This window comes from Nuphar pumila, chromosome 10, assembly GCF_984573655.1.
Source record: "Nuphar pumila chromosome 10, dmNupPumi1.hap1.1, whole genome shotgun sequence".
NCBI classification, from domain to species: Eukaryota; Viridiplantae; Streptophyta; class Magnoliopsida; order Nymphaeales; family Nymphaeaceae; genus Nuphar; species Nuphar pumila.
This window is the reverse complement of record NC_143258.1, coordinates 5389274-5460991: the sequence shown is the minus strand read 5'-3', so window position 1 is coordinate 5460991 and position 71718 is coordinate 5389274. Positions and strand designations below refer to the sequence as shown.

The window sequence follows — 71718 nt, the reverse complement described above, 5'->3', positions numbered from 1 at the left end:
TAAATAAACAATTAGAAAAAATTTAAAATGTAAAAGAAACAAAAAAAGATACTTAGAATATAAAAAAGATGTTTTTTCAAAATCTCGGGAAGTGGGAAAATCTCAGGAAAATATTGGCTAACCTTGAAATACCGCTAACATCACGATATTTTCAAAATATCGCTGATATTGGTCGCTATGTAATTAATATAGTTTATAAGTTGATTGCAGATATGAAACAGAAACAAATAAAAAAATGTAATACAATTTATAAGTTGATGGAAAATAAGAAAGTGAAAGGTATATAAAAAGCAAGATTTCAGATAAAATTTTGCTAGTATTTTGCAATAACATCACAATAATATAAAAAAAGTATAGAGATATCTTTAAATAGCAAAGTAGTATTAAATGATATTTCCATATATTGTGAAAATACTGATATTTTCAATATATCGACTATATCTGTGACTATGGTTAAAAGTTAGATAACCCTGTATATGCGAATGGGTTCATGTAATCATGTGAGGTAGATCCTGGTTATTTGTTTGATGATATCTTCTTTCTATGTTTGGAGCATCAACCTCATTCATTTCTTACCTATTTTGATGTTTCTCATTTTTTTTTTCTGATCATGGCCTGATTTCTCCACTATGTGAAAACGATGGTGCTATTTTTTCATGTGTAATTGCTAGATGGGTTGATCCTAAATACTTAACCGATTCTTTGTGAAAATGATTTGATATATGGTATTCTTCTGTTTCCTTCAAGTACTCTCTTGCCAAGTGATTTAGTCTTGAATCCTAAAGTTCTACTGTTTTTTCTGCATTTCTAAGCTGATTTGAAATGCCGTGCCACGCTAGTAGAAATAATCAGCTGTCACCTTTCATGGATAGACATTTAAAAACAGTCGGGTGATTAACTACCTCTTGCATCCAAAGATGTTAGAATGGCATCAGCCAAGCTTATGCTTCCAGAAAAAGTTGACTCTGCCCCATAGTGAAATCATAAAAGTTTCCACTTCAATGGTTATTGTAGACCCCAAGAAATAATGATGATAAAGGATTTATGGTGTTTTTCAAATTTGTGGTGCCAAAATGACACCAATGACGCTTAAAACATTGATTCTAAATGGCTGCAGTAGGAAAAACAAAGGGAAATTTTCAAAAAACGCACCTAAAGTTTCAGTGATAAAAAAAAACACCTAAGTTTTAAAAAATGTTGAAATGCCACCTAAACTTTGTCATGATGAACTAGAATAACACAAGGTTTACTTCCATCAATGTTTCCGTTAAATATGCATTGAAATTACTATTTTGTCGTTACTAAGCAGCTTTGAAACAGAATTTCAAACTTCCCTGAGTGCAGTTGTGAATTTGATTACCCAAGTTGCTGCCCACCAACATATCCAGTGCCAACCTAAGTAACAGGGACTCGACAAAGTAGGTGCCGCACGCGACGTGACGCGGGTGCGCGTGCTGCACCGGGTGCTCGCACCCAAGGTCGTTTTCGTCCACATTTCGGACGTTAAAAAAAACCGATGAAAATGAATGATTAGGGCAAATTTTTTTTGCCCAAATCACTCCTCTCCTCTCTCGCGCAACTCAGCTCGAGCCCTCTTCTCCCGACGCCACCTCCTAAGTTCCTCCTCTCCCTCGTCGCAGGTACGTCCCTCTCGCTCTCTGCTTGTGTCAGCAGGGGAGGGGCCAAGGCCCCCCTGTGCCCTCTCTTTCTCTTGTTGGGTCGGCAGGGGTGGGGCCGAGCCCCCCCTGCGCCCTCTCGCTCTAAAGGTGGTTTGGCAGGGGAGGCCGAGCCCCCCTGCTCCCTCTAATTTCGGTAGGGGAGGTGTCGAGCCCCCCCTCTCGCTCTCTTGTTGGGTCGACAGGGGAGGGGTTGAGCCCCGCCTCTCGCTCTCTTGTTGGGTCGGCAGGGGAGGGGCCAAGCCCCTCCCCCCTCTCGCTCTCTTGTTGGGTCGGTAGGGGAGGGGCTGAGCCCCCCCCCCCCTCTCGCTCTCTTGTTGGGTCAGCAGGGGAGGGGTCGAGCCCCTCCCCCCTCTCGCTCTCTTGTTGGGTCGGCAGGGGAGGGGTTGAGCCCCCCGTGCTCCCTTTGTTTTCGGCAGGGGAGGGGCCGAGCCCCCCCTCTTGCTCTCTTGTTGGGTCTGCAGGGGAGGGACTGAGCCCCCTCTGCTCCCTTTGTTTTTGGCAGGGGAGGGGCTAAGCCCCTCCCTTTTTTCGGCAGGGAAGGGGCCGAGCCCCCCACCCTGCTCCTTTTGATTTCAGGGGAGGGGCCGAGCCCCTCCCCCCTCTCGCTCTCTTGTTGGGTCGGTAGGGGAGGGGCTGAGCCCCCCCTCTTGCTCTCTTGTTGGGTCGGCAAGGGAGGGGCTGAGCCCCCCCTCTCGCTCTCTTGTTGGGTCAACAGGGGAGGGGTTGAGACCCCCCTGCTCTCTCTGTTTTCGGCAGGGGAGGGGCCGAGCCCCCCCTCTTGCTCTCTTGTTGGGTCTGCAGGGGAGGGACTGAGCCCCCCCTGCTCCCTTTGTTTTCGGCAGGGGAGGGGCTAAGCCCTGTTAAATATGTAAATGGATATATTCCACTGTACTGTACCACTTGTACATTGTACCACTTGTACAACATACTGTACTGTATTGTACTGTATGTACTGTACCACTTGTACAACATACTGTACTGTATTGTATATTGTACTGTATGTACTGTATCGCTTGTACAACATACTGTACTGTATTGTACCACTGTACTGTATGTACTGTACCACTTGTACAGCATACTGTACTGTATTGTACCACTTGTACAACATATAAATATCAATGGAAAGGGGAGAAGATCCCATTGCAGCCCAAAATTTTTTCTCTCTTCCCTCTTACCTCTCTCTCTATCTCTTGCTACGATAGTAAGGTGACTCCCACATCTGATTTCTCACATGGTATCAGAGCCAAGGGCGTGGTAATCACGATCATCTGGAAGGCCCCTAAGGACTTTGACGTGCGTTTTTGGGCGTTCTCAAGGAAAGTGTTTTCTCTGTTGTTTCTCCGTTGAATCACTATATTTCGACGTCGTTTCTTCATTTCCTCATATCGTGCATCTTTTTCTTCTTACATATTCTGTTATTCCCAATTTTATCAACCCTAATTTCTGTTTTCCCCAAATTTGGGAACCCTCATTTCTCAAAAGTGCCTCTTTTCTCAAACTTCTTGTGATTTCTTATCTATTTCTTGCAATATAGTTGATAAATCGTACATTCTGCACGATTAACTGAAAAATCGTGATTTCCAAAACTCAAAAATTTCTGTCCGTACGGTTCTGTCCGTACAACCTACGAATTTCTGTCGTGCTGTTTGATTCATCCTTGATCTTCTTCCTTATGGATTCTAAAATCAGCCCCGGATTTCTTTCTCAACTTGTTTCTCACAAATTAACTCATGATAACTACTTACTTTGGAAACGCCAAATTCTGCCGTTTATCCGAAGTCATGGTCTTTCCGGGCATCTGGATGGGGGATCACCCGCCCCACCTATGACTATTACGCAAGAGGTAACTGGTAATGATGGGAAGGTGAGTTGCATTGCTATTCCAAATCCTGCGTATGATGTTTGGTTTCAGAAGGACCAATCTGTGGTTGCCTATTTGACTGCCACGTTATCTGATCGTATATTACAAACTATCTCTGACCATTTTACTGCTGCAGAACTATGGAGCCATCTTGCTCACTCTTATTCACAGGTTTCTGAATCACGTGCACTTCAACTGAAATGGCAGTTCCAATCTATGCGAAAGGGAACTAAGACCATTACTGAATTTCTAGGGGATATCAAAATTATCATTGATCAGTTGGCCGCTATTGGATATCCTGTTTCTGACAGAGATGTTGTTCAGCAGGTATTGGGAAGCCTTGGGCCCCAATATCGTATGTTTTGTACTGCATTACAGGTTGCCTCTACACTTCCATGCTTTGAGGATTTACAGGCCAAACTCCTACAGTATGAAGTTAGTTTGACTCAAGATCATCTTATTGATGATCCTCATCCTGTCATGTTTACATCTGGGTCTACCTCATTTCGTCCACCTGCTGCTCATATGGGCCGTGGAGGACTCCTTCCTACTCCTACTGCTCCACCTGCCACTAGAGGTACCCGTGTCCCTACTTGCTTCCATTGCAACAAGCGTGGCCATGTGAAAGCAGATTGTTGGCACAACCCACAGAATCGCAACAAGGCAGGGAGGTCAGGACCAAGAGCTGGACAGATGAATGTTAGACAGTTTCAAGGGCAGCCGCAGGGAAATTTTCGAGCACATAAGGGTACTGATCAGGGACAGAGTGCAGGGTTGCCACATGATGTGCAACAAATTCTGATGACTGCATTTAACAACATGAATTTGCGTCAGAATGATGATGGAGTTTGGTATATTGATTCTGGAGCAGCCGCACATGTTACTTCTGATGCAGGTAAACTTTCCAACATGGTTCCTTATATTGGCACTGGCACTATTGTCACGGGAGATGGTTCCCACCACCCTATTTCTCATACTGGAAATGCATCTCTCTCTTTGTCACAATCTACACTACCATTGAAAAATGTCTTACTCACTCCTGCCATTGAGAAAAACATTTTATCTGTTTCTAAATTGGTTGATGAAACAAATTCATCCATGGAATTTACTCCGTCTTCTGTTTGTCTTAAGGACCTTCGAACCAAGAAGATGCTCGCTAAGGGTGAACGACGCGGAAACATGTACGTCTTCAAAGCAGCCCCCGGGACTTTGAAGACGTCATCTACCGTGACTCCATCTTTTCCTGCTTATTTGAGTCAGTCTTCTTCTGTTATGCAATGTAATAAGCCAGTTTCTTGGCATCGTCGGTTAGGTCATTGTAGTCAAGGGTTCCTTGACAAATTGTCTTCTCAGGGTTTTATTCCCAAAGTCAAATTAGATCATAAGTGTCCTAGTTGTAATGTCTGCAAGAGTCATGTACTTCCCTTTCAAAGTATCAATAAAAGAGCCTCCAAGCCATTTGAAATTATTCACTCTGATGTTTGGGGCCCAACTCCTGTTTCATCTCTATCTGGCTCTCGTTATTATGTGTTATTTCTTGACTCTTTCACTCGTTACACTTGGATTTACTTTATGAAATCTAAATCTGAAGTGTTCAAACTTTTCAAACAATTCCATGCTCTTGTTCAGAACCTTTTCAATTCAAATATCACTTATTTCCAGTGTGATGGTGGTGGAGAATACATATCTCATGATTTTAGTGAATATTTAAAGGACCATGGCATCACACGTAACTCCTCTTGTCCTTACACTCCACAACAGAATGGAGTAGCAGAACGTAAGCATCGGCATATTGTTGAAACCGCGTTAAGTATGATGCACAATATTGATATTTCTTTCTCTCTTTGGACTGAGGCCTTTCACACTGCAGTGCATATCATTAACAGGTTGCCTATGGAATTATTAGGAGATCAGTCTCCTTATTATTTGCTTCACGGTTCTCACCCTTCGTATGATGATTTGCATGCTTTCGGATGCATTTGTTATGTCCATGTGGATCATTCTTTACGTAACAAGTTTCAAGATAGAGCAGTTCAGTGCAGATTTCTGGGATATGCCGATGGGTATAAAGGATATAGATGTTATGATCCTATTTTGGGTAAGATTAAGGTGTCTAGAAATGTTGTTTTTGATGATGACCATTTCAACACTTGTGATACTTCTCAGGTATATGAGCAAACTACTTATGATCCATGGCTTTGTGATACTTTGCTATATGACTCTATCAGAGATCCTGTTGTTGATGAACCAATTCAGTTTGAAGCAGACAACTCCATCATCCAGGATGCACCTTCACGGTTTTCAGGTTTGGTTTATGCCCGTCGAGGAGCCCCTCCAACTTCATCTCACGAGGCTCCCCCTCTTCGACGATCCACACGTGAAAGGCATCCTATCCATCGTTGGGTTAGTTACAACAATTTTTCTCTTGACTTTCAGTTTTTTCTAACCAATGTGGCCAAAGAGAAAGAGCCGTCCACTTTTCATCAGGCAGCCCATTCTCGAGCTTGGGTTGAAGCTATGAACGAAGAAATGGCAGCACTTCATGAATGTCATACATGGGATATTGTTCCTCGACCTGTTGATAGAAATGTTGTTGGTTCCAAATGGGTTTACAAGATCAAGCGTAAACCAGATGGTAGCATTGAAAGATATAAAGCTCGCCTTGTTGCACGCGGATTCACACAACAATATGGGCAAGATTATGAGGAAACTTTTAGCCTGTTGTCAAAATTGGCACCATTCGTGTGATCCTCACTTTGGCTCTTCAGCATGGTTGGTCTCTTAGCCAGTTGGATGTCAAGAATGCGTTCCTACATGGGGACTTGAAGGAAGAGGTGTATATGGAGCAACCTCCTGGATATAGTGAACATGATGCGGCTACATGGGTTTGTAAATTGAGAAGGTCTCTTTATGGTTTAAAACAGGCATCTCGGTCTTGGTTTGAGAGTTTCTCCATGGAAATTCAGCAGCATGGCTTTTCTAAGAGTATACTTGATCATTCTTTATTTATGTATAAGAATGATCATGTTACTACTTGGGTTCTTATATATGTTGATGACATCATTATCACTGGGAGTGATGATGCACATATTGCCTTGGTCAAGTCTTTACTCATGGCCAAATTTAAGATGAAGGACTTAGGCCCATTGCGATACTTCTTGGGAGTTGAAGTCGATAGGCAAGATGATCGACTTACTCTAAGTCAACACAAGTATACTCTTGACATTCTTCACACCACTGGTATGATTAATTGTAAACCTCTCAGCACCCCATCTGTCTTAAATCATAAGTTTAGTGCAAAAGAAGGCCAATTATATCATGATTCCACTTTATATCGCCGCATTGTTGGTATGTTGCAATATCTTACATTTACAAGACCTGACATTGCTTATGCTGTAAATCAAGCATCTCAGTTTATGCATGCTCCCACTGATTGCCATATGGAATGTATTAAGCGTATTCTCAGATATCTGAAAGGGACTATTGGAGATGGATTGCTCTATCACAAAGATGAAAGCTTCACTACAGGACACCGTTTACTTACATATTGTGATGCAGATTGGGGTGGGGACCCTGATGAGCGTAGGTCGGTTTCAGGATATTGTGTTTTCATTGGCCCAAATATTGTCACTTGGAGTAGTAAGAAACAAAAGGCCATTGCTAAATCCAGCACTGAGGCAGAGTACAGGGCAATGGCAGCAGGGACAGCTGATGTCACTTGGGTACGGCATCTTCTTCAAGAGTTGAATGAACCCATCTCTTCCTCTCTGCTTTTATGTGATAATCAAAGTGCCATTAATATTTCTTTTAACCCTATTCATCATTGTCGCACGAAGCACATTGAGATTGATCAGCATTTTGTTAGACAAAAGATTGAAACAGAAGAAATTGAGGCTTCGTATGTCAGATCAGAAGACCAAGTGGCAGACATCTTCACCAAAGGATTGGTTAGTCATCAATTTTGGTTACTTAAGGGCAAGTTGAGTATGATTGAAGATCATCCTCAACTTGAGGGAGGCTGTTAAATATGTAAATGGATATATTCCACTGTACTGTACCACTTGTACATTGTACCACTTGTACAACATACTGTACTGTATTGTACTGTATGTACTGTACCACTTGTACAACATACTGTACTGTATTGTATATTGTACTGTATGTACTGTATCGCTTGTACAGCATACTGTACTGTATTGTACCACTGTACTGTATGTACTGTACCACTTGTACAGCATACTGTACTGTATTGTACCACTTGTACAACATATAAATATCAATGGAAAGGGGAGAAGATCCCATTGCAGCCCAAAATTTTTTCTCTCTTCCCTCTTACCTCTCTCTCTATCTCTTGCTACGATAGTAAGGTGACTCCCACATCTGATTTCTCACAAGCCCCTCCCTATTTTCGGCAGGGAAGGGGCCGACCCCCCCCCGCTCCCTCTGTTTTCGGCAGGGGAGGGGCTCGGGAGAGGAGAGGAGTGATTTTCAAAATAAGATCGGCATTGACATCTCGCTCACCAACATCTCAGTAATGCCGAGTTGGGTGGTTCAGAAATCGCATATCTGAAGAAACCCCGTTGTTTCTTCACATGGAATTCACAGATTCTTACAAACAAACCTTCCCTTGTTGCTTCTCTCCCGATTCACGTTTCCTCGCTATTGTTGTCGACTATCGGCTAGTTATCCGAGATGTTCTCTCTCTTAAGGTACCCTTTTTTCCTCTTCAAACATTGTTTTCTTCAACAAATTGGAACTCATCACTGCTGATTTGTTGCTTATGTGCATATACACGATTACCCAAATCACCATGTTAGCATTTTTGACACTTTAATCTTGATGACAATGTGAAGATTTTTTTTTTCTTTTGGGCTCCCCCTGCTAGAACCAAGTGATCGTGTATATGGTTTTATAGTTTTTGAGATTGCTTTTAATATTTGTGTAAACCTTGTAAGCACCGGAAGGTAAGAAATAGGGCAAGTGAGATTTTATAGATACCCGCCAGAGTTATTTGGGGTAATTCCACTATTGGTTTGATGCTGTTTTGTTTCTTATATTATTGTTTTTTGGGACTTGGATTTGATGGTTGTTGCAATTTGAAAGAGATATATAGATGTGGAAAAGAGCAATATGCGTAAAAATCCGGTATAATTCACGTCTCACTAAAAGAACATAGACCAGTAACCTGCTTCCATTACATCACAAGACATATTGCATCGTCTGTAACTCAGTAAGGAAGATTTCAGCTGCATGCATGATGAATGATATTATGACAATGTTAACTGTTAAATGTTAAATATATATATATATATATATATATATATATATATATATTTTACATTTTTGCCCCTGCTGCACCCCCGCACCCAGGTTTTTTGGAAGTGCCGCATCCCCGCACCCGCACCCATGTGACATAGGTGCCAACTGTTCTCAAGAGTGAACCAGACCAGCCCTAGCAAATAGAAATGCATGACTCAAATCCTAACAGATGTGCACCTATAGGAGTTTCCCCTGAAAACCCCGATCCTCATCCTATGCACATCACCGAGTCCCAATAACAAGAGCAGTGCGAGTGGATTTTTTTGGCAAATGTTCAGTGTTCAGCAAGCGAAGGAGGATTCAGAACGCCATTGCTTCCTTTGCTCCCCTAAATACACACACCCAGGCTTGAGAGAGAGAGAGAAGTAACACCTGACGAAATGGGGAGGAATAGTCTTTGCAAAAAGCAATCTCTGCTTAAGGCAATTTTGAGTCTTCCATGGTGGAGACTGAGTAAGTGAGAAAGAATGGAGGATGAGAAAGAATGAGTGTGGGAACCAAAAAAAAGAGTCCGTTGTTTGAGTGTATATCAGTAACTTCATCCCATTAACTAAAGTTGGTTTATTATTAACCCAAGCTAAAATGACAGAAATGTCTCTTTAATTAACAGTGACTAAATTTAGGTGTGTCTTTATCATCTAAAATTTATTTGTGTTTTTGAAAATTTTCAAAAAGAAACTATCATTTTTTAGTGCATTATATCTAGATCACAATAAACATGATATGTTCTGTTTCCTTGTGTTACTATGACAATCTGGCTGTCTATTTATCAATTCTCCTACCCTCAACTGTATTTATTATCATGCATATGAATTTTGACCTTCATTGGATAGCGATTGGAAAATTATAATAGAATTATCCTGTTTAAGAACTTCGTGGATTGTTATACGGAGTGAGAATTCTGTTTTCGTAAATGCTTCTATGAGGTAATGGTTCAAAAAAAGTGGTCACACGTACTTAACAATATTTAGAATGTAATAATCAATTCTTCTCTCCAATTGTGAAATCAATTTTAGATAAAAGAGCGTGTTACTCTCTTTTTATTTGTTTCAAAATCTGTATATGCTTAGTTGGTATTGTCATGTGTTGGTGAGTTCATTAAGCACCAGGTTATATCCGTGATAAAACTGAGTTACTCTGCTATTTTATTTTTTCCCAAATTTCCTATTTTCGGTGTGTTCAGGACTGTAATGCATTAGTGATTTCAAAAGCACAAAGTTACTGTGATCTTTTTCTGATTATTCCTTTTGTTAACTCTGGTTGTCTGTAGGATCTGCCTGGGTGGTGCTTTCTCGTTCATTCTTGGAGTTCTGCATTTGGGGCTGGGATAACCTTCCTCGCACACTTCTTTTGTACTATACAAATTTCCTGTCTTCACATGAAGGGTATTTCCACACTGTTGTATGCAATTCAAAGCAGTACCAGAACACAACGATCAATAGTGACCTGCATTATATTTTGTGGGACAATCCGCCTAGGCAACACCCCATCTCTCTCTCTCTTAAACATTTTGAAGGCATGGTAGAAAGTGGTTCACCATTTGCACGCAAATTTGTGAAGGATGATCCTGTTCTTGATAAAATTGATGAGGAGCTGCTGGGGAGAGCCAAAGGACAGTTCACGCCTGGTGGATGGTGCACTGGAAGATCTATGCTTGGTTCTGGCCCTTGTTCTTTTCGAGGCACTCCAGAGGTTATTAGTCCTGGTGTTGGCTCCAAGAGGTTAGAAAAGTTGTTTCTAAGACTTCTTAGTCCTGAAAATTTTAGGCCTAGACAATGTGCATAGCTAGGTAGGTGTATCCATTGATGTTCTGCAATTCATGGCTGTGTAAATGAGGGTACAGGCAGGGTGGCTTTTTAGTTAAGCTGAGTTGCTTGTACCTCCCTCATTTTCCAAGGGGGAGCTGAAGAATGGTATGGCCAGATCATTGGGCCAACCATGGTGCAGGGATGCGGCCTTGACCAGGTTTATGGTGCTCTGGTTCTACCAAGCCCAATTGGACTGTGCCAAAAGCCTGACAAGTTGGGCATGGGCGGATGGTGGACCGCTTAGTGGATCTGCTGGCCCATTGGCTGGAAACAGGCTTATATGCTTCCTTTGATTCATGCATATGGAGCTCGGTTCTTTCAAATTGAGCGCGCACAATAGCTTCATATCCTTGGAAGAATTTGGTTAAATACTCTCTCTCTCTCTCTCTCTCTCTCTCTCTCTGAGGGGAGGGGTTGATCTGAACTATGCACAATCACCATCTAGATTGTATTGTGGCTGTTTTGCTCTTATGTTTCTCTCCCATCCAATATTCTGTTGGATGTATTTTGGTAACGTTGAATGGTGAATGTTCTGCTATCTCTCTCTCTCTCTCTCTCTCTCTCTATATATATATATATATATATATATATATATATATATATATATATATATATATATATATATATATATATATATATATATGAGCACCTACTTAATCATTAATCATGCTGACCGTCCATCACGCCTATTGATGGATGGTCAGTGTGCAAAAAATGAAAAAAAAAGTGTTTTGGCACAAAAACGGGTTAAAATACCCTTTAGCAGTGCAGTTCCGCTGGGACCTTTAGCGGAGCTCAAAATTGCCGCTGAATCTAAAAGGGACACGCAAGACATTACAAATTTGTGTTGCTGCACACGTCCTTTTTGACGTTTAGTGGCGCTTTGGAATCGTAGCTAAAGGTCCCGGCAGAAACTGGGACCTTTAGCAGCGCCTCAAAAGCACCACTAAAGGGTCTTTTTTGCTCGTTTTTGCATCAAAAGACATCTTTTTAGCATTTTATACTGTCCATCATGATGGACGGTCAGCATGATTAAGCATGGGTTCAGCACCTACGCATTAATCGCCTACCCATCTCTCTCTCTCTCTCTATATATATATATATATATTGTGTGTGTACATTATGCCCCTCGTTAGGGTTAGGGTACTTCAGAAATCATACTTATTTTTTTTGGGTTTTTTCCCATGTACATCCCTGCCTTGTGGGCTAATCCCAAATTCGTCCCTGCCTTATATTGAATCCTAAATATGTCTGCATTTAGCTTAACCGTTCCAAAATACACCCTGGTTAACTCCCGTTAGAGAAGTTGATAATGTTTAGGCACGGGGAAATGACACTTTTTCTTTGAAAGGCAACCTGGGTTTAGTCTGACCCCCACCAGTTATTATTCAACGTACCATTGGGTTTTGAACCTGGAATGTCTAGCCACAGGGAGACTTGCACTGACAGCTCCTACCAACCACGGGAAATGATACTTTTGCACTCACAACAAACACCATATTCCTTGGATCTTAGAGTCTGTTCAAGATACAGATCACCTTTGCACTAAGACGCTTTCCAAATAGAACACGAAGGCAACATTGTGCCATCATAATCCAATAATATGATACTGTTTTTTATCCTCCTATATGCAGAGGCTACATGACAACTTCCTAAAATTAGGATTAAACTTACCACTATAAAAGTGCAACCCAAAACTAATCTCCCAAAATCTCCTCCTCCTCTAATGATCTTTACATGACCTCTTAAAATCTTGCATAAATTGATTTCTCAATAAGTAAACATCATGTGCCTACACATTCAAAATGCTTGCCATGTGTAATTGTTTCTCTGGTTTTGGAATGGAAATCATTGCCCCAACAATTGGTTCTATATTTTATGGGTTCACTTTAATTGCTCGATGTGGAACATCCAATGAATTCAGCATCAACAAGTATGCTCTTTTTGGGTTTTTCAAATCCCACTTCCTACAGACTGCATTGAAGATTATGTTCATCTCTTACAGTTGTGGCAATAGCAGATTTTCCCTCCCCTTTTTACAGGAAGGACAATTTGAACCAAAATGATCTTGTTTCACCATCTTGAGTGCTGTGTGAGGAACTATCCCTAGGATGAAAGCTTGAGATTTATCCCAAAAGAAATGAGAGGTGATTGCAACTAGCATATGGGTTAGGGGTGTCAATGGGTCGGATTTGGTTCTGACCTAGGTGGAACTAGACTTGGACCAGTTTTTTGGGTATGGTATCTGGTTTAGACCCGGGTTTAATTGGGTCTACTATAAGAGAAACCATACCTGGAACCGATAAGAACTACATGAATCAGACTCGGATCATACCCAGTAAAATAATATTTTTATCATTTTTACATTGAAAAATTGTGGGTGTTAATCGGGACTTAGGTCGAGCCCCAGTTTGGCATAAAATTTCACAAACTATACTTGGGTCCATGTATTAATCTTACCTTCGTGTCTGGACCTAGGTCTTAATCAGGTCTTCTTATTTGTCACCATACCCGGACTCTATAGGGTTTAGTCGGGGTCGGGTATGGGTAAACCCGACTGGTTGATACCCCTAATATGGGGCACATGTAGAATCTAGCATTGAAAGAGTCCAAGAGAAGGGTTATGGGGAGATGGAATGGCATGTGGGTAATTTTAAACAAAAAAAGTTTATTGTTTTGGTAACATAACTATGGTAAGCTGCTAACCATGATTAAATGAACAGCACTTAACATAAGGACGAATTTGCTTTGAGGGAGCAAAAGCTAGGGATAAATTTGAGATTCAATATAAGGCAGGGATGCATTTGATATTAGCCTATGATTTTGGTAAAAAACCTTTTTTTTTAACTTGATCTGGACTGGTAGATGTGTTCGTCATTGATTATTTATTAAAACATTATGTTTTGGTTCTTAAAAACTTGAATATTTAATCATCATGCTTTACTGTAGCATCAGCCGTTTATCTTTTATCATTGAAAAACACATTTGAGAATGTACATATAGATAATTTAGTACATGTTCTTTAGTAAACTGTGATAAATGCATCTACTAGTACGTATCAAGCAAAAAAGGCTTGCAACTATGATTTTTAAGGGGACCTAACAAAAAAGGGTCTTAACCAACTCTCTCTCTCTCTAAAACAAAAAGGGGGCACCATTAGTTCAGAACCAGGTGGAACCTGGCCCGGATTTTCGGATATGGTATTAGGTCTGGACCCAGGTCTAATCAGATCCACCATAAGAGATGCATACTCGGACCTGATAATAACTACATGAACCAGACCTAGGCCATACCCCGTAAAATACTATTTTTTATCATTTTTACATTAAAATTTGCGGGTCTTAATTGGAACTCAGGACGGTCTCGGGTCTGGTATAAAATTTCACAAACTATATCCGGATCCATGTATTAATCGGACCTTTGGGTCCGGACCTGGGTCTTAATGGGGTCTTCTTATTTATCACCATACCCGGACCCTATAGGATTTGGTATGGGTCGGTTCCAGGTAAACCCGACCCGTTGACAACCCTAGTCAACAGGGCCCTTTTACAACCTGCCTCTTCCTCTCTCTGTCTGGCTGGAGGACCTTGTTCAGCCTCCACGCATGTGTTTGTGGCGTGCGTTGGCATGGTGTGTGTGGGACTTTGTTTTGAACTGCTGAGAGGGAGTTGTTATGGTCTTCACGTTGCTCCCAACTTGTTTGATGAAATTCCTTCTGATAATTTGGGTCGATGTTTCTTTTGGTTAGATTTCTAATATCCTGTTGGTAACTGGGATTTAAAGGGGTGAGTGGTCTGGGTTTTTTGGTGAATTGCTTGTTTCGCACCAAGTGTTTGATTAAAATTCAAAACAGAAGCATTATGTTCAATTAGATTTCTTAATGTGGAATTGTGACATCTTGACCTTGGGTTCAAGCCCCATGCTTTGTGTTTGCGATGGGATCATTGGATTCAATTCCTTGAATTGCTATATGTAACGGTTGTAAGCTAGGAAAAGATTGCCACAATGTCATGAGAAATCTGAAATTTCTCACCGTTTTAAAGGTTTTTGCTGGAATGCTGAAAAAAATTAACCAATCATATAACAATCTATGCATTCACTCGAGCCTGTTGCACTAATAGAACCACTTAATTTGCTGCCCTTTTTCATGACCAAGGTTGTTAAATGCGATGAGGCGAAGCGAGGTGTTGAGCCTGCGCTTCGCCTCTGAGGCGTACGCCTCTCACAACATAAGACTCTCAAGTATCTGTGGTATTATCTAAAATATCGTAAAAATATGTGGCATCACACTCAACGCCTCACACTAGTGATCTTACTTCTCTTGGAGGGCTTAGTATGTGATCTTACTTCTCAAGTATCCGTGGTACTTTTTTTATATTTACTTTAAGCGCATCACAGCAACGCCTCAGTATCTTGAGCGTGCGCCTTGCCTCTGAGGCGTATGCTTCTGAGGCGTACGCCTCTCACAACATTGTTCATGACAGTAGAACTTGCCTATATTAAGCCTGGCACACTCCTGCATTTTTGCTGTATGTGTGTGTTTCGCTGTTAAGGACATTACCTTGTGTGTGTGTGTGTGTGTGTGTGCAAAGGTGTAGCTAGGGGGGTCAGGACTGTGCTGTAGCCCAGTCCTGCCTCCCGAAACAGTTAATTTTTTTTAAAAGCCCAGTCCTAGCCCAACCCTGATTCCATATGAAATAGATTTTTATCCATTTTTGTAGCCCAGCCCTGACTGCAGCAAATAGTTTGATTTGTCCATATGAAATAGATTTTTATTAATAATTGTAGCCATTTTTTATTTTATCTCAAATTTTTTTTTCGGGGGTGCTGCCCCCCGAACCCCCGACTATCACACAATTTTTTTTCTACACCCCTGTTTGCAACCCCCCCCCCCCTCACATGAATCTTAGCTACGCCACTGTGTGTGTGTTTAATATGGAGAAACCGTGTTCGAAATCTTAGATCTGGTCCAGCTGGTCTTAAATCTGCCATATATGCAGTCACCATGTTGGCAGTGTAAAACTCCATGGGCTCCCCTCGACCTTCCGGATGAGCCTTCTTTTTTTTTTGAAAGGCAAGCTGGGTTAGGCAGAGCCCTACCAGTTATACAACTATACCATTGGGTTTTGAACCTACAATGTCCCAACACAAGGTGATGTGCACTAGATGCTCCTACCAGACAAGTGGAGCCCCCATTGGTGCCCAATGAGCCTTTTTGCTTCACCTTGTAGAAGGGGTTGCCCACATAGGGACATAAACTAGGGATGGCAGTGGACAGGGGCGGGGGACAAGGTCTCCACCCCCGCCCCGTCTCAAAATCCTGCCCTCCATTCCGCCTTCATCCCCGCACGAGTTTTGATTTTAACATCCATCCCTGCCTTCATCCTCGCTTCATGTCCTCCATCCTCGGTTCAAACTGGGGCGAGGTGGGGCGGGGGCCCGTTTTCCCTCGGTCCACTACCATCCTAATTAAAGAAGGATTGGGGACGGGGCGGGATGGGGTAAGGCAGGGATCGAGACGGGAACGGGGATGGGGCGGGGCAGGAGAAAGTGTAAGTCCATCCCTGCCTCCATGCATGGGTTTTGATTTTAACCTTCATCCTCTCCTCCATCCTCATTTCATGTCCTTCATCCCCTGTCTAAACGGGGTGAGGCGGGAACCCGTTTCCCCCCGGTCGACTGCCATCCCCATACTTTACTCTCACATATTTTAAAATACCAAAAATGACCTCAGACTTTTAACCTCAACTACTTAATTTGAGTTAATATTTCTAAATGCTTTAGTTAAATATATTTATCTTGGATCTAACCTTGAATGGGAATATATGATTTTCAAACGAAAAATATGAGTACAATCTATTTAAGACCTGGGTTAGAACTCTCATCCGTTTTGGTTATTCATAATTTCCTAACATTTAAGGGCAGGTTGCCCACAAGGGTGGGGCTCATCTGGAAGGGGCAACTTTGTGAATGTCATCAAGTTGCCCGGACGTCACAAGTTCAACTATAGGCCAATCAATGTGCAGACTATGAAAGGGGGTTTCTCCTTGGATTATCCAAAAAAAAAAATCAATTAAGGGTGAGGTGGATATAAGTTCATAAATAATAGTAAAATAAAATTTTTAAAAACTTTAAAACATATTTTTTCATTGTATAAGGGAGGTTAACTCAAGATCTTCAGCTGACCATCGTCAAAAAAACTTAGGACCAGAAATTTCAAAAAAGTAGTACCTGTTATAGAATTTTAATAGGGCGTACCCGGGAAATAGGGATGGCAGTGGACCGGTGGAAAGCGGGGCCCCGCCCGCCTCGCCCGGTTTGGACCGGGGATGAAGGGTATGAAACGGGGATGGAGGCGGGGACGAAGGTTAAAATCCATCCCCGCCCGGGGGTGGAGGCGGGGATGGACGTGCACTTTTCCCCGCCCTGCCCCGTCCCCGTCTCATCTCCGCACCAAGCCCGCCCCGACCACTTTTCCCCACAATATCCCGCCCCGCCCACCTCATCCCCGTTTGAACCGGGGATGGAGGACATGAAGGCGGGGATGGAGGATAAAATCCATTCCCCGTCGGAGATGGAGGCAGGGGTGGAGGATAAAATCTTGAGGCGGGGCGGGGGTGGAGACCTTGTCCCCCGCCCCGCCCCACTGCCATCCCTACCGGGAAAGGATAATATTTGCTATTTTCATGGATAAGGAACCACCTAATAGGAACTTATAAATGAAAATTATTTTGACCATAGTTACCAAAAAGCAAAATGGATATGGAAAGTGATGCATCAACCAGAAGCAGGAAAGCAAGTCTTAAAAAGTAGTGAGAAGTAAGGAGTGGGCCAAAAAGATAAATAATAACATCAAAGACAAAAAAAGAAGAAGAAGAAACTAAGAAAAAACAAGTGTGGAGTAAAGACTAAAGAGACAACTAAAGGAAAGCAAGAGAGAAGCAGAAGTGAGTAGAAAGAGCACTTTTCACAAATGTAAAGCAAGCTCCCCCCCCCACACTTCGCCCTTTTGGAGCAAGCATGGAGCTTCCTGCTTTAGAAGCATACTTTTTGGAAAGCGTGCTTCTCCCTTAAGGTGGTGCTTCCAATAACTATGACTTTGACTGTATCTAATTTCATAAATGTATTCAACATGATCAAAATAGTAGGCATCAACCTCTTGGTAAAAGAGCTTTAGCGAGATTAGGGAGGACCTCAACCAAACATGATTCACACACACACATACACAAGAGAGGAGACCAACACGATTCAATAGCATTCAATAGCGTGTGTGGTGCCCACAATACATAACCTTAAGCTTTACAAGAATTTTGTATATTTGCATATCCATTTACAAGGTAAGTTCTTATATTTGGATGCTTCTCTATAGTAATACAATTACAATGCAAAGTCTTGGTGCATTGCTTATCAAGATTTCCTTCTTAGAGTTTATGCTTGAGATGAAAACTTTTCTCCTCATGTTTCTTATCTTCACACATTGGATTTGGATATTCCTTATCTTCACATATTGGATTTGGATCTAATGGATTCAGGTTACACTCTTAACACTTGGATTGGATTTTTTTTTACATATAAATATGATTTTTGTAGTGTTGAAAATTCAGTACGGTGCATGTCATTGATTTTTCTACCTCTAAAAAATCTAGCATCCAAGATATATTGTTAGAAAAAACATGATCCAAAAGGTCTGTTTCTACTTAACAGAATATGTAAATCACATCAGAAAGGTGTGATATATAAAAACAATAAAAGAATAAAAATATACAACTGTATGCTACACGGTACAGTATCAAACATTGCTCTCCTTTAAGAGTTTGTTGTTGTTGTGTTTTTTATAAAGAAGAAAACCCTAATGTGGCTGTAAGGTAAAACTCCGGGTTGATGACATGACCACCCAACCATACTAAAGCAATGACAATCCCATGCATCAGCATGATTTGATCCTGGGCCTTTAGCTTGACATAGGACCTGTTGACTACATCGGTACCACCATGTTGGCAGTGGTAGGGGTGGCAAAACATGACACGACCCGCCTCTTAGGCGAGTTCGGCAAAAATGAACCCATTTAATATACGGGTCAACCCGCCTAACCCGTTTATTAAACGGGTCAGGTTCGTGTTAGGGGTATGCCAACCCGCCAAGCCGGCTGACCCGTTTAATAAACGGGTTAGGCGGGCGGGTTAACCCAACAACCTGCCAACCCATCCCACTAACCCGTTTACCCAACCCAACCAGTTTATTAAGCGGGTTGGCGGGTCATGTCGGGTTACCCGTTTAATAAATGGGTCGGGTTCGTGTTTGCCACAACCGACCCGTTTAATAAACAGGTCGGGTTCGGGTTGAGGTATGCTGACCCGCCAACCCGACCCTATTGCCACCCCTAGGCAGTGGTGGTGGTGGATTACCTTTTTAAATTTTGGAGAAAGAAACTTATATTTGCTTTTTAGGAAGTATCACATTATTGAATGGGCCCACAAGGACTCCACTCACTTAGTAGGGATGACTTTTGAAAGTCACCAAGTTGACGGGACGTCACAAGTTCGAAACCCATGGGTGGCATCTAGGTCGAAACTGGGTGCACTCCTGGTAGACATTTCTTTTTCCCTTGAAGGAATAAAAAAAAAATCAGTGAATCGGACACCGGTTCGAAGGCATTGTTTCGGGTTCACAATATATCGGACATGGCAAATGAAAGTCTGATTTTAACATTTTGATGATTTGGAAGGGTCAATTATGATTGGACTATTTTGCCATGAAATCCAAGATTTGATTCTATGAAGTATGACATCAATCATCATTGAATCCGATACACCAGTTTGAAGGCATAGTTTCGGAATATCCGGTTCTCAATATCCGATTCGTACGTCATCCCTTAATAAAGCCATCGTCTTCGGTCGCTGCCTAACACTCAGTCATCGACTCATCAGCATGCTCGCTGGTTCCCCTTCTTCGTCGCTCCCTCTTTCGTGTAAACCCTAGAAATTCCTGCAATGGTATCCCTTCCCTCTCCTCCCTCCCGTGGATTCTAAGTTTTTTTTTCTGCTTCCAGAGAGATGGCCGGAGTTTCCCTGTTACAGATCCACGGTTGCAGGACTCTCCTCCCTCGCGTAGATTCCAAAAGCTTCCTCCCCTCTCCCCTTCGGAGAAACCCTAGGAAGGATAGGGTTCTTCCGATCAGAGCGAGTTCTTCGGACGCGGAGCAGAGCCCCGGCGGGAGGAACCCCTTCGCGGTGGTTTTCGACGTCCCCAGGGCCATCTGGAGGCAGACGCTCCGCCCGCTGAGCGATTTCGGGTTCGGGAAGAGGAGCGTTTGGGAGGGAGGCGTCGGGCTGTTCGTCGTCTCCGGGACGGTGCTCCTCGCCCTCTGCCTCGTCTGGTTGAAGGGGTTCCGGTTGAGGTCCAGGCTGAGGAAGTACGAGGCCGTGTTTGAGTTCTCGCAGGCGTGCGGGATATGCACTGGGACGCCCGTGAGGATCAGGGGGGTCAATGTGGGTACCGTCGTTAAGGTTAATCCTTCCCTGAGGAGCATCGAGGCCATCGCCGAGGTAAAGGATTGCTGTTTCTCTTGTTCGTGTTGATTGAATTGGATTTTTTTTTTTGGTTTCTCTTTTGATTTGATGGTTCGCAGAATTGACAATCTGTTAATTGAATTTCTAGTCTTGAATTTGGTTTATGTCTGCTATCTTTGAATGGTTGAAAGATTGGATTCTGATTGTGTTTTATGTAGCTTTTTGAAGTTGGGTGCGAGTGCTAGAGCCCGCCTGAAGCATAAACGCAGTGACTATACACTAGATGATCTCACTTTTCTTGTTAAGTTGCGCATTAGGAGCTAGTTAATTTCTATTCACACAAAATATAATTATATAAATGATTGTGGAAATGACTCATACTTGCTTGGGCTTAGCTTGGTTTTTTACTTGGTTGTCGATTTACCACAAGGGGAATTGGTGGGAACAAAATGATACGTTGAGAATGAAAAAATGTGTAGATGTCTATGTCATGAGTTCAATTCAAATGAATCTGGTTAGAGGCAGGCATTTGTGGAGGGGGCTAAGAAGTGAGGGACTGTTGTTGGATGTTTTGGGGCCTTGTTATGGTCTGAAGTGCATTCTTCATTGGGATTGAAGTTCAAGTTGTTCCACTTAATTATGTTTCGGATGGCAGAAATTGGGTTGGGAAAGTTGTCCCATAGGACTTTGTATGTGCACATTGTCTTTTGTGCTCCAGGTGAAGTTTCTGGTCCTGATGGATTTTTGCATTGGACTTTTCATGGGTTCCCAATGTGTTAATGGACTATGAATACTTTTCGTTAATGAGTTCTGTAGGAATGGTGTTTACAATGCGAATTAGAAACACTGTGTACATGTTTCAAAGTTGAAATTGCTGTGTAGGTACCCAAAATCGCAACACATATGGTAGCTGAGAGTGGATATGTAAGATGATTGTTTTCCTCATCCCTTTTTGACATTGATGTTTGATGGGATAGATAGAGTTTGTGGATATTTTTCCTTTGTTCTGGACTTTTGAAATTATAATTTGTTTAACCCTAAATTAGTGTTTGACTGATGAAGGTATAGCTGGTGCTTGCTTTACCTAATTGTTGCAGAAAACCAAGAAGAGATATTGAAAGATGGATCTTAAGAGTTCCCTACCCTTCAAATTTTTGGCCCTATTTTTGTTATTTTTCAGAGTCATCTTTACTTATTTTTTCCTTTTTTGGGTACTTTGTCAGTCATCCATACTAGGAAATAATTGTCATTCTACCATAGGTTAATTACTTCTGTTGACCTTTCAGAATGAAACCACAGGGACAAATGTTGAATGATAAACTAACAGAGAAAGGTGTTTCTGGAAAGTGCATAAGGATAAATCTTTTAAGCTTAATCCATAGGGTGAGGATTAATATGGGAAAAGCATTTTTAATGGACTCATGTGTAAGATTCCCTATTCCTTATTATTTATGCCACTTATTGATGTGAAACCCAATTCTTATGAAGGTCTTGAGCTTTAGAAACAGTGGATCCATCTTTTGGCATGTTCAAACGTTATTTCAGATTTGAAATTAGATGGTAGTAGTGCCTAGTCTTAAAAGGATGCTTTGGTTAGGGGCCATTCTGTGTGATAAACCTGCTAGATTGTTCAAGATGCTGAAGGATGTGACTGCCTAGCAACTCCTTGGTGGAGTTGTATGATAGGGAGAGAGTTCTGTATGTAGTGTTATCAAATGCAGGAGAGAGCTCATGGTAATTAAGGGGGTATGCATTTTGTCTCTCATTGAAGTTCAACAAGTAGAGTGGCTACTTAAGGCGAGTACTTCAGAATGCCTGATGTAACCATGTCAATGCTATAGAAAAGTTCTCTACTCGCACACGCACACTCTGCAGAGTACCCACACACATTTTTTTTAACATATCATACCAGCCATATCTGTATTATACCATGGACCAATACCTGCATCTACTTGGCATGGTAGAGAGGATGGTTGGATTGTCCAATCGGTAATAGTTACTTGTGGACTTTTTAGTTGCAATATGCTTGTTATCAATTGCTACTCCAATTTGTTTGGTCTTCTCTACCATCTCTTAGTGGATCTTCACCATTCAATGAGTGATGGTATACAATGTGACCTTATATATGTATGTATTTTTGTGTGTATGATGTTGGGTGCATGTAGACACATGAGTATGTGCATATGAATGTCGTCATTTGTTGGGGAGAGGTGAACTTCTATATTTGGAATATTTTTTTTCAGGATTCATCTTTATATTCAACCATATCTTTGATTAGTAATTGTCAATGTAAATTATTCTTTTCTCGCTTGTGGTGTTCATTTTTATCTTTGACAGGATGTGAGTTAGAGTTGCATTTATGTCTTTTTCTCCATTTTCTGTGTAAAACATACAAAGATATGCTCTCACAAATCTGCCCTATAATGTGTTAAGATGTGATTCTGATATATATATTTATATGTATCTATAGATATATATTTATATGTATCTATAGATATATAAATATGTATGTTCATATGTGTGTAAACCGAAATACCCATTAAGGGTATTTTGGTCATTTTACCTTGTAATAGAAGTCAATCTATTAGGGGCTGACTGTATAATTTTTATTTTTTATTTTTTGTCTTTTTGGTCAACGGCTAGTTGGGCTGCTCCCTATCTCTCTCACTTGTTATAAATAGGGCCTTAAGCCCTTGTATATTTTCAATGTTTTCTTAAGCATTTGTTCAATACAAAAACATTTATTTTTATTCTTTTGACCCTTGTGTGGGTGGTGTGGATTGATCGATTGGTGTTCTTTGTGGGTTGGTTGTGTTCTTGTAAGCCCATAAGAGACACTTGTTTGCTTTTGTTCTTATTTCATTACATGGTATTAGAGTTTTGGTGATCTTTGGTTTTATTCGGAAAGGCCAAGAGGAGGATCGTGAGATTTGTGGAATATCAGTTTGTGGGATCGTTGCATTGGGAAGCACACCATCAAAGTTCTCTTCATCAAAATTCTTGCTACCTTCTTTTCTCTCTCTCTCTCTCTCTCTCTCTCTCTCTCTCTTTCTCATTGTTGTAAAAATGGAGGATGAAAGGGAAGTGATCGTCTTCATTCCCGTGAGACTCGGTAATATTAACTATGTGATGTGGGCATCCATAGTAAAACATAAAATATGGGGAAATGGTTTATGGGGTTTGGTTGATGGCACCAAAAAAGAACCCAAACTTATACTTATCAAGATGGAAAATGAAAAAAAATGGCTCTTAAAGGAGAAGAGATGTCTAAGGCCGTCACCGAATATGAGAAAAATGGAGGATGAGTCATTTCAAGATAGTTAGATGGCTCATCAATAGTGTTGACATCAAAAAATGCTCTAGCTTAGTAAAATTTGATTTTACTAGTGATGCATGAAAATATCTTAAAGATATGTATAGTCTTAAGGATATTGCTCACATATGCAATGTGCAAAATAAGGTGAGAACTATGACCCAAGGAGAGATGAGCATTAGGGAATATTACAATGGCCTCTCTCTTCTTTGGCATGAATTGGCTCTTCTAGAGCTAAAATGGCATTGTCCCCAATATATTAACTCCGTAAAAAATAAATTAGAATGGAGCATTTCTATCAATTTATTAATGGGTTTAGACCCAAATTTGAAGGAACCAAATCGGCCATTATTCATTAGAGGAGGTGTACCTACCATAGTTAAAACTTTTGAAGAATTAACTAGGAGGGAAATAGGTTGAAAAAACCATGATTTTCAAAAGATGAAGAATCCGTGCTTGCTATGTCAAAGCCCGAAAATCACATGAGTTATAAGCCTCCTCACTTTGAAAGAAATAATGAGAATGAAAGAAATTTCAATGAATATGGAAGAAGTCAAAATGATAAAAGAGGCAATTATGAATACAAGAAGAGTGACAAACGAATATGTTACCATTGCTATGAGTCGGGTCACATCAAGCCTTTTTGCCTTAAAATAAGAAAATAGGATAAAAAAAGATGTTAAGAAGGTGGTTTTGGTGGGACCATCTTTGAAAGAAATGGTGTAGATGACTCCAATTGCATCGACTCATTATCCTTGGCATAACTCATGGAGGCACTACAACCATTGTTCAAAAATCAAGCTTCTTCCTTCTCGGGTGCGGCCGTATCCACAAGCATTGACCTCGGTAAGACTTCTTTTATTCTTGATTCAGGTGCTTCTTTTTATATGACCCCAAATGAGTCCATATTATCCGAATGTCATACTAACTCAAATGATTCTTATGTTTCAATCGCCAATGAAACTTTCTTAAAAATTAAAAATTTTGGGTCTTTTAAAAAACAATAAACTTTCTTTGTACCAAATATTAGAGTAGTACCAAAATTGAATTTAAACCTCTTATATGTTTCTCAAATTGCGGATCATGGATGCAAAATTTTGTTTTCATTTAATGATTGTTTGATTCTGAATCTCCAGTCTAGTAAGCCGATTGGGCGAGGCCATAGAAGAGGATATTTCTATGTTATGGACAAATTTGAATTACCAAAACATTTTTTAATTTTGTGAAAAAAAAGATATAGAAAATTGGTACAAAAGACTAGGACATCCTAGTGTGTCAAAATTACATTTGTTTCCATTTCTTACAAGTTATAAATAAAGGGATTTTGTTTATGAAGATTATATCTTTGGTAAAATGAAATCTTTACCCTTTGGGCCTAGTCATTTTATAACTAAAAATCTATTTGAGTTTGTATATTCAAATGTATGAGGACCGACTCTAGTTATATATAAAGGAGTATTTTATTATGTTGTGTTCAATGTTATTAAAAACACGCCTCAAGGCGCAAAAAGCGTGCCTCGCCTCAAGGCGAGGGGCTTTTTTGCCTTGAGGCGCATATATAAAGCACAAAAGGCTCGAGGCATGCGCCTCATACGCCTTGAGGCGCACGCCTCAGGGCGAGGCATACCTCAAGCCAAGGCGTATACGCTTCTAATTTTTTGGTCAAATGAGGGTCAAAGCCCCCATTTGACCAGAAATTAGGGGTTTTCACGCAATTTTAAAAAGGTATTTTCACGCTCCTCCTTCGCCTGCTCGATCTCCAGCTCGTGCTTCCCTCTCCTCTCCTGTTCGTGCTTCCCTCTCCTCACCTACCCACGTCGCCACCACTGAGCCGGCTCGCTCTCCCTCTCTCGGCGGTCAGGTGTTCTCTTCCCCCCCCCCCCCCCCCCCCCTCTCAATCGTTGATGCTCTTGCCCCCTTTCAACGAGTGTCTGTGAAAATCAACAACTCTGCAACTGTTGTGCTGTTAGCGTGCTATCACAAGCATGTCTAGTGCAGCGTCCCATCTCCTTTAGATGAGTGTGGATGCTTTTAGCATGTCCAACCCACGCGTGAGTTCTTGCAGACCATTCATTGCAACATTTGATGGATTTTGCAGCCACGCGTGACCTCTACTTTCGATGGTAGAGGTCAACCTGATGCCATTCATCCATGCTATGAACAACATCCCATATAGTGTCTTTTGAAAAACCTTAGCTGGTTTCTTTTTTTGTTTCCTGATTGTGATTTGTTTTTATATTGTTGAAATGAGTGTCGTTTGCATTTCATTTGTAATGAATGGTTTTTATTAGCATGTGCAAATAGTAAATTGCTGTATTGTTCTACTTTTTGTTCCCTTGCTGTATTTGTATTAGCATTTTATTTTCATTGGATGTTCCCTTGTTGAAAAAAACAAAAATTTGTTCATTGGATGCTCTCTTGTTGCATTAAATTATATTGTGCTATGTCTTTACCCTCTTTCCTCCTTATATAGTATAATCTAAATGGTCTTTAAGATTTAGAATATTTGTTTGGACATTGATATCAAGTTTGGATGTTATTTATTGTTTGAATGAAAATCATTCTAAGGTGTTGTCAAATGACCGGAATTTTCTTCATAGATCACAATATTAATGACATGATATACTTTTAATATTGATTTTCACTTATCAGATTTTAATATTGATTTTTGCATAGATGCAATGTTCTCAATAGATGTTTTTTAGATCTGTTTTTTTTTCCTGCAAATGCGGCAAGAGATCATTTTAATTGAAGAGAATTTTGGTTTCTAATGTTTACATTTTCTAATTATGACATGGTATTGTTAATGCTAAGATGCATTTCGTTGTTAATGTTAATTTTTTATTTAATGAATGGCCATGTTTTATTTTTTAGATACTTACATAGATTGTTGCATTAATGTTACTTTTACGTTCTAATCTCATATTTTTTCAGTAATTATTACATGTTAATCTCATATTTTTTTAGTATTTATTTGAGATTTATTATTTCGTGTTGGTTGTTGCTTCATCAATAAAGAGTTTTTTATTTATTTATAACTTTAGATATTTTTTATAGTTTTTTTAAGTTAAATTTTTTTTTGAGGCTTACGCTTTACGCCTTGAGGCTTACGCCTCGCCTCAAATTTTGGTGGAGCGCCTCGCTACGCCTCAACGTTTTTCATAACACTGGTTGTGTTTGTAGATGATTATAGTAGATACTCTTGGATATATTTTCTTAAACACAAATCCGAAGTATTTGATTGCTTCCAAAAATTTCATTGTTATACAAAGATTCAATTTAAAACCAATATTAAAATCTTTAGAACCGATTCCAGAGAAGAATTTGTATTAAAGGAGTTCAAAAGTTAACTTGACTTATATTTTGATTATTCATAAAATATCATGTCCTTGTACTTCCCAACAAAATGGATTAGCCGAAAGGAAGCATAAACATATTGTTAAAACTACTAGAACACTTTTATATCAAGAAATGTTCCAAAAATGTTTTGGGCCGAAGCCGCACTTATGACAATTTATTTGATAAATAGGATGCCTTAAAAAACTACTGGAAATATTTTTCCTGTTGAAAAATTATTTAAAACATCTCTCGATTATAAGAGGTTGAGAGTATTTGGTTGTAAATTCTTTGTCCTTACCGACAAAAACGACAAACTTTTCTCAAAAGTTATTCTTTGTGTTTTCCTAGGGTATAGATGTTATAAAATTAAAAGGAACAAACTATATGTTTCAATAAATGTTACTTTTCTTGAAAACGAAAATGGATTTGGTAAAGAGAAAATCTGAAAGCATTGTGACTATTCATTTCTTTTAGACCTTGTCAATGATCATGAAAGATGTAATGAGATTCATGATATGCATGAGAGTGACAATGAGGACACTCATGATGCACATGGGAATGCGAATGAGGGTTTTGATAATATAGATCAATCATAATGAAATTCAAACCTATACTCGACGTACTTAAGACCATCCACCTTGTGCCAAAATCAAGATATAGATTCCTCTAGTGTTAGAAGATCCATGAGAATTTCAAAGGCTCCTAGTAGATTTGTATCCTATAATTCTTTTGAACCTAAATATAGAACTTGTCTAATAGCCATACACTCATATGTAGGACCATCATCTTACCACGATGCTAAAAATCATCAAGAATGGATTAAGTTAATGAATGATGAATTAAAAGCTTTAAAAAAGGCAAAAACTTGAAAAATTCAAACATTACCCAAAGGAAAGAAAGTTATAGGATGTAGATGGTTCTATAAGATAAAAACTCAAAGTGATGAAACATTAGAAAGATATAAAGTTAGGTTAGTAGCCAAAGAATATAATCAAGAATATAGAATAGACTATGATAAGACATTTGCTCTAGTCGCTCGAATGACTATTGTTAGAACCCTTATTTCTATAACATTAATTAAAAAATGGTTAATTTTTCAAATGGAGGTAAAAAATGTCTTTTTGAATGGTAATCTCAATGAGGAAGTTTACATGGATCCTTCACCAGGTTTAAGTTTAGCACATGAAAAAATTCTTCGATTACAAAAACCGTTGTATGGCCTAAAACAAACCCCAAGGATTGGTATGATCAATTCAGTAGTTTGATGACACAACTTGATTTAAAATATTGTTATACTGACACTGTATTGTTTGTTAAGTCTTCTAATGCAGAAATGGTGATATTACTTCTTTACGTTGATGATATGATTATCACAAGAGGTGATAAGCAGGGAGTTAGTCATATCAAAGATGTGCTCAAAGCTAACTTTGATATGATAGATCTTGGTTTTTTATGGTATTTTCTTAGAATAGAAGTGACTTACTCTCCTCGTGGTTATTTGTTATTCTATACTTAGTATGCAATAGAGATCATCAAACGATCATGACTCTCAGATGAAAAACGAGTTTGATACTCCAAAGGTCATCAATGAAAAGATGAAGAAAGATGATGGAGAACTTTTGAAGGATCTAACTCCATATAGACAAATGATTGGAGCTTTGTTTTTCATCTTCTTTCCCGTTAGAAGTTATTGCATATTCTGATTCTGATTGGGAAAGGGATGTGAATGAGAAATGCTCAACCACTAGTTGTGTTTTTGTAGGTGATTCTCTAATTTCATGGAGATGCAAGAAGCAACAAAAGGTGTCTCTCTTTCACTAAAGTAGAATACTGTGCCATGATGATAACTACATCTGAGTTAGTATGGTTGACAATTGCTAGAAGATTTGGAAATTCACATTGCAGATCTCTCGAGATTATGTTTTGACAACAAGAACGCAATATACATTGCAAGTAATCATACATTCCATGAAATGACCAAACACATTGAAATGGATTGCCGCAACGTTCGTGAGGAATTTTTGAAGAAGACCATCATGTTGCCTTATATCACTAAATCACTCCACCTAGATTTTACTTCTTACTTGGCAAACTCTCGGTTGTTACACCGTGAGTTTGAGGGAGGGTGTTAAGATGTGCTTCTAATTAATATATATATATATATATATATATATATATATATGTGTGTGTGTGTGTGTGTGTGTGTGTGTGTTCAAGAGTATTTTGGTTATTTTACCTTGTAATAGAAGTCAACCCATTAGGGGATGACTGTATAATTTTTATTTTTTTTATTTTGTCTTTTTAGTATAATCGATTGGGACAGCTCCAACTAGCTGTTGGAGCTGCTCCCTATCTCTCTCACTTGTTATAAATAAGGTCTAAAGCCCTTGTATATTTTCAATGCTTTCTTACGCATTTGTGTAATACAAAAGCATTTATTTTTATTCTCTTGACCCTTGTGTGGGTGGTGTGGATTGATCAATTGGTGTTCTTTGTGGGTTGATTGTGTTCTTGCTAGCCCATTAGCGGCACTTGTTTGCTTTTGTTTTTATTTCATTACATAAATGTACTTCTTGTGCTATTTCTTAAGGCTGCTGGTGATTTTTCCCCTTTTCTTCCCATCTTGTTGACATGTGCTTGGAATTTGAGCTGTGGTTGCAAAAAGTTGTACCCGATTTATGCTCGGAATTAATTCTAAATATAAAGAAATGGACATATCATACTTATAGGCATGTAAGTTATTGGCTTCTTTTTGGTCTTCAGGTGACGAACCTCAGTCTACGAGCACCTGGATGTACTGTCTGATTTATTCGAACATGCAAGATTACCGATGCGTTGTTCCTAGTTTGAAGAAAGGAAAACTTAGCTTTTCAATGGTGAGCTCCTCTATAAAAGACGTTATTAACTTCTCACATAAGCATATGTAATAAAAGGATCCAAAGGAAGAAAAAAACAAGTAGACTTTCTTGGTTTCTGTATCATATCCTAGAAATGTAGTCTTGATAACTGAGGTTGATGCTGGCTACTGCTTACAGGCTGATAATAGTGGAGATTATACTTCAATAATAATTGGAATTGCAGAGCAAAAATAGAGAATCCCATCATGCTGGAGTCTCTTTCATTCCACGAAAATCTAATTTGTGCACATTTTGTCTTTCTTTTCTTCTTCAATTGCAAAATATGTAATAGTTCTTCAAGTCCTAGAATATTTTGCACATTCCAAGATGGGGATAATTAAGTGGATGCATATTCTATTAGTAATAAACAGGGAATTTGCCTATTTCAAACCAAAGATGCCTGGAAAAGAAAAATCCATCAAACTATTATTTGCCCATGAAACTTGAGAACTTGTGTTATGGTAAAAAGTCAGAATTCCCTTAATTAGCATATTGAAACATTGAATCATTTGATTGGATGTTATGGTTGCATCTTCATATTTTTGCTGCATTAGGTATTTTGGTTTAAGAAGCATTGATTGGAAAATAATCTGCCATTTGTTGTATAACTACATTAACCTCACCAATTGCAAGAGAATCATGTTGATTCAGGAAGGTTTATTGTGACATGAGTTTGATCTGGTACACTGTGATTTTCTTAGTGCAGGTTGATGATGATAAAACTGTTATACCTCGAAATTCATTGGTTGAGGTAAACCAATCTGGTCTTCTTATGGAGACCATGATTGATATTACACCACGAGACCCTGTACCAGCTCCAATGGTTGGTCCTCTTGATCCAGATTGTGATACAGAAGGGCTTATTTTATGTGACCGCCAGAAGTTGAAGGGATATCAAGGGGTGAGCTTGGATGCATTGGTTGGAATATTTACCCGTCTTGGGCAAGAGATGGAAGAAATTGGTGTGTCCAAGACATACAATTTGGCTGAAAAAGTCGTAATTGCGATAGAGGAAGCAAAACCACTCCTCGCAAAGGTATTCATCTCATTTGTGTTTTGGAACTTGCTACTTTATGTGCATTTAATCTTTCTCAATTCATCTTGCTTGTGATGATGTGCTTCTTAACAAATTTTAGCTGTTAAAATTTTACTGTTAACCAATCATGATGAAAGTTGGGATTGAATGAGATATCTGGATGGTTAGATCACATATGGTTATATAATAACCGAGTGGTCTTATTTTTTAATCCCAAGGGTGTTATCCCCCTACTTTCCTATATAAAAAAAACAATCATGGATAAACTTTAATTTTTCTCACCAAGTGTGTATCACTTTTAGGGATATTTCAAATTGTGTTTTTTTTTTGTTTAAATGATGAGGAACCCACTCAATCTTGAGTAGGGGTGTTATCCCCCTACTTTCCTATATAAAAAAACAGTCATGGATAAACTTTAATTTTTCTCACCAAGTGTGTATCACTTTTAGGGATATTTCAAATTGTGTTTTTTTTTTTGTTTAAATGATGAGGAACCCACTCAATCTTGAGTAGGGGTGGACAATGGGATGGGCGGCCCGATGGACCAAGCCGACCCAGCCCACCATAGTTTGGGTTTGGGCCAAGGTTTTAGGCCCGGGCCCATTAGGTACCGGGCAGAAATCCAACCTGTTATATACGTGGGCCGGGCCTGGGCTGGCCCGATGGGCCTGAGTTATTTGTTATTTTTTAATAATATTAAAATTTAAAAAAGTAACTATTGCATAGTAACTTTGGTAACTATTACTATTTACCTAATTAGTTACGTTAATTTTATGGAAACTAAAAAGATAATTAATTGGGTGCATGAGAAGTTGGGAACTTGTTAATTATTACTATTTACAAATGGATTTGGGTCCGGCTGGGCCGGACACAGCCCACTTCACATTGGCCCATTGGGCCAATGGGCCGGGCGAGTCATGGGCTGCTCTTCAAACCCGAGCCCGTTAAGAGCAGGGCCAAAACCCGACCCGTTAGTAAACGGGCCGGGCCGCACTTAAAGCCTGGCGGGCTGAGCTCTGAACGGTCCAGGCCCGATGCTCACCCCTAATCTTGAGTGACATGGTCCCCATGTTTGGTGGTAAACCCTTGGAGTGAAATTTTCCCCACAATGGTACTCCTGGTAAAGTCAAGGGCACCCCCCTTTGGTGATTCGACCTCAAGGTGTATGGAGCTTCTGGACTATTGACCCTCTCTCCCAGGAAGGAGGACCTCAACTGCGGTGGGCATCAAACTGTGTGATAATAGGCTTGACATGCTTAAAAATGAAACGTAGGATTCTGCTTATTTACGTGGAAATGTCAATAAGGACTTGTTTCATCATATAATCAACTTGTATGAGGTATTTTGTGCACGGAATGTGTGTCCAATGGGAAACTTGTGAACAATGTGAAGATGAAAATGTGCTTATCCTGAGTTTCTCCTATTGGCATAGCTTGTTGATGATATTACTTCAAATTAAGTGTTTTTTCTTGAAATTTCTTAATTATCTGGATAAATCATTCTTATTTCATTTAAAGATTTAGTGGCTGCTTTTTAGTAAGTTGGTTAGTTTTTTCCAGAGTTGCCAGTCGAGGAAGCGGGAGCGGGAAGCGATACGGGAAGCGGAAGCGGGAAGCGAGGCACTTTCAAAAATTTAGGAAGCGGGAAGCGGGGGACCACTTAGGAGCGAACCGGGAAGCGTCTCGGAAGCGACATAGGAAGCGTCTCGGAAGCGACATAGGAAGCGAACCGGAAGCGACATAGGAAGCGAACCGGAAGCGACCTAAGAAGCTATAAATTTCTAAATTGTAAATTATAAGCTACAATGTTCTAAACTCTAAGTCTAACCTTAAAATTAACATAATCCACTACTTCACTTCATCATGCAAGATTCAAAATAAAAGTATACCAAAAAAATATTATAAGACCATGACAAAAAAGTAACATAAAAGTTTTTAAGTTGGACAACTCCAACTACATCATAAAAAAAAAATAATAATTCAAGACTTCATTAATCTGTCATCTTTCTCTTCCCCTTCAAGTCAGCAATAGATCGCGAACTTTCTGCATCATCACGTGCATCTTGTCCTCCACGACCATGTCTTCTGCTCCTTCCTTCATTTCCTATAATGAATACGTTAAAAAGTTAAAATGTTCAAAAACCATAATTTAAAATATAAAAAACACAATATCAACATACCTTGCCTAGGTCTCCGGCTAAAGAAACGATCAATCCGACCATGAGGAACTGATGGTCGCTCTTGTATATCTGCAGTTCTACTAGCTCTGATGGATTGATTTGTATCCTCTTGAACTTCATTTGTACGTATAATTATTGGAGGTAATGGAGCTCTTGGTTGTGCATCTTTATGTTTGGATTTGGAAATAGTGCTTGATTGTTGTGCACTATCATCCAAATCTCTCCATCGCATATCCTCTAATCTCAACGTATTTTCTTCTACAATAGGAAGTTCTGGATTGATATCCCATTTTCGACTAGGCCCTTCTTTATAGCGATTGTTGCACCTTTTATAACAAGAATATAAAATATGAATGTTAATAAACAATCAATGATAAAAAAATAGAAAAAAAATACCAAAACAAAAGTACAACACAGTTTAATTATACCTGTCAATCAATCGAAGATTGGAATGAATATACACTAAGGTATCAGCACGATCTTCATTGAGCCTATTTCTTTTAACATTGTGAATGTAACTATAGGTGCTCCACACTCTTTTTGCAGAAGATGTGCTAATAGGTTGAGATAAAACCTTAATGGCTAATGCTCTCAACTCCGGTGTATCACCACCATAAAAACGCCACCAATTAAGCACTGACATTGTAGGATTCAGTGCATCTATTCGTGCTGCATTTCGGCTAAATCTTCCACTTCTTGATGCAAAAGCCACAAGTTGTGACCTATAAAGTGTAGATAACTTTTCATTTCCAGAAGATATGACTTCAAGCGCAAGCATTGCACCGTCTAAGATATCATTATCCTTTTCTGCAAAAAAAAAATGTTTAGTAACTATAACAAGAGAAATGCAAATGAAATAATAAAATAATTAAATCATTTAACTTTAAACTTTATTAAATAGATAGAATTAATTTTTTACCAGGAGAAACTCGTTTGACCCCTCCTGCTGCTGGGATTTTGAGATACTCCGACTCGTAATATTTTGGAGTAAGCATGTGGGCTAGACTATGGAGAGGCACATTCATTCTGTCCCATCTATTTGAGACAATCTTATGAATCTTTTCATATAAATCTGGTTGTCCTTTTAGATTGTCTTTGATTTCCCCCAACATGTTGTCCATGCCTTCATACACTTCACCAATTATAGGGCCTTCCTGATCACAAAATTTAATCATCTTATAGATGGGTTTTGTAATCAATAATGCTAAACGTACAGAATCCCAAAATTCTTCATCAAGAACAGTTGTTTCTGTTGTAACAGCCCTTTTTTTCATAATTTCATCCGTGCATGATTGCTTCCAATCACTCCATCTATCTGAAATTACTGTGAGCCTTAAGCTCTCCCTCACATCAAGCAAGCGTTTCAAAGTAGTATAATGTGAAGCAAACCTTGTTTTTGCAATCTTTATTAATTCTAATTTTTCATTGCTTCTAAAGATTGCTAGTGCTTTTGAATGATTTGTGATATACTTCACAATTTCTTTACTCTGCAAATATGTTTCTCCCAACCAATGAAACTCATGTGCCAAATCCTTGAAGATCAAATTAAGTGTGTGCACAACACAAGGTGACCAAAAAATATACTTGTACGTTTGTTTTAATTCTTCACCTGCTAACTTGCAATTTGCTGCATTGTCTGTAATCACTTGCACTACATTAGAAGGCCCCACAAGTTTAAATCCCGTTTTCAAAAACTCGGCAATGTTTGCAGCTGACTGTTGCACATTAGAAAAATCGCTTGCATATAAGAACATCGAGCCAAAACAGTTTGAGGCAAGTATATTTATCAATTGTTTGTTCTTGATATTTGTCCAACCGTCTGAGACAATGGAAACTCCAAACTCCTCAAACTTTTCTCGAAATTCATTTAACTCCCTGTGAACACACTCTTTCTCACTGTCAAGCAACGTTGTTCGCGCTTTTTCATATGATGGGGGTTTATATCCGGGCACTTTACTAACTGCAGATATCATCTCTTCCCAATATGGTGATCGAAGCACATTGAAAGGTATGCCATTTGCACACAAAAATCTGATAATTTTGTGATCTACATCATCTCTTTCTACCTTTTTAAAGGTATCACGAATATCAATTGTTTTTCGGCTTCCACTAGATGATGTAGTAATACTAATAGGCTTCTTTGGAGTATCAATTCTTGATCTCCTCAACTCAAATGCACTTGATGAAACCTCCACTCGACGAACTTGCCTCTTAATTTTTTTTGCCAATTCTGCATTTTTTGCAACTTCAAGGCAAAAGGCAATCCCAACACTTTGTCCCTTTGGAGATCCCATGAGATGTGCAAAAACTCGAGTATATGACCCATGATAAATATTTTTGCAGTGCCTGCACATAAAAACTTGGGTTCCACCTTGCTTTCCTTGCCCACTCTTCTTTTGTTTCAATACATGGCGCCATAACACTGTTGTTTTATGCATGCTAGGTGGTTCATCATCTTGGTCATCTTCAGAATAGTAGTCATCCAAGTCATATTCTTCTTCATCTTCCTCATCAAAACAATTTTCGTTTCGGTCCTCAAACTGATATGGACAAGCAGAAGACCTCTTCTTGCCCTTCCCAACACCACTAGATGATTCATGCTCCAAATTGTACAAAGAATCGTCATCGTCATCAGAATTATCGTGATCATAGCTTGAGATGGTCATTAATGAAGCAAAGAACATGCAAATATATCTGCATCATAAAAGTATCAGAATCAACCTAAAACACTTAAAAAAAGCTATTATTAACAGTAAATAATGGAGAGTGAAGAACACAAAGCATGGGGATGTAAACAAAAGACTAAGCTAAAAAAGGGGGGGAAATTACGTGCAATCTGACTATCACTGAACTAAATACTCAAACAGGCACTTCAAGTTCTAATAAGAAACAAGCAACATAAATAACTGAGAATATAGAGAGCGAGAATAGTTTGATTGAACTGCTAAATCAGATCAAGAACATATAAATCCAGTTTTCTTTCAGGACTCCACTAAAGTTCAATACCCGACTCATTGGGAAATTCTCCAAGTACCCATCAACTTAATTTTGCACAAATGGAGAACATTAAAGTGCTACCAGCCATGGCAAACATTGATCTCTGAGACAATAGACTTAGAACTGAGGTTCTAAATCATTACAGTTATCTTCTTCATGATAATGTTCATTTACTATTTGTACCAGGCACCAGCTCACATCCTCCAGCAGCTCTCAGCCTCTCACTGTACATCGGACTGAAGAAATAGCTTTTAAAATGTGGGAACAACACACTCAAATGCTCTCCAATAAAACAATAATATTGCATATTATACCCGTTATACACCAATTAGTAAAAAAATTATTCATCAGTGTAGAATAGTTAAGATCATTAAAACCATCAACAATATCATGTTATCTCTAATGATACTTCCACCCCATCCGGTGCACTGATTTTCTTTGCCAACTGATGAAGTATAAAATGAACTTCCACATACATTATCACCATCATATCATAAACAACTGAAGAGTTAAATAAGAAGCTACAGCACATAATGGCCAATGCAAATTAACAATCCAGCTATATCAGAAAAGTTTTGTGACGAATGCATACCATCTGTTTAGATAAGAAGTTAATATTACATTGCTTACGCTATCAATAGACTAGTATCATGGAGACAATAAAAAACAACCCACTGCTTCATGCAGAATGAATAAAAAAAATGGCTGCGATAATGAATCAGAAACTAAAAAAACTACAAACAAACCCTTGATCTACAGTAAAAAAAAAACCTTGATAGTTATGAGAAATAGACGAGTCAAAAACCACAGTGGTTGTCAACATTGTCTGAAAAAAGGGAGAAAGGGGGGAGGACATAGGGCCACCCTCTGTCCCTATCGCCCACTGTGAGGAAAAGAGGGGGCGGAAGATAGAGGGTGTTCCTCTGTCTCCACCCGGCACCAGCACCAGCACCATGAAGAAGAAGTGCGAGACATGGGGGTGCCCTTGCCTCAGCCACCAGCAGCCATGAGAGAGTCACGGACAGATATACACCCCGAAAAAAAAAACCCTGCGATAGATCTACACCGAGAAAGAAAAAAGAAACCCTTGAATTTGATCACTTTCCCCAAAACTACCCTATTGGATCCCACTGGTGGAGGGGAGCTCGCACGACAGAGAGATAGAGAGAGTGACAGAGCGTGAGAGAGGGGGATAGCGTACCTGAAGGTGAACATCTTCATCTTCGGAAGTCGGTGGAGGCCACCGGAATTTTTTGAGGTCGCCGGAACTCGGAGCTCGCCGAAAACTCGAGAGAGAGAGAGAGAGAGAGAGAGAGAGAGAGAGAGAGAGAGAGGAGTCGAAACGCGTGAAAAAACAAAACCCTAAGCCCCTTTTGATTTTATTTTTTCACGGGTTTTATAAAATACCCATTTTAACCTCGGTAAAAAATATAAATTCATGTGTAAAAAAAAAAAATTAAGGGCAAACTCGACCTTTCCATAATAGCGTCCCCCTTTAAAGGGGTACGCGTACCTCTTTAAAGGGGTACGCGTACCCCTTTAAAGGGGGACGCGTACCTCTTTAAAGGGGTACGCGTACCCCTTTAAAGGGGGACGCGTACCTCTTTAAAGGGGTACGCGTACCCCTTTAAAAGGGTACGCGTACCCCTTTAAAGAGGTACGCGTACCCCTTTAAAGAGGGACGCGCTTCCTCAATTGAACCTGCGCTTCCCCTCGCGTTTCGGAAGCGCTGCGTTTCGCGCTTCCGAAACGCGTCCCGGGGAAGCGCGCTTCCCCTATTCTATAGGCGTTTCCGGTAACTCTGGTTTTTTCTGACAACCTCAGCTACACCTTATGCTTCTTATATTTTCTCAGCTTTGAAATTCCTTGCTCAGGGGAGCAATGTGCAACCTCCAACTTACTGAATCATTCAAGTTATGTGTTTTATTTTGGTGTTTGTTGGCAATCTTCTAGATTTTCAATCCTCATGATGTTTTGATTTTTTTGAGTGCCAGAGTGACATCTTTTTGTAGGATGCTAGTATTTTATCTTTGGCAAATGCTGCCTGAATTTTCTTGTGAACTCATGCTTTTTCAGACTTAACTTTGCTGGCCATCATTTCAAATGTTCCTGGCTTATATTGTTATTGTTGTTGTTGTGTGTGTAATTGCCTGAGGACCTCACATCACAGACCTGGTCCCTCTGATTCTGGCTCAATGTTCTTCCAGGGGGACTGTGGTCGTTGTGGTTAATATGATGGTGGGTGTGGTTGATCTGAGTCAGTAACATCCCCTTTTTTCCTTTGAGCGATTCAGGTAGATTTGAACTTCTTGTTTTGCTGTTTTTTTCTTATATAATTTTTAAGCATTCTTATATACTCCATTTTCGACCCAGTCCTCATTATATGCACTATTCAGTGCATCTACTCCGGTGAACCTGGGTTCTGTCACCACTATTCAACATCTTTTATAAGGGTTGCTCCAGGATTCTTTCCTATTGACTAAATTCTAGCTACTGTTCAAGTGGATTATGAGATTGATCCAGTTGAGCAAATCCTTTGTACTAGAAGTTACTCAGTTTGACCTTCTACTGTTCTTCCCTTGTATCACTCAAACATTGCTGTTGTGGGCCCACACATTCAAATTCTGTGTATGGTGGATATAGGTGGACCTTCCATTTTGGATCTGGATAGGCTCATATATCTCCTAGGTTTCACGAAAAATAGGAGCCCTATTTTTATATGTGAAAACTTGGTCAATACAGACTGGATTCAGATATGCATAAATATGCCTTTGTGGCCCTCTCAGTGACTTATGTCTGGCTTTGGTCAGATTTGAACTTGGCCAATCCGGATGTGGGTCCTGAAACGATCAAAATTAGTTCTCTTAAATTCTAGATGCTGCAAATGTGAGCTACCTCTTTGTTAGGCCAGATCTATCATCAGCCACCACCACCACCATTTGGCTGAGAGATAAGGGTACAAATGAGCACATGGGGTGCTAAGCGACAACTGTCTTTGAGTGGATATTGGACACCATGGGGAACATGCATATGCCAATGTCACGGAATGTCCCTAGTGGAGATGGCAGTGAGTTGACTATGTATAATCCTACATCATATGGTGCTCGAAACTTAACAAGGCTTAACATTTATCAGAGCATGTCCATATTACTTCCTATTGACACTTGGCCAATATTTTCTGGGCCCATTGAACCTTTCCTTATATTAAACATGCTATCAATAATTAGCAGGAGTTGATTAATGGTGAAAGTGTTGATGTTCCCTTGCTATCGTGCTTAGACTTTGGCCAAACTTGGAAAGTGTAATTCTCTTATTGCGGTGCAGATCATGCTCCTATTGTCTGTATATTGTAGGCATCCGATTCTATGACTACTCAATGAATGCTTTCATTTCTACCTAGGACACAACCATGAAACACTTTCTCACATGAGAAAGTATTCCATTCCTCGTAGGCGAGGAAGCTTTTTTGCAAGTTTGCAAACTCGTGATTCATTTTCTCATGGCAAAATTACCCAAAAAGACACAACTTTGACTGGTAAGAAACTATCTCTGTGACAATTTTCCCCATCCTTCATCCAAGAGAAACAATGATGTACTTTCTCAGGGGCATGACAGTTGCAAACATGACCTTAGTTTTTAGGTGTGCTCTGTGCAACATTGTCAACATAAACAAACCTAGTGCTGTTTCCAAATGCACCCATCAGTTCTGGGATAAGCTAAATTCATGTTTACAAGGAAAGATCCCTTGCAGCAGGAATATGTTCTTATCTTTTGATTCATTGGAACTTTCATTTCAATGTATGCTAAATGCACTTCTCTAGGGAAAGCTAAAGTTATTATTTTAAATTAAGTTGTACATGCAAGTAGGTATAGTAGCACACAAATACCATATGTACTAGGTTAAGTTGGAAAAGATTGAAATTGAATTGTATGTGTCATTGTGCCCGACTTCTGTGTTGTAGGAGATCTCTGTATGCATCCTTGGTATTCTTATTTTATCTAAACTATCATAGCCTGATCTGTTTTCTGTTGGCTTGGAAATTGGAACCTTATACATGTCGAATTAACCATGTTGACATCATGAAGAAATGTCAACAAAGTCTCCAATTACTTTTGGATGACAGAATTACTCTCCTAAATAAAATGGTGAAGCTGATCTTGTATCACACACACGTGTTCTGTTTGGATATAATCCAGTGTTTATGCCAGTCATAATAATTCTTTGATGTTCACTGTAACTGATATCACCTTTCAAGTTTCAACCCTTGTGTCCATCAATCTAATTTAGCTTTAACTGGCTTGTCAAATGTCAACTTGTTTGAGTTGAAACCAGTGGTGTCCAAAATAAGAGGATCATTGGGTGGTTGAGATAACTTGACCAAATTGACCTCCCTTGAGCATTATAATGAATACATTTGCTATGTTGTAAGTTCCTTTGCCACTTTAATAGTGTTACAAATGAGCACAGAACGATGACTATTGGCAAAATTGCCATCAACTATAACATATTCATTTTTCAGGGCATACTTGAATAACATGTTACTGAAAACATAACTTCATAATATCAGCAAAAAGAAATGCCAAACCCTAGAATGATTTATTAAGAAATACTGCATGGTTTGTGGTAGTTCTTGTTTAAAAAACTCCCATAGCTTGTTGTCATCAAGGGAAGCGGATCAGGTCATGCTGAACATGAGCGTTTTTGCTCATGCTGACATCGTGGCCATCCGATTTGCATTTTAAAAAGCTCAAAAGTCAACAAAACCACGTGGCATTCATCCAAAATGCAAACAGACGGCCACGATGTCAGCATGAGCAAAAACGCTCATGTTCAGCATGCCCTGATCTGCGCCCAAGGGGGTGTTTGTTACATGCCAAGGGAGAGGAACTGACTTTTGCCTGGAAGCCTTCTCTTTGGGTGAAAGTTGTTCCCCAGGTCAGGTGGTGCAACCCCGTTTCATGTGAAAATGGGGTCATCACATTTAATGTGCGGGCAAAACAGGGTGTTTCCCGCTTGGGTGTTCGTTTTGTTATATATATATATGAGTGCATATGTATATATTATATAATTTTTAACTCTTTTATTATAATAGGTTTTTGCCCATGTAGGGGCATTGTAGTCTTTTTAAACCTATGTAATAGGTACCGCCCATTAGGGGCAGTTTTGTCTTTGTACACTTTTTATATTTTTTGTCTTTTCTATCTTGTATGAGGGTATATTGGACAAAGTCCAATATAGTCGTGGGGATCTCCACAACGGCTATATTTATAGCCGTTGGGAGCATCCCAACGACTATATGGCTTCTTGTAATGCCTTTATAAAGGGGTTAAAACCCCCTCTTGTTCTTTATTGCTTTTCCTAAGCATTCTATTTCAATAAAAGATTGTTTTTTTTATGTTTTTGTGTTCTTTTGTGTATGCCCATTGGTGCCTCTTGTGATCTTATGTATTTGCCATTGATTGGCTTGTGTTTTGTTCCTTTGTGGACTTGTGCTTATGCACATTTAGGCTCTTTGTAGTCATTGTATGCACTTGTGTGCTTATGTATTGCCTTTGGCATTTGTATTGTCCCTTGTAGGATTTGTACTTGTGCTTGTGCACATTATGGTTTGCTTTCCGCTTTATTTCATTACACGTTTCACCCCAAACGGGAAAGAGGCCTACTTTCACCCAAAAGTGGGCCTCCTTCCCACCATTTGGGGTGAAACAGAATGGTTTTTATTTCATATGTAGGAAAGGACTAAATTCATTTGTGCTTGGCACACTTTCATAGCTTATCTTTGCATGAGCATATTTGAAGCAGTAGTGTGATTCTCTAGTAGTGCATGCTTCTAGAATCATTGATTCATCATGAATGTTTATCATCTACTTCAGAATATTTCAGCTTTCCTCTCAGATAAAGCAAAAAGATATAGTTGCCATTTTTTATTATATAGCATAGTATGTTTTCAGATGTCTATTATTTGGTTTTTACTAGAGTGAGGTGCATAAACTTGGGTTCTCCTTATAATTTGGTTTTTCTGTCCATTCTTTAATATCTTCTGCATTTCTTTTCTATGGATTATTTGCTTTTTCTGAAGTTGGAAGCGTGTTCTTTCATGTTTTCTCATTGAAAATTTTGCTTCGGACATTCCACTCATCATAAATAAAAACATGGTTTTGGCTGTCCTGGTAAGGTAGCTCATATGGCTACTTTTTGGATTAGATTTTGTTTCACTTTATTCTGAATTACTTTGCATGTGCTGATACTTATCTTTTTTCATCTAGTGATGTCACAGATTGAGGCCATGGCTGAAGATATTCAACCTTTGTTGACCAAGGTTCGAGATGGTGACTTACTCAAGAACGTAGAGAATTTGACCAAGTCCCTGACTGAAGCTAGTGAAGATCTCAGGTGAAATCATTTCAATTATAAGTCTTGCATAGTTTATACCTTGGTATCTATTTATTATCAAAATGATTTCCAATAGGGAACAAAAGTAGAAAAAGGTATAACAGTGTTCAAATGGATATAGTCAATTCATGAAACAGCTGACATGCTGGTCCTGCAGGGTGGTGCATTCTTCCATCCTAACTCCTGAGAACAGTGAGCTCCTTCGCAAGTCCATTGCTACTCTCATTTTCACTCTCAAGAATATTGAGGTCATCTTTTCAGCTCTTTTGTGTGCCTTATTTTTATAGTTGGGTCAATGCATTGTTGTCGGATTACTTCTTAATTTCTTAATTAATAGTGACCATTTGTTCTGCAGAGTATAACGACTGATATTTCTGGCTTCACTGGTGATGAGGCCACAAGGCATAACTTGAAATTGCTCATTAGATCTCTTAGTCGCCTTCTGTAATGAAAAGAGCTTTTTTTAACTCTCCAGCAGGTAAGGCCATATCCATGATGGTTATTGTTTTCAACAAAAAATTGTCTGACTGGAGTATCTAATTGGGTTTAAGAATGCTTATTTCTATCCCAAGTCCAGATTCCCGTCACTTGGTAGCTCTTGAGAACCGACCACTTAGGCAACTTTGACATTATCCAAGTTGCCACACTCATCTCAAGGCGGTTCCAAGCCTTGACTCTCTCTTTTTTACCTTAGATTGCGATGCATGCAACTTTGATGTTAATTTACTTTATGAGATATCTGCTGTACTGCGCTACTGCTGCTCACAGGTTATCTTTTTCCCCCTGGTTGAGCAGATGAGGTGCTGAACTTTTTACTGATGCAGTAGCGAGAAGCAGTTTGCACTGTGCAAGGAAAAGGGAAAGGAAAAAGGCAAGTGCATTTCCCTTTTCACGATATTTGTGCTGCCACATTAACAGGAATTTGGGTTGCTGAGGAATTTCATATTTCACCAGAATTAAATTATGTCTGCAGACTCTGCACTGCCAAATTCTGTTGAGCTGCATCCTGGTTGCATGGGCTTGCTTGGTGTTTGGTTTAATTGATGAAATGAAAATGTTCTGTTATATATCCACCCCAAACCCGGAAGAATTGCTCAGTTGATTCATTAGGCTTGTTTCTGTATAGACTGCACACAATCCAAATAGCTGATGGTTTGATTAAGACAAAGATTAGAAGCTGGATATCAGTTTAGATCATTTTTTCTTGTGATCACTTGTGTATCCAACTTTTCTGCCTACTGCTTGAGCATCAATAAGCGTGATTGATAGAGCTAAATTTAGAGTTCCACCAAGGCTCTTCAGTAGATCATATTGAGTTTCAGGTGTCAAGTTTGCGTATTGTTATTAAAAGTTTTGGGATGATGCAGGAGAAGATATCAGATATTCGAATTGTTAGTTCTTGTGAATGAAGCTACATATTAAAAAATCCTAAAAGAAAACATATGGTTTTGTTATCTCAGGAAGAATGGCATTTTCTTTGTTTCGTAGATGTTGAATAAGTGCTGATGTCTGTTACTATTAATAGTACTTACCATATAATAAAAAGTCAGAGTTAGTGGAATTTTACTCAAGTATAATATATATATATATATATAGAGAGAGAGAGAGAGAGAGAGAGAATATGAGAACTGAAAAATATGAAAACTAATGTGTGAACCACATTTTTTATGAATTTTTATTCTTTTCTCTTGAATCTAACCGTATGGATGTGATCTACATGCTTGGTTTTATAAGAACACCCTCTTGAATCATCCCATTTTGATGTATAAATGAGATTTTTTATGGCTTTAAAATCAATGGCTCGTCTTCATAAATATTCAAGCATTCAAAAATCATATTTTTTCATTGAAAATACACTATCCAATGGTTGATTCCTAACAAAATCATCATGCCAAGCACATCCACGTACTTGGATTTGCCAAAAAGGTGATTGCAAATGCCCATATTTCTAGTTCTCATAGTCTAGTGATTCATATATATATATATATATATATATATATATATATATATATATATATATATATATATATATATATATATATACACCGTGGGTTTACCAAGAAACTGATTGAATTGATGTAAAACTTAAGAGTTATTTTATGAGAAAATTTTGGTGCATTGTGGGCATTGATTCTTTTTAAAATCTTCACAAACATAAAAAAAATCTTTAATTTGACGCTACTAGCTAAATGTCTTCTTTTTAGCTCTTATAAAACCGATTCTTGAAACTTTTTTCATGCTCATGTCTCGTTGAGGTACTGGAGAAGAAAAAACTGCAAAATGCAACCCAATTTATAGTAATTGATTAGTTAACATGGTTAATCATATTCTGAAACATGAAAGTAACCGGAAAGAAATGAACACCCAGACATGGAGTGGGCATTAGCTTCTGTCTCTGGATGCATGGAAAGGAGCTTTACATCATGTTTGCAATGTCCTGTGATTCTTAGAATTTCTCAAGATCCCGTGATTGTAAATCATAATCAAAACACATGAGAAAAGTACTGTGATTGTGATTGCCAGCTGGGATTGTGAAAATGAGTGACAAGATTGACCTTGCGACCAACAATCTCAGCTGCTTTCTCAACTCTGAAGGCTCATCACCACCTGTGACCAAAAATGCCTGAAATGTTTGTACACTTTACATGAGAAGCACCAGTCTGTTGGGAGAAGTCTGCTGCCCTCGTGGGTAAGGAACTCCCTAATTGTAAAAGCTATTTTATTTATTTATTTATAGATCGAGAAACTTATTTTTATTTATTTATTTTTAGATCGGGCCCTCTAGATGTGATGTGCATGTTTGGTTTAGTAGGGATCAGACCTAGATCATGTTTTCCAACATGCATGTAAAGTTTTTCCAGCGGTTGAAAAATTGATGACTTATAATGTACCACTTTTCATCCTTCAAAAAAAATATCTTTACGTTGACAAATTCTATTCAAAGGTCATTTCCCACTAAATTGTCCATGCTGAACACATCTATGGGTCTGATTTGGTCAGTTCAACCTGCCTCTATGAGTTCTAACTAAAGGATTTCTTACTCAGCATGAGGGTAGCAAATATTTTCCCTGATGTTGGAGCTACTTTTTTTTTTATAGGCAAGCTGCGGTTGGGCTGACCCCTACCATTTATACAACAATACCATTGGGATTCGAACTTGCAACATCCCCACACAAGGTGATGTGGGGGACTCTGCTTTTCAAGCTATAATAAATTAGTGTTTTATTATAGCTTGGAAGAAACAGCTTTCCGGCCCCAAGGAGGTCGCCCACATGCTCTTCGGCTCATGGATAGGGAAATATCCCCTTACCCTGAGTTCAAGGCTTCATGTGAGCACACCCTTCTGGAATCAAGCAAAGCAAGGTGTCTCCCGGGGTGTGCCATGATTTTATGCTGCTACAGAAGTGCCCGTAGGCATGGCAGGATACTCCAGTGCAATCAGGTCTCTTATGTCATGGGTGGTTTCTCTATTTCTCATGGAAAAAGAAGAAAAGAACCAGATTTCAGTAAAAAGGTTATCTCTATAAAAGATGTTTGCACTTGACATTTTAGTTGGGTAAGGGGGAGGTGCATGGAGAGCATGGTTAAGCCATATCATATCATATCATATGTGTGTCATGCATATAAGCCTCTATTGGAAGTATTGCATTGGGTTGGAAACACCCGTTTGTGTTGCCAACGTATAGTTTTCAAAATGTGGTGTTGCCAATGCCATAGTGTGGTGTTGGAGATAAGAGTTGCCAAGAACACTAGAGCAGATCAAGTGATCTCCCAAATCATTTTTAGACAATTGATTTGACATCCTTATCGTCCACAATGTACAAAAGGAAAAGGACCATGAAGCAATGGCTGGTGAAGATGTCAAATCATTTTCTTTGACAGATCACCTCCAAGTCAAGGCTGCCAAACGCAGCCTAGTAAGCCACGCCATGCCCTTCATATTTTATCATAGAGTGAAATCCAATTTGTGCACTTACCATTGCCTATTAGGATCTGGCCTGAACCGGACTTGCCGTTGCAGGTGTGTAGCTCATGGTTTGTAAGGCATAGGCTTTTTAGACAGGCATATATGATTGACCTGAGCTTGGATAACTTCTGCTTTCCTCAGCTGTACTTTTTTTTTGCAAAATGGTCCCTGCCTTTTCAGTGATTTGCATATCAGTCCTTGCCTTATGCAATTTTGCAAATCGGTCCTCACTTTTTTTACAGTTAGTGCAAAATGATCCTTTAGTTAAGATGGTGTCAACCTAACCAGGGTCAAATGTTGACCATGGTTAAATGTTATGTAAAATGACTATATTGCACTTTCCATTCGATTTCTCCCAAAACCCTATGCAATCCTTTCTTCCCTAACAAGCTGAGTTCTCCCAAACCCATCCAGCAGCTCCCATGAGGAGTTTTAATATATATATATATATATATATATATATATATATATATATATATAGAGAGAGAGAGAGAGAGAGAGAGAGAGAGAGAGAGAGAGAGAGAGAGAGAGAGAGAGAGACCATCCATGGCACCTCGCCTAACTCTCAGCAGCACCTCCCTACTCAAGGTTATGAGCAAGAGCTTTTCATCAGTGTTGTGAGAGGCGTACGCCTCAGTACCTGAAGCATACGCTTCAGAGGTGAAGAGCACGCTGAAGGTACTGAGGCGTTGCAGTGATGCGCCTAAGGTAAATATAAAAAAAGAAATCTGATTATGAGCAGATGGGGTTTCAGCTTTCCAAATCTGATCATTAAACAAAGGTCGTTCTGATGCAGTCGAATACGTATTAAATTCAATCCATTAACATCCCTACAAAAATGCCACATATTTTTACGATATTTTAGATATACCACAGATACTTGAGAGTCTCATGTTGTGAGAGGCGTACGCCTCAGAGGCGAAGTGCAGGCTCAACGCCTCGCTTCGCCTCATCGCATTTAACAACCTTGCTTTTCATTGATTCCCCATAAGAGTCAACTCCCCTTCTCTTAGTCTTTTCATTTGTCAGCCACCGTCACTCATGTAAATTGAGAAGGTTCGTTTTATGAGAAAACAACCAACTATGATTACCTCTAATGTAGATTTAAGGAAAACTGGAAAAACAGAAAATAATTGAAAATTAAAAAAAATTACTGAAATTTATCTCATCTTCATCTCTTCTAATCTCTGCATAGGGCTCTCATCTTTTTTATAGATGAGGTCTCTCAAATCCCAATCTCAGTAAACTATCTAATCTAATATGATAAACTCTTAAAAATATAAAACTCTTATTAATTATCTTAATATAATAAAATCAGAATATCAAATCCAAGATCCATTACAAAATGATCCAAATAATAAAAAAAATCTAAAAACATTAAAGTTGATCCAAACAGATTCTTATGGGCCCCGGGTCTTGGACTCTGCCTTATGTATTACTCTTTTCAACCTCAAGTCTAGATCTTGCTTGCACTTTTTTCAATCTCATTCAACCTTGTAGGTTATGGGCCCACAATACAAAACTAGATATGTGTACTGTTTCACAAACTTAGTAGTCCAAGCCGTTTGAATATGTGCTTGAAAACTGAACATATTCTTTCTGAACCATCTGCAATCATATGAATCCCTGTACTGATTTGGATCAAATGGATCGAATAACTTCAGTATAGGCTTGATCTAATTTGAAGAAATCATTGAATATAAGATCTGAACTACTCGCTTTGTCAACCCGCACTCCAAATGCTAGTTCAAAATGTGGCTCTAGACCAAAAAACTAGAAGAAATCAGAAAACTCATGTCAGTAGAATAATGAATCGGGTGTTGCATGACCTCTGACCCGATCTGAATTGGCCTAAATCGATCTGTTACTAATAGATATACAGTTCCACAAGTGTAACATATTTGAACCGGTTTGGTTTGGGAAAGGGTCGAGATGCCCTCCCCATTCCCATTCGGCGGTGAATGTGCCCTTCACCGGCGTTGTATCGCGTTTGCAGACATGGCCTCCGACAGCCAAGGACACCGACTGATGAACGAATGCCATCTAGGATCCAACTGACGGTGCCTCTGTCCATAGACCTTGGCTTCAATGGAGTTCTGCACAAGCTGTCAGCAGGTCCGACTCTAATAATAATTGATGTAAATCGAGATGACTTGATTTACGAGAAAATTAAAAAAATTGGAAAAAGTAGAAAATAACTGAAAATTAAAAACAAGAATTACTAAAATGTATTTTATCCTCAACTCTAATCTTTACATAAGGCTCTCATCTTTTTTATAGATGAGGTCTCACAAATCTCAATCCCAGTAAACTACCTAATCTGATAAACTTCTAAAAATATCAAACTCTTTTTAATTATCCTGATCTAATAAAATTCAAAATGTTATATCTAAGTTTAATTACAAAATGATCCAAATAATAAAAGAAAATAAAAACATCAAAGTGGATCCAAACGTATCCTTATGGACCTTGAGTCGTCAGCTCCGCTTCTGCATCAATCACTCTTTCTCCTCCTTCCCTCATAAGGCTTGGATTTCTACCTCCCATCTTTTCCTCCACTACTAAATTTGCCTAAACAGAAGACGCCATCAACCCAGAACTTGAATGAGAAGCAACCCAAGTCACCAAACCCCTCGATATCCCCAAAGGGGAACAAGTGTTTAATATGGTCATGATTTGTGTTTCCCACTGCCACCATTTTTCCTTTGTTTTGCTTTAGATGGGGGTTGAAAATTTCAGCATTTATGTAAGGTTTGTAGTCTTCTTCTTCTAAAGGTAGGGTCGTAGTTGTCATAGGCTTAAAAGCGAAGGCCCTATGATGTCGCCTCAGATGATCTTATCACCGAAAGCAGGCCTTTCAAGCGCATAGAAAAACTCTCAACACATGTGAAAGGGCAACACATGTGAAAGAGCAGAAACAAGAGTACGTGTATGCACAAACACATAGAGAGTGCACCAGTGGCGGAGCCAGGGGTGGGCGGTCGCCCACCCCAGAATTAGAAACCGAGTCGAAATATGATACGACTCGGGTCTTCTTCTTCATTCCGCACGATTTGGTGGTTGCATTCTTTCCTTGCAAATGCTTGTCGAAGAAGATCAGAGCAGGGTGGTGCAGGAGTGGAGATCAAGCCTCCCTGCGATACATAGTACCCTATGGCCTATGGCACCCAGACGCAGGAGACGGTGGACATGGGATGGAGCCAGCCGAGGGAGTTGCTCCGCCTTATGCTGTGGCGAGGACCGTCCCCTCCGAGAGGGAGCTGAGGAGGCACCTCAGTTAGAAGACCTTCGGCTTGCTGCTGGATCACCACCGAGAAGGAGGTGGCTCAACTATCGAAACAGGCTTTCGATCTCGATCTATGATCTTCACCACCACGGAGGTTTCGAGCCATTGCGCCACCGATAGAGGTCGATCATCACCACCCGAAGTCTGCCCACCCAACGAAAAACTTCTGGCTCCGCCACTGGAGTGCACGAAAATGCAGACATGAACTTCTTTATAACATTTGTAATAAAGTACATAGAGAAAAGGGGAGAGAGAGAGAGAGAGAGAGGTATAAACATCACATGCAAAAAGTGGAAAACATGGATGTCTGAAACATTGGCAATATGTCGTTTAGAAATTAATGAATTTAAATACTTGTATATTGTATTTCTAAAAATGGTTTGTTTTACAAGTATTGAGTTTTAAAAATAAGAAATAATGCCTCTCGATGAGGGTAGAAAAGTTATTTTCCCACATTTTATAAATTAGTCCCTACCTTTTTGACATTTTATAAAATGGTCCTCTTGTAAGGGCAGAACCGTCTGAGCTTGCCATGTTAGTGCTATGCTAATTTACCTAAACGAGCTCAGCTCGCTGAGCTCAATTCCCGAGCTGAGCCAAACGGCAAGTTGCTCTTCTCGTTTTCCAGCCCTAGAAGCTCATTGAAGAAAATACATAAAAAGAAAAGAGAGTGACTTATAATTGCAATCCATTTGGATACCAATCTGTACGTTTGTCATTCCAACACATAGTTATCAAGAAATTAAATGGCTACGAAAGGCAATGCATGAAGTGGAAGCTACATAAAACTAGTGTTCTTCTAATGACAAGACAAATTATCTTAAAAAATAATTATTGTTATTTCGCTAAATGTTCTCTTGGATAACCCAACTCATTAAATCTTTTAAAGATTGGGGGTTGATAATTTTGAGGATAAGGGACCTTATTCACATGTTTCGGATATGGTTTAAAATAACTTCGAGAAGGTCCAGAAGTCATTGTTATCTTAAATTGATCAAATTTTTTATTGAGCTCTTCTAAGAACCTTTATTAAGTAAGAAAAGATACTCCTCTGAATTGTAATATATAATGTAGAAGAAGGATTTGACATTTTCTTTTTTTTATCACTTTACTAAGCAAAACATTTATTTAATTTTTTTTTGAGTAATGCCAATTGCTCTTTTAAAGTCAATACTTGACCTGCTCTAGCCATCATAACAAACACTGTCACTGAACTATTTGAAAGTAGTGAGATTGGATCTTCTTCAAAGAGTGGGTTTGAATATTCGAATCTAGAAGTATTTTTTCAAATTTCTTTTTTACAGGACTAGTTAAGAGTAAAGTAAGGCATGGGATGATAACTTTTGCCAATTAATGCAACATTTTTTTGTCCTTAATGGATACTGTCACGGAACATAGGATCTTAATCTGAGGAACTAAATTGTAAGGGTTAATGGAAATCCAGGGACTGATTTGTAAATTCACATAAAAAATAACTAATTTGCAAATGGCTAAAAAGGCAAGGACTATTCCCTGAAATTAGTAATTGTTTCTACGTGATAAGCACGAACTTGAATAAAAATGACAGATCATACTCGGTTGCAAATTTTACGACAGTACAGTAAAATAGCCATTAAACCATCATTAATGGGGGTGTTTGTAATACTCCCACTCATGGGAAGCCTCTTTCCTGAGTCACTTTGAAAGGAAAATGTTTACTCAAATAGGGAAGCATGAACCCATTTTGACAGGAAAATTGTTTTTTTTTGTATTTATTATGTGATTCCTACCATATATTTCTCATAATAGACATGTTTGTTTCACTCTTTGTAAAAAAGATGCCATGTCTTCTATGAAAGAGAGCCTGGGCAAGAAACAAATGCTTTATAGCTGGTGGTTATTACACCCCAACTCAATGGAAGCTTCTTTCCCTTGAAAGAGATGCTTAGAAGGGAAAATGCTTTTTAGGAAATACGTTTTTTGCATTTATTACGTGAGCCCCACTACATATTTCTTGTGGAAACATTTGTTTCACTCTTAAAAAAAGAGGTTCTCTTTCGTAAGTGCATGAAACAAACACCACATTACTATTTTTTTTTTGGCATCTCTCTCTCTCTCTCTCTCATATTCAAGCGTTCAAACATTATGCTTTATTTAACACAATTGGAGAAGTACTGAGTAAGAAGACTTTGTTGTTAATTGTGTTGCCCAGGTCATGGCCATGGCCCCTCTAAGTGGGGCCCGTGTATTTGAAATGAGTAGGGCCAACTCATTTCAAATGCATGGATATGATAATCTTTGGATTATCGTCTGTCCAAGTAATCTATTTTAGCCCAGGACTTCTACCAAATTCATTAGACAGTGGAAACACTCTTTATTCTCCCCTCATCAGGCTCTCTGCAGGGGAATCCCTACTCACTGCTGACCCTAATATCCTCCCTTTACCACATCATGGGGGGTTTACAGGAGATCACAGAGGCCCTCCTGAAGCAAGCCTTCTACAACCCTTGTCTCTCTATCTCCCTTCTCTGCTCCATTGATCTGCAGATCATCGACACGCTGGGCCATCAAATTGGAGAGGTACCGAGTAAGAAGACCAATGGATGGCAAGCAACTAACTGGAACTTCATCTAATATTATGGAAGGGAAAAACAGTTCACACGAAAGGTGGTAACATTCGCAAAAGAGAAACATTGTTATCAACTTATCATGAAAACAAAACAAATTTGCACCACTAGAAATGTGGCCTCTCACACCTTCACGACCAAAAACATGATCTCATTACTGCAACTTTCAACTTCTGAGATTCGACCTGATCCGACTTAAAAGGGTTAGAAAATCACCTTCAACAAAATAAAATTTTGGTTTAACAAGATCCACAAAGTTCTCTCAAAAAAATGCACGCTAGTTAATCTGGTGTAGCTGTGCCTTGGTTCAGCTCAGCAAACCTCATCCCCACCCGCATAGAGTGCTTCAAGAACTTTTCTGCACACCGACGAACACAAGTTTCTTCTTGCTTATCAAGTGATTTGCGCCGAAAAGTGTCCACACAATCCTTAAAACATCTTTCTACCAATGAATTGTACATTCTTAGACTGCAGTGAAAGATCAATTGACTCAGAACTAAGAACAGAAAAAAAAAGAGATTTAACATTCAAATCATACAAACATCCAAGAGCACCATAATGTGCCTCACTACAGGATAACAAAGTTAACATTCAAAATCATAGATCATCAATATAAGAAGCCACAGGCCATGGTCCCGTGAAGGAGGACAACTTCCTATTCGATTTTAAGAGCTGCCAGTAGCAGTCATTGCCTGATTTTTTTCTGAAATCACCACAGATAGTTTGTAGAGGTTGCAGAATGAAGATGGAGAGGATAGCAATTAACTGCCAACCTTTAAATATTCCCCCAAGCTAGGCACTATGTTCATGAGTTGTAATAGAAAGCTAGAAACAAACAATAGCATATATGATAAAGGAGCATAATCTTGTACATATGGATCATTAAAATTATTTCAAGAATTACCTATAACACTATAAATTTTGCATTCTTGAAATATTTAATATTGTAGAAATGGATTGTCAAACAGATAGAGCTGACAAATATTTACCAGTGATCAGCTTAGTTTAGAATCCTGAATTGCCAATTAAAATACGTACGCAAATGAATACCAAAGCAAAATAACCTTAAGAACATTAAAATATTTAAACAAATAAATACCCAAGCATTTTCTTCCTCCACGTCCTCAATAACTTCTTTTGCTTTTCTTTTTCTTTCAATAAAAAATCATGTATTAAATACTTATGTTATGTAATTAAAAAATATATTTATATTCATAGCAAGGTAAAAGGAATATAGCTTTACCTCGATCTCTTGAAGACCTGGCTTGCCTAGAACCACTTTGTGAATCATGAGGTGAAGTGACTTTTTCAATAGGCACATGCTCAATGGCATTTATGTTGAAGTTCGGATTCAACCAGGAATCCTTCAACCAATTGGGATCACTAGGCAACACTGGATCTTCCTTCTCTACAATTCACTCATCATCTGAGTCTATATGATCTAGACATATAGGGTCTTTGGTAGCCCTCCTCCTCATATTTCTCTCTCTTAATTTTATATTGTACATTACAAAAACCAATGCATTCATCTTCTCTTATTCAAGTTTATTCTTTCGTTTTGTATGTACCTATAATTTCAAATCATTGATAATCAATTATAAGATAATTAAACTTATAAAAATGTATTTCAAAAATAAAATACAAAGTCACAAACCAATGAGAAAGTACTTCAATTCCTCTCACAGCCCGATGCACTACACGTCAAACTTAGAATTCGAATTGCAAAATTCATCAACTCAGGATTTTCGTGGCCAAATGAACTCCACCAGTCAACTGCATTCAAATAAAACAATAAAAATTTGATAAAAACATTAAGAATGTCATAATTAACAAAAACATAAAAAACATTGACAAATAACAATATAATTGCAAACTTACCAGGACTTTTTAATTTTCTTGTTGTAACAGTTGCCTCTCTACCAAACAACCCCTTTGCTTTTTTAAATGCATCGATTTGTGTTGTAATTTTCAACCGAATATTTGCATCAGAAACTAATTTTTCAACACAATCATAAAAGTCACTCATAACTTCTCCATCCGAGTTGAAGTTGTCAACATAATCAAAATGTGAATTTAAATAATAGGCAACTGCATGCAAAGGCTTATAAAGTTGCAAGTCTCATCGTCTATCAATGATATCCCAAATAGGTTTATATTTTCTTTCAACATTGTCAAGGTTTGAAGCAATTTTCTCATTTGCTCTATCCATTGCCTCATACAAAAATCTCATAACAGGTTCATCTGCATCAACTAATCGCAACACTTTCACAAGAAGCAGTGTAACTTTAATTGCATATGATATGACAGCCCAAAACTTATGATCATTAAAAACAATATAAAAAATGTTCTTAGCATCAGATTTCTTATAGTAAGTAGATGATCTAAAATTTGAAGATAAGAACATCGACTTTAACTCTTTCTTATAACATCTAATAATATGAAGTGTGAGATATGTTGTGGCAAAATGAGTGACGGCTGGACGTAGAAGTTCTTTGTTCTTTGTGAACTTTCTCATTAAATTTAATACTCATGCATGACTATAAATGTATCTTGTATTTTTTTTTCCTTTTCCACTGTATCTTTAAAAATTGACATCTTTCCAATATCTTCTAACATAAGATCCAAGCAATGGGCTACACATGGTGTCCAAAAATATGTTTTTCCTGCAGTTAACATATTCTCAGCTGCCACATAATTTGGTGCATTATCTGTAATGAATTGCACCACATTACTTTCACCAACTTCTTCAAACAACTTACACAAATTTGCACCAGTTTTTTTCATGTCGCTGATGTCAACGGACTTCAAAAATATTGTCCCAGATTAGCTGTTTACAAGAAAATTAATTAAGTTTCTTCCTTTTCTATCTGTTCAACCATCTGCCATAATGCTGCAACCAATATTTGGTCATTCCTTTTTTAACTATTTTAAAATTTCATGAGTACAATCTACTTCGTTCTTCAAAATCCACGTTTTGATCTCGTGAAAAGAAGGTGGTTTGAACCCTCGCCCATAATTTGCAATAGCTTCTACCATTGCACTAAAATATAGAATGTTGCAAAGATTAAATGATAACGCATTTACATAAAAAAATCTGCCAATGACACGACATATATTTTTTCTTTCATCACTTTTCAAAGCAGTGTTTATTGCGTTTTTTCGTGCTTCTTTGTTCACAAAGAGATCCATAGGACAACCTGTGCTTGTTTTTGCATCACTACACGATCCACTGGTTTCTTTATTCACATTATCGCCTATTGATGATCCAAAATAAACATTGTTCCCGATATCCAACTTGTTTTGTTCTTCCTCTTCTTTCTTTTGCTTCTGATCTTTTAGATGATTTTGAAAAAATCTTTTCACATCAGGTGGAACTGCTTCGCACATGCTTACACCATGTTTTGTGCCAGCTAAATGATGCTTTAACCTATAGATGTCTCCTGTAGTCTGTTTATGACAATAATTGCAAATTACATGTCGTACGAGTTTGGGATCTTTAGTAGGATTTGAAACTTTAATTCCATGATCTCATCCTACATCTTTTCCCATTGTTCAACTGCAAAAATACATATAAAAAAATATATATTAATACAAAAAATTAGATTCATATTCAATAATAATCAATATATATAAATTGAAAACTAATGGAAACACATGAATTCAGTGAGAACGCACATGTCTTCACCCTCACAATAACCTATAATGATGCATTAAAAACATCATGTCATAATTAGAAAATGCATCTTAGTTTTCTTTCTTTCTTTTTTTAAGTGAGTCAACTGAGAAAGTAAAGAACCCATACCTGACTTAATGTAGAGAAAAACAAAGTGTCCCTGCTTGCCTGAATCATCGAATGGCAGGGGCCTCAGCTCCTGCCTGACGAAACTTCGAACGACACGGGCCTCAGCCCCTGCCTGCTTAAATCAACAAATGGCAAGGCCCCCTGACTGACGGAAACAATAAATGGCAGGGGGCAAGGCCTCCACCTGCTTAAAAGTTTAAAACAACATATGGCAAGGGCCTCAGCCCCTGCCTAACAGAAATAATATATGGCAAGGGCTTGGCCCCTGCCTGCTTAAAACAACAGAAACAATAAATGGCAGGGGCCTTGGCCACTGCCTGACAAGGACCACAACGGGCAGGGGCCAAGGGCCTTGCCTGCCAGAATAAATCGCATGATAGGGGTCGTGCCCCTACCTGATGGAGAGATTGAAGAGAGGTAGGCAAACACGAAGGAAAAAGAATGAAGGGGGTCGGGGTTACCTGGGGTCCGACAAGGGCTGCCGACATCGCGGTTGCTTTCGGCGAGAAGGAAGAGGCCGAGAAGGAAGAGAATGTGAGAGAGGGACTGCGAGAGACGAGAGACAAGAGAGAGGGGATGCGAGAGATGAGAGAGAGAAGGAGAGACTGTGAGAGACGAGAGAGAGGGGGATTGGAATAGACAAATTAGGGCCCCAGACCCTCATTAGGGTCGGGGGTAACATTTTAATTTTGGTCAAATGAGGGCTTTGACCCTGAGGCGTGCAGGGCTCACCGTGAGGCGCACCTCGCCTCGAGGCGTACGCCTCGATGCTTTTACTTTTCATGTATGTGTCTCAAGGCACAAAGGCCCTCGCCTTGAGGCAAGGCGCGCTTTTTGCGCCTTGAGACGCGTTTTTAATAACACTTAGATCCTCACTGTAAAAGGAAGGATAACTTATTGACTGCTTAGCTTGTTGGCAACATCGACTTTATTTTCTTCATAAAGCAGGTATGGAAATAGAAAAAAAATCCTAGTTTCCTGAAGTTGTTTGGCCAGTTGGGAGCATCTCAGGGCCCATATTTGCCATGGGAGATCAGCTTCTTGTTTGGGACACAGAAACATGGAACACCATCTCTATGATGTGTATGTTTGCAAGAAAAATATAGCTGACCAAGGCTATAGGGGAGTTTGATTTGTAACATATTAATAGCAGTGTTTTAAAACTCACTGAGTCAACTCGTTGACTCGGCTGACTCGGCTCGGCTCGCCCCTCCAGCGAGTCAACCCGGCAAGGCAAACTCGGTTTGCCAAAACTCGGGCTTGACTCAGGCTTGACTCAGGCTTGACTCGGCTTGACTCGGACTGACTCGGGCGAGTTTTGGGATGTTTGAAATTTGTTTTTTGAGTTTCAAATTACAGTTTCAAAATATATAAGTACATATATTTTAACAAGGGTTACCCCCAGATTTTGTATAAAAAAGAAAATAAAAATCATTTAAAGATAAAAAAGCATTTAAATCCATAGAATAAAATCGCCATGTTGTTCGAACTACTGTTCACCCTTTGTTATCAACTTATTCTAGCAAAATATTTTAAAGAAATGATTTTCACTATATATGGCGGGTCAACTGTGCCTGTGGGAAGTCACATTTAGCTTTCATCATCCATTTGTTATGTGAACAAGCATTGTACATATTCAAATATTAGTAGTCTTTTTATAGTTGTGCCATTAATATATTTCGTGCATAGTTTTATACATGAGAAAATTGCTTATTTATGCTGATATTGGGCATTCTGTAAACTTTCAATATGCACATGTATCCCTGTTTTACATTTATGGATTTGTTAGAGAGGGAATTAAAACTTTTAAAACAAGCTAGCATATATGATAGGCCATTTTAGGAACCTTAGGTAGTAGCAGACTGAACTCATGGTGACCAAATCCTCTAATTCAAGTCATGAATTAATCAAAGTGCTTGTATAGATATCAAATTCAATTATTCAAGCAAACCTCTATAGCTCATTGCAGTTGTTTTTATATTCTTACAGACATTTAGAGACTATGTTTACTCAAAAACATGGTTTCAGACAAATTATATATTGTTTTTCTTTTAAAATCAAAAGTTAACAAAACCCGGTCCGAGTCACCGAGTTGACCCGCCGAGTCACGAGTCAATAAAGAACGAGTCGAGTTCCGAGTCACGGGTTTTAAAACCTTGATTAATAGTTTAGCATGATTGGGCAAAAGAGCCAAAGAAAGGTTTTTCAAGTGGTGGCAGAAGCATCTTACCATTGAAAAGAGCCCAATACAATGTCCTCAGGATTTGGACTGAAAGCCTCAGAAAGAAAATGGGACAAAAGAAAGATTCATTGGGATGATCATCGCTCCTTGGTTAATTAGTACTACTCTATTTCAGAGTCGGAAAAAAGTTGGGGCATTCAATTAATACATCTGAATGTATGATCAACATAAATTATTGAGCTTGCCCTCAATCATTTTTCACCAAAATCGTCGCAAATTCTAAATTTCCACACACAACACACACACTAAAAGGATCAAACAAGCTCTTCAACAATCCACAATCCGCTTGCACTCTGACTAACAATTTTCCCAATGTTAACACAAAACGAAAAACATAACTCGAACCAACACAACCAAACTCAGAGAATAGAAAAAACTGCAAAAAAAAAAATCAATAGCATTACTAATAATCAAGCATGAATATAAAATATGCCCAAGTGCACTGGATTATTAATACCACCAAAATTAAACGGTCCATCTTGAAACTCGAAAAAAAAAAAAGTAAAAGGAAACAAATCATAGCAAGAAAAAAAACAAGGAGCAACGTTTCTTGGCACACCGGCAAGGCCAGTACCGCCTCTGAACCGAAATTTCTTATCGAAGAAGGCCGAAAACCTTAAAATTACAACTACCCAATTTCAGATTCAGCACTAGGAAGCAAGGAACACCAAAAACACGAACTAAATTTTCTATTTCGATCAATTGAGTGCGATTGGAAACATTTTCTGTGAAGAAAAAAAGGCAGAGAAAGAGGAAGGGAAAGAGAGAAAAAAATAACCTGTCGCGGATCTGGAGCTGATCGATCATGGCAGCCATCCTAAGCTTGTCTTCCTCCGGCAGAGAATCGAGGTCTCCCAGCATGCTTTTGTCCATGGTGACTCCCCTTCTTCTTCTTCTTCTTAAGGTTTGACCTCAGAGGCAGAGAGAGCCACCTTGTGCAGGAGCGTTCCCCAAAACCTTACTTTATCAAAGCTAGGGCTGCAAACGGATCGGATATAGGACAGATAGTGCCTGATCCGAGTCTGAGACTGGATTCTGTACGGTAGATCCAGATAACATCCGTTTATGTAAAGTTGAATTCGGATCTAAAAGATGGTAATACTAGATCCGGTGAAGGAAGACTGAAACCAAGTTTTTACATGTCACAGGGACACGACATTTTGGGGGAGTGTCTCTGATGACACGATTGGACACGCTCGGACCCGCGGACACAGACACTTAACACGTATGGACAATATTTTAATATTTTCAAATATTATTTGAATAAAATACATTTTTAACATAAAATATATAAAAAATAGCTTTTTATTAATTAAAATTTTAAAAAATCTGTGTCCTCGTATCCTATTTTCCAAAAGAAATTAAACTTGGAGTTGAATCTGCATCGTCCACGTGTCCTTGTGACATTTTTTATATGTAAAAGGTGCAAACGGATTGGGTGAATCTTAACACAGATCCAACCTAAAACGTTGATTTGGCTGCAATCTGAATCTGGAAAATCCGATTACCCTTTTGGATCTTACTTTAAGAATCTTCATCCAGAAATTAAGTGTCAGATTTGGATCCAAGGTCTGACCAAACTTGATCCGTTTTCACCTCTAATCAAAAGGATGTAAACCATTCGGATTCAGGTTGGATATCCGACCAAGTCTGAATTCATTTAGGTGGATTCACTAACCAAAATTGGATCCGATTAATAATCAGATCCAGATTCTATATCAAGTTTTTTATCTGAATCCAAGTTCGACTCTGAGAAAAATTCGAATCCAAATACATGTAAATATTGGATTCTAAGCAAGTCAGACCTGGGTTCGAATTTTTGGCTGATCTCCATCTGACTCCAAATATTAATCTAGATCTAATTATGCTAGATCCGATTAAGTCTGACTCAGTAATGCCTACATCAGACCTGAGTCCGACCCGTTTACATTATGGAAAAGGAAGCATTTATATGGATCTCCCATCAGGTCCGGAATGGCCAAATTCATCTGGGTGCAGAAATGACTTAAACCAGACACTCGATTTATAGAGAAAATCTACCAAAGCTACCTTTATCTAAAAATATCTAACTTTATCTAGGAAAGAAGGAAAATAAAGGAAATTAAGAATTCTGAAATTTTCATATATTTATAGATGGAAAATTTCTAATCTTGATAAATCCAACTTTCAATCTTGATCAACCTTATTTAAGATAGTTTCTTAAATCTATTTAACTTTCTAATTGAATATGGATCCATTATTTAGATTCAATATCCAAATACAAACTAAATAAAATCCAAAGCATAAAAGCATATCCAAATGAACCCTTATGGGCATGGTTCCTCTGCTCCACTCCTGCGTCAAGAAATAGGTCTGATTAGATATTCGGGTTGGATATTCAGGATCCAAGTAGTGCATAGACTTGGGTATGGTTTATGAATTTCATACCAGACCAGGGTCCGACCAAGTTCTGATAAGAATCCATTTTTTTTGTGTAAAAAAATATAAAAGATCAATGTTTTTTGGTCTGGTGTATGTTATCTATGTCCAGACCCGGTTATGATTTTGCATATGTTAGGTCCGGTTGGACCCAGACACAGAACCAGCACCAGCACCAGCACTTAAGAGTCAGATCTTCTAAGCAGTAAATCTTCTACTTCAACTTTTTTTATTTTTACTGGGAGAAACCATTATAGGATCAGAGACCTAACCGCGCTGGCTCTGCCTGCTGTACTTACGGGCGCTGTTCTGGCAGCGTAAAACTCCGAAGGCTTATCCTTGCCCTCATTGAGTCGCCACGCTTTGGCTTGCGCAAGGAGTGCCACTCATGGAGTTTGAACCTTGACTACTTGCCTAACAGTCTAGGCCTCATCCCACTGCACCAAACCCCTTGGGGGCTTCTACTTCCTCCAACTTAACAAAAAAATAGTTGGACATTCATTTAATGTAAGGTTTAGGGGCCGTTTAGCTGATGCTTGAAATGAAGACTAATCAAAACAAACACAAGCCAAATCCGGGTCTCTCTAAGACTAAAAAACCCTGGTTAAATGCATAAGTCAGAAGGACCATCATAGCTACCCGGTTCTGGTCCTATTCAATCCAAAGAAATAAGCTATGTCACAAGGACACGTTAAATTGCGCTATGTGACCGAAGGGGACTCCACTTGTCTGTCAGGAGCAGTCAGAGCACGTCACCTTGTGTTGGGAAGTTGCAAGTTCAAACCCCAAATGGTATGGTTGTATAACTTAGGGATGGCAGTGGATCGGGGCGGGGGGACAAGGTCTCCACCCTCACCCCGTCTCAAAATCCTGCCTTCCGTCCCTGCACGGGTTTTGATTTTAACCTCTAACCCCACCTCCATTCTTGTTTCATGTCCTCCATCCCTGGTCCAAATGGGGCGAGGCGAGCAAGGCCCCGTTTCCCCTCAGTCCACTGTCATCCCTAAAGAAGGATCAGGGATGGGTCAAGGCGGGGCAAGGTGGGGATTGGAGACAGAGAGGGAGCGAGGAAAGGAAAAACAGGGATTTTGATTTCAACCTCCATCCCCAATCCAAACTGGGCGAAGCTGGGCAGGGCCCCATTTTCTCCCGGTCCACTGTCATCCCTAATATAACTGGTAGGGGTCTCCCTAACCCCAGCTTTCTCTGTCGAAATAATAATTGCTCTATGCGACTAGAAGATGTAACAGGACATTTGACCTTTTTCCAGTTGCCTATAAGTTTTTTTAGTAATCCTAATTGTAATTGTGTTGATTTTTTCTGACATAAAAAAAAATTATTGAAAAAATATGATCTAAGAGTTGATTTTCTCTAAATTCATGTTAAACCCATCTACATGGCTAGATTATAAGTACAATCGGTTGTAGCAAATATAATAATATATAACAATGTAATGATTTTATGGTGATAGAGTAGGAGCCAATGCATTCCAAAAAGAAATGCAACATAATGTTTATATATTTATATCTTTATATAACAGTATTTTGTCAGTATCTCTCACAAATAAAAAGATTTAATTTAACTTGAGAATTTTTAGTTGAGAATTTCCCATGTATGAGATCTGTCACATTGGTGGCATGGCATGACACCGGCAGTGGACTGGGGCAGGGGCGGGGCAGGGGCCATTTCAAAATCTTATCCTCAATCCCCATCTCCATCTTTGCACGGGTTTTGATTTTAACCTCTATCCCTGCCTCCATCGTCGTTTCATGTCCTCCATCCTCAGTCTAAACGTGATGAGACGGGGCAGGGCAAGGTGTGCATCGGGATGGGGATAGGGCGGAGTGGGGAAAAGCGTAAGTCCATCCACACCTTCATCCCTCCACGGGTTTTGATTTTAAGTTCCATCCCTATTTCATGTCCTCCATGTAAAATAACATAGAAAAAAGAAAAGTCAGAATTATAGTGGTTCGGTCTGTAAAGACCTACATCCACTTCAAACCTCTCTCTCTTACTCACTATGTCCACAAGAGAGAGTGAGAGCCTCTTATTAAGTAACTTCTTTGTATAGCCGTGTATCACCAGATTTTCTATTTTTACAGTTGATCTCATTTGGGAGGAGATCTCGATATTTTGGTTACAACAGATTTCATTTGATTTTCTTAACTTTAGCATGTTATGTTTCGGTTGAGAGAAAATCTCAACATTTTGGTTGTCATGCTTATCTTTAACATCTTCCCTCAAGCTGATCGCTTCTAGGTTCAGCTTGTCTCTGAATTTGCAGAATTTAGCTCCACCTAGCGCTTTAGTGAAAATATCGACTATCTGATTGTCTGACGATATAAACTTGACTTGAATGGTTGCAACTGCTACTTTTTCTTGTACGAAATGATAGTCGATTTCTATATATTTTGTACGAGCATGGAATATAGGGTTGACGACAAGATATGTAGCTCTGATATTATCACACCAAAGAGTCGGAGTGTTGTTAGTTCGGTCAAGACTTGATTGAGCCATAGAACTTCAGACGCCACCCCTGCAACAACCTTGTATTTGGCTTCAATGCTGGACTTGGCGATGGTATGTTGTTTGATTGATTTCCAGGAGATGAGATTGGTGCTGAGAAATGTTGCATAACCACCAGTTGACCTTCTATCATCTGGGCAGCCAGCCCAATCCACATCAGAGAAAGCGTTTAAGTTCAAATCAACTGTTTTGGATATCGTGAATCCATAATGGATAGTTCCTTTCAAATACCTTAAAATTCATTTAACAAATTGCCAATGTTCTTCATATGGATTGTGCATGCATTGACATGCCTTGTTGACGACATAGGAAATATCAGGTCGGGTGAAAGTAACATAGTGAAGTGCACCAACGATGCTTCTGTATTTTAGAGGATCTTCAAGTAATTTGCTACCTTCTTTTAAAAGAGTGACGTTTGGAACTGCAGGAGTAAGGATAGCTTTGGATCCATCCATTCCTGTTTTAATAAGAAAATCCTTGATATATTTTTGTTGAGTAAGAGTAACTTTGCCCGATCAATGAAGGACTTCGATGCCAAGGAAATAATGAACTTGTCCCAGATCCTTGATGGAGAACTCTTGGCCAATTTTGAAGATAATCTGTAAGATAAGGTTTTCTGCACTGCCTGTCACCAAAATGTCATCAACATAAATAAGAATATATACCTTTTCTTCTTGGTTTTGATGGAAGAATAAGGATGGATCGGCCTTGGATTCTTCAAACTCAAGTTGTTCCATCAAACATTCTTTTATCCTTTCAAACCATGTCCGCGGTGTTTGCTTGAGCCCATATAAGGCTTTGTTCAATCTGCACACAAAGTGAGGAAGTTTTGGATCTTCGAATCCTGGTGGCTGAGACATAAACACTTCTTCCTTCAAAAGACCATGAAGAAAAGCATTATTAACATCGAGTTGGTGAACTTTTCAGTTCATACTGACTGCTAGGGACAAGATGAGTCGAATGGTTGTGGGTTTAACAACATGAGAGAAAGTTTCTCCATGATCAACTCCTTCTTGTTGATTGTACCCTTTGGCCACTAATCTGACTTTATACATTGATAGTGTGTCATCGGCATGTTTCTTTATTTTAAAAACCCATTTGCACCCCACTATATTTGCCGATTGTGAAGGAGCAATCAAATTTCATGTATGATTAGTTTTATGTGCAGACATTTCTTTCTTCATTGTTTGCATCCAATTAGAGTCTTTGTTGGCTTGTTCAAAGCTTGTAGGTTCTTCTCCATTGTATGTCCCTTCAAGGGCTATAGGATTCTTTTGACTGAAAATATTTTTGGTTTTTGAGTCCCATCCATGGTGCGGATGATCATAGTGTGAGTGCGAGAAGAAGTATTTCTGACGTCTTGAGTGGATAAGGGGATCAATTCATTTGGAGATTCTCTGTCAGATGACTCATTTTGAAACTCATTGTTTTGGTCTTTTGAGTTTATTGGTTCATGAGTAAGAGAATTTGACATCTTTGTTGGATGTTCTTGATTTTTCACGCACAATGAGGATAATGGAACTTGACATTTACTTCCATCATCAAGAGTAGATGTAGGCCTTGCCTTAGAGTATGATTGAGAGGCGTTTGAGTGAGAATGCGTCCAAACCCATTTTTCCACCTCTTTGATGTTCATTGGATCTGCTTTGTAGGCATAGATAAACTTGTTCTCATCAAATAGGACATGTCTACTAACGAAGCATTTTCTAGAAACTAGTTCATAGCATATATAGCCTTTGTAATTAGTTTTATAACCCAAAAACACACATGGTTTGAATTTAGCTTCAAGTTTATGCTTTTAATATGGCACTAATAGAGGAAAGCAAGTGCTTCCAAAAACTTTTAAGTGCTCATATCCGGGTATGCGTTGAAAAAGAAGTTCATACACACTTTTATTTTTCAGGTTAGGACTGAGAATATGATTATTGAGATAACTAGCAGTCCTAAAGGCATCAACCCAAAATTTCATCAGAAGAGATGCATGAATAAGGAGAGATAATCCAACTTCAGTGACATGTCGGTACTTTCTTTCAACTACTCTGTTTTGTTCAGGAGTATGAGGACAAGTGATCCATCGTTTTATCCCATGGGTCTGCAGAAACTCAGAGAAATTGTTTCTCATAAACTCGCCTCCCCCATCATTGTGAATGATCTTAATCGCTTTGGAGAGTTGCTTTTCAACAGTGGACTTAAATCCCTTAAAACAAGAGAAGGTATCTGACTTACCTTTTAAAGGAAAAAAGCCATGAAAATTTAGAAAATTCATCTATAATAAGAAAGTAATACTTAAAATTTTCTCTTGATGACATGATGGTCGGACCCCATAAATCAACATGCAACACTTCTAGGGGTTCTTTAGCAACATATGTAGACTTATCAAATGAAAGTTTATGAATCTTACTCAAAGCACAATCAGCACACAATTCAGTTTTATGATTAGCATTAGCAGAAATTAAATTCTTATTTTCTAACAACTTAATGACTTTGGCATTGGCATGCCCTAAACGTAGATGCCAAATTTTATTCTCAACACAAAATACCTTATTTCCTGCCTTGGCAAAAAAGGAAGTCTTCCCTGATAGAGTCGATCAGCAATATAGCCTGTCTTTAAGAGGTCCCTTGAGGAGAGTAGTCCCGTTTCATTGATCCTTAACACAAAACCCACCCGAGTTAAACTCAAAACGACAATTATTATCCTTAGAAAACTTTGCCACACTTAACAAATTGTGTGTCATGGTGGGAACATTAAGACATTATTAAGTGAAATTTCTGAACATTAAGACATTATTAAGTGAAATTTCTGACCATTTAAGGAAAGAGTCATCTTACTGATACCATTGATGGGCAAAGAGGATCCATTACCTATAGTGACTCCATCTTCGCTTTTGTATTCATGGGTATTGATGAGATCTGCGACATCGGTTGCTACATAATGAGTGGCTCCAGTACCAGGGACCCATAATGACTCTGGAGTATAGCTCATAAATGCTGCAAAGGCCTTAGGAATGTCATAGCAGGTCTTGGCGGTATGGTTCCGTCGACCACAAAACTGACATGTTACTCGACCTTGTCCTTCCTGACTCTTATTTTCTTTGTAACCAGTTGTGTTCATGGTCTGCTTGTTGAAACCATGTCGACCACCTCCTCTGAACTTGCCTCTTTCTCCATGATAGAATCCCCCAAATCCTCCGCGCCCACGCCCTCTTTGAGAGAAAAAAAAAGCGATGGAGGAGCTATCATTTGTAATGCTTGGTTTGGGATGGAGAAGTTCCAACCTTTTCTCTTGATTTAGAAGAAGATCAACCAATTCAGCAAAATTTGGCAAGGGTCTTTAAGGTAGTAACCGATGTAATGAAGCTCTCATATTAAGGCGGAAGCCCATTTAAGGCGAATAAGACTAGATCTTCTTGCTAAATGCATTCACCAACAGCAGCAAGAGAATAAAAAATGAACTTAATATGATTCAGATATTCAGAAATAGATTTGTCACCTTTCTTGGAGTTCTGGAGTTCCCTTTTGAGTTGAAGGATTCGAAGGCTGGACTGAGAAGCATATGACTTCTCAAAGGTTATCCATGTCTCACGAGCAGTTTGAGAATTAATAATCTGACTTAGAACAGATTCTGACACTGTAGCCTTAGTCCAACTTAGTGTTAACTGGTCAACTCTCTTCCACGTTAGAAAGACAAGATTGATTTTAGACTGCTCACCTTCTTTGACAAATTGATCTGAAGGAGAGGAAGAGTCATTAACATATTGAAGTAAATCTTGACTGTACATTACAGATTGAATCTGAGATCTCCAATGCAGGAAATTATTTTGATCAAGCTTAATCGAAACAAGTGAGGCAAAAGCATTCCATTGGGTGGCTGGACTGGATACTAGAGACATGGTTGGCTCTGATACCATGTAAAATAACACAGAAAAAGGAAAACTCAGAATTATAGTGGTTCGGCATGTAGAGACCTATATCCACTTCAAACATCTCTCTCTCTTACTTACTATGTCTACAAGAGAGAGTGAGAGCCTCTTATTAAGTAACTTCTTTGTATAACTGTGTATCACCAGATTTTTTATTTTTATAGTTGATCTCATTTGGGAGGAGATCTCGATATTTTGGTTACAACAGATTTCACTTGATTTTCTTAACTTTATTGTGTTGTGTTTCGGTTGAGAGGAAATCTTGACATTTTGGTTGTCATGCTTATCTTTAACACTCCATCCCCGATCCAAACGGAGCGGGGTGGGACAAGCCCCGTTTCCCTCCCCCCGATATCCACTGCCATCCCTAATGACAACCAACTTAGGGCCATTGCTTCATTTGCGTGTGCATTTTGTCTTTCTTATCTTCTTTCATTTGTGATTACTTTTATACTTGTTAATAATTTCAACTTTAATCCAATGTTGTAAGAATCGTATCGGACCTTGACTGATTCAGGGAATCGGGGAATTTCGATTTAAGATTGAATTGGCCAACTTTTAACCACAGAAAGACATGTGTCAAAAAATATTAAAAAACTATTTCTGACTATTTTTAAGATCTATTTGAAAATAAGCTGATTCATTAAGTTTTGTGTCAATTTTTTGTCAATATGGTACAAATTGGCCCATTCAGGCTGATTTATAATACGTATTCCTATCCATGTGACATAGGAACAAGAACCAACACGTTTCTATCTTTCTTGCAATGAGAAGGTATAAATAACAAAAAAAAATACAACCAATAATAAATGAATTTTATGTGAGATATTAATCCATTTTTTTACAAGTAAAATATTTGAATTAGGGATGGCAGTGGACAGGGGGGAAATGGAGCCCCGCCCTGCCTCGCCCCGTTTGGTTGGACCGGGGATAGAGGACATGAAACAGGGATGAAGGTTAAAATCAAAACCCGTGTAGGGATGGCCATTCCCAATCCTTCTTTAGAAAAGATAGTAGACAGAGGGGAAACAGGACCCTGTCCCACCTTACTTTGTTTGGACCGGGGATGGAGGTTGAAATCAAAACCCGTGCAGGGATGGAGGGCAGGATTTTAAGACGGAGTGGGGGTGGAGACCTTGTCCCACACCCAGCTCCACTGCCATCCCTAGTTTGAATGTATGTATCCCTGTGTCCTTGTTTTCATCAAAACTCACGTGTATCAGTCTGAAGTAAGTATCTATTCATATCCATATCCATATCCATATCCATATCCGTAACCACGTGAGTACCGAGTAGGAAAATAATGTTGTTAGGATCCAAATCGGACTTGTATCGTTTGGCCATCTATTCAGGTGAACATGCTGAATACCGATTCTCAAATGAATTGTTCTGAATCAGCCGAAAAATACTAAGTACCAATCAGATCGGGACACATGTTAAAGCTATTAAAATAATATTTAAAAAAGCTATTTTTTAGATTTATTAAAAAGTATCCGATTTAGGTAAATACCGTATCGAATTTTTGGAGATACGATAAGTATCGGCCGATACACCGATACTGACAACACTTAAGAACCGCCTTTGGAAAGTTTTGTAAGAATACCCACTTGGTGGGCCCCACCTAAAATATATTGTGAGTCCAACTCTCCCCATTCAAAAATTGAAAATGCCGCCCTTGCTCTAACGGTCACATCCTGGGCTTTTGACAGAAAAGGAAAGAATCTACTGATTTTGTCACTAACAGTGAGCTCTCTCTTTCATCCTTTCCAACGGCTTGATCTTCTTTCTTACTCCAACCAAAACCGAACTAACCAATCTGACTGTGCTCTTGATTCCTTCCTTCATCTTCTTGATCATGATGGCAACGCCCATGTCCTCCCACACTCCCACCATAGCTACCCATCTCCCCAAAGACCCCATGGAGTCCAAGGTGAGAGTTGTGGTGAGAATCAGGCCGTTCTTGTCCTCCGAGATCGATCCGTCCGGCAAGAAACCGCTCTCCTGCGTCTCTTTCGTCAAACAAGAAGACGGGTCCGGCCAAGGAGTGGATGTTCATCTCCAGGATCAGTTCACAAGGTTGGTAGTTGTTGGTTTTCTGCTAACAGATTCCACTCATCAAGATCTGTATTTGGTAGTTTTGTTCTGCCATGTTCTATTGGTGTATTTGATGACAGCATTGCCGTAAATGCAGTAGGAACGAGTGCTACAGGCTTGATTTTTTCTACGGGCAGGATGGAGAAGTCGGCCAGATTTTCGCCAGGGAACTTAGCCCTCTTCTTCCCGGGGTTCTTTGTGGGCGTAATGCTACAGTGTTTGCATATGGGGCAACTGGTAGTGGAAAAACATATACAATGCAGGTAAGAAATTCCCTCTTGTTCTGATTTGTTTCTTTTTTTGCTTCTGTTTTTTTCTGAAGGGTTGATGATGAATTAGGGGACCGATGAGCGACCTGGACTAATGCTGTTGGCAATGTCAAGCATCATGTCCATGTGCCAGGAAACCGGGAAAGTGGTGGAGATTTCGTATTACGAAGTTTATCTTGACCGGTGCTACGACTTGCTGGAGCCTAAGATGAAGGAGGTGTCTGTGCTGGAAGATAAAGACGGCAAAATCCAACTGAAGGGTCTTTCTCAAGTAATTTTGTTGTGGCCTATGTGCAGAATCAAAGGGCAACATGGATAATAAAGTTCATAATCTTTGTGCTTGTTTCAGATTCCGATACAGTCAATCGAGGAGTTCCATAAAGTCTTTTCCCGGGGAATTCAGAGGCGTAAAGTTGGGCATACCGGCCTCAATGATGTATCCAGTAGAAGCCATGGAGTTCTTATAATTTCAGTATCTAAAACGGATGAGAACTCGAACACTTCGTTAGTTGGGAGGATTAATCTTATAGACTTAGCAGGTTCTTCCTTGGGACACATCTTTTGTTCCAATTATATAAGTAGTCTATGGACACCCTAGTGTAGTTCTGCTCCTTTTCACTGTTTGCAACTTGTGCAGGCAGCGAAGACAATAGAAGAAGCTGCAATGATGGGCTTCGACTTCAAGAGAGTGCCAAAATCAACCAATCCCTGTTTGCGCTTTCAAATGTGATTCATGCATTGAATACCAATCAGGCCCGCATTCCGTATAGAGAGAGCAAATTGACCCGGATTTTGCAGGATTCTCTGGGTGGTGCTAGTCAGGCGCTAATGATCGCTTGCTTGGTAAGCATTTCAGAAGTGTCCTTAAACTTATTTGTCAAGAACTGTGCTGGGTCCTAATGACCATTTTGATTCTGCATCCTAGAATCCAACATCGTATCAAGAAGCTGTTCATACTGTAAGCTTAGCGGCTCGATCTTGCCAAATTGTGAATTATGTTCCTCCCGGGAGGAAACAAGAAACCCCAAGAGAAAAGGTTGACATGGAAGCGAAGCTTCAAGCTTGGCTTGAATCCAAGGGCAAGACAAAGAGTACTTACTTCACACCCATCAGTTCTGCAAAGAAAACCACTTCCTTTAAGTCTTCTGGGAAAGTAAAACTTGCCACCAAAATAGCATCTGATGCGAGGGGAAGGTATTGTTACTTTAATTTGTGGATGGTCATCGGTCTTGGATATAACAATTTCTTAATTGGACAATTCTTTCACACAGAAAACTTTTTGATACCCAATCTAAGGGTCCTCTGGGAGAAACCATGGCGGTAAGTTTTCTTCCTTGTAAGGTAGGCCCATCAAGCAGCTCTATGTAAGCTGTTAGATGAAACCGTTTATCTGAGTGAGCACGTGCATACTAGTCATACTGTCATTTAAGTTTTCAAAAATTAGGCAGAAGAGTCGGAACAAACAAGTACAGCTCTGATATAGCTTGATTTCTCATGATGCAATGATAAAACAAGAAAAGGAAGCCATATTTTGATTGATTAAAAAGCATAAATTTCTTTTTGATAACAAAAGCAGTGGGTGGAAGCCAAAAGCCAGTGTTTAAGAAATTCCTTAATGATACATGAAGTTTGAAGCATTTAGGAAGCAAAAAGAGAAACAAGTACAAAGCAATAATGGAAGAGAGTTGGAAGTAAAAAATGGTTTTTGAAATGAACATTATTTGAACAAGAAAAGTATGTTTCCAACATCAAGGAAAGTTTGTATTGAGGGAAGTGAACTTCCCATAAAGTTCCAGAAGTGTGAAAGAAATGTGTGGTTTCACCCTTCTGAAGCAAGCTTCCAAGGTTTTTAGAAGCTTTGGGTAATTATGGATTAAAGATGTCTTGTTTCTCAGACATGGATTTGCAAATCTCTTTTCAGGAAAGCTCCTCAACATATTCTTCAGCAATTGTACAGATATCTGAATCCGAAAAGGTATGGTTTTCCTGATTAGGTTAAGTTTACAGTGCACTGTTCCTGTACTTTGTCATGCTCAAGTAGTTGGTTACTTGCTTCTGTCAGGATTCCTCTGTCCCCAAAGATGATATCCAGAAACATAACACGAAGATTAGTGATAACATACTCATAAACCAATTTAAGGTTAGTCTTTTTAAGCATTCACTGTATAGCCAATCCTTAATTGAAACCAGTACACGAAATTCACAATGGCACTTAATAACCTGATTGGCTAATTTGTAGCACATGTGATGAACCATT

The 71718-nt window shown here is 39.0% G+C and overlaps 5 protein-coding genes across 9 annotated transcripts in view; 3 read left to right on the top strand and 2 right to left on the bottom strand.

Annotated features, from left to right (window-relative positions):
- LOC149823334 (beta-glucuronosyltransferase GlcAT14B-like) overlaps positions 1–11137 on the top strand; it is a 14692-nt gene extending 3555 nt beyond the window's left edge. For both annotated transcript variants that reach the window (XM_090018779.1, XM_090018780.1), the window contains one exon: positions 10130–11137. In XM_090018779.1, coding sequence (XP_089874905.1) covers positions 10130–10644 — 515 coding nt within the window. In that variant the 3' untranslated portion in view covers positions 10645–11137. The remainder of the gene's footprint in view (positions 1–10129) is intronic.
- An 8453-nt stretch (positions 11138–19590) lies between these two features.
- Positions 19591–43787, top strand: LOC149823332 (protein TRIGALACTOSYLDIACYLGLYCEROL 2, chloroplastic-like). Of its 3 annotated transcripts, XR_016434750.1 has the most exons (7): positions 19591–20212; positions 30432–30761; positions 42216–42331; positions 42489–42579; positions 42687–42809; positions 43127–43202; positions 43286–43787. XR_016434750.1 is itself a non-coding variant. In XM_090018781.1 (6 exons), exons 1-5 carry the CDS (start codon positions 19721–19723, stop codon positions 42777–42779), a joined length of 1122 nt encoding a protein of 373 aa, XP_089874907.1. In that variant the 5' UTR covers positions 19591–19720; the 3' UTR covers positions 42780–42809; positions 43127–43787. The 3 variants fall into 3 exon arrangements, 2 of the variants coding, with proteins under 2 accessions (XP_089874907.1, XP_089874908.1); XM_090018781.1 differs by having other exon boundaries at positions 43127–43787; XM_090018782.1 differs by lacking the exons at positions 42489–42579; positions 43127–43202; positions 43286–43787 and having other exon boundaries at positions 42687–42803.
- On the bottom strand, positions 32340–34699 carry LOC149823333 (uncharacterized). 2 transcript variants are annotated; one of them, XM_090020027.1, is made up of 4 exons: positions 33860–34699; positions 32941–33747; positions 32501–32864; positions 32340–32465 (listed from the first exon to the last, which is right to left on the bottom strand). In XM_090020027.1, the coding sequence occupies exons 1-2, from the start codon at positions 34692–34694 to the stop codon at positions 33359–33361; spliced, it is 1224 nt and encodes a 407-aa protein (XP_089876153.1). In that variant the 5' UTR covers positions 34695–34699; the 3' UTR covers positions 32340–32465; positions 32501–32864; positions 32941–33358. The 2 variants fall into 2 exon arrangements, with proteins under 2 accessions (XP_089876153.1, XP_089876152.1); XM_090020026.1 differs by having other exon boundaries at positions 32501–33747.
- Positions 43788–52239: 8452 nt separating the features above from the next.
- LOC149823331 (mitochondrial import inner membrane translocase subunit Tim9) lies at positions 52240–59155 on the bottom strand. Its single transcript, XM_090020025.1, has 2 exons — positions 59013–59155; positions 52240–52658 (listed from the first exon to the last, which is right to left on the bottom strand). Exons 1-2 carry the CDS (start codon positions 59105–59107, stop codon positions 52472–52474), a joined length of 282 nt encoding a protein of 93 aa, XP_089876151.1. The 5' UTR covers positions 59108–59155; the 3' UTR covers positions 52240–52471.
- Positions 59156–68956: 9801 nt separating this feature from the next.
- LOC149823330 (ATP binding microtubule motor family protein) overlaps positions 68957–71718 on the top strand; it is a 2859-nt gene continuing 97 nt past the window's right edge. Inside the window, exons 1-9 of the mRNA XM_090019924.1 lie at positions 68957–69174; positions 69290–69455; positions 69532–69732; positions 69811–70000; positions 70099–70304; positions 70387–70655; positions 70733–70781; positions 71383–71436; positions 71524–71601. Of these exons, the coding sequence (XP_089876050.1) occupies positions 68957–69174; positions 69290–69455; positions 69532–69732; positions 69811–70000; positions 70099–70304; positions 70387–70655; positions 70733–70781; positions 71383–71436; positions 71524–71601 (1431 nt within the window). The remainder of the gene's footprint in view (positions 69175–69289; positions 69456–69531; positions 69733–69810; positions 70001–70098; positions 70305–70386; positions 70656–70732; positions 70782–71382; positions 71437–71523; positions 71602–71718) is intronic.

Coding starts and splice junctions, on each gene's coding strand:
- LOC149823332 (XM_090018781.1), top strand. CDS start 19,721: ATGGCCGGAGTTTCCCTGTTACAGATCCACGGTTGCAGGACTCTCCTC. Junction 20,213..30,431: donor GCATCGAGGCCATCGCCGAG/GTAAAGGATTGC, acceptor TTCTTAGTGCAG/GTTGATGATGATAAAACTGT. Junction 42,580..42,686: donor TCACTCTCAAGAATATTGAG/GTCATCTTTTCA, acceptor TTTGTTCTGCAG/AGTATAACGACTGATATTTC.
- LOC149823333 (XM_090020026.1), bottom strand. CDS start 34,694: ATGTTCTTATATGCAAGCGATTTTTCTAATGTGCAACAGTCAGCTGCA. Junction 33,748..33,859: donor GGTCAAACGAGTTTCTCCTG/GTAAAAAATTAA, acceptor TTTTTTTTGCAG/AAAAGGATAATGATATCTTA.
- LOC149823331 (XM_090020025.1), bottom strand. CDS start 59,107: ATGGACAAAAGCATGCTGGGAGACCTCGATTCTCTGCCGGAGGAAGAC. Junction 52,659..59,012: donor CAGCTCCAGATCCGCGACAG/GTTATTTTTTTC, acceptor CTTTCACTGCAG/TCTAAGAATGTACAATTCAT.